This window comes from Pinus tabuliformis, chromosome 7, assembly GCF_031772625.1.
Source record: "Pinus tabuliformis cultivar Carrire ecotype Pingquan chromosome 7, CPIR1, whole genome shotgun sequence".
NCBI lineage: Eukaryota > Viridiplantae > Streptophyta > Pinopsida > Pinales > Pinaceae > Pinus > Pinus tabuliformis.
In genome coordinates, this window is record NC_142293.1 from 640,312,775 (window position 1) to 640,384,863 (window position 72,089).

The window sequence follows — 72,089 nt, forward strand, 5'->3', positions numbered from 1 at the left end:
TAACACAGCGCTTAATTAAAATTCATCTAGTAATTTTTACATTTCTAGGGCTCTGAAACACCAACATAGCTTAGGCTAGGGTCTTGGAGTAGGTGAGTACTTAACTCTCCAAGACTACAAAACCAAACAGATAGTTTATCTTGAGTAGAATAAATCCAATTGTTTCAATTGCACTCTGGGAAAGCTCCTCTTAAAGGAGAAGCACGAGCTCGTGTCCGAACCAGTGAGGGGATCATTCCCCCTCGTTGGGAACGACGCCAGACAGTACGTATTACAAACGGTAAACCTCGGATTAACCATTGTCGAGGAGCCAGGGGTCACTTATCGGTAAACCTTGGATTGTTGTCAAGGAGCCGGTAAGGGGATTGAGCTTGCTACTCTGCCCTTGCGTGCTGTCGGAGTTTAGACTGTTCCCCCAGGTGTATTTGTTACTGTTGGTGACCTTAGTGACCATAATCTTTAGGGTTCTACCGAGGTGACGGTGGAGGGAAGGTCCCACTGTACCTGGAGCAGACGTCGGTTATACTCACTTGGATTTTCCGGGGGGTTCACTTCACTTCGAGACGGTTAAAGTGGAGGAACTTGTGCCGGTCTATTCATTAAGCAGGTTGCCGGGGTAACTGTTCCACCCGCCACTTCTGTACTGAATTCTGCGAGGTTGGGCTTCATCACCAACTAGTGTTTTCGGTCCGGAGAGCTTACTGTTTGTGTGTGGTTTGACTCCTAGATTTGATAGCGCGTGTTAATTTGTTTGTTTTTACTTTTAGAGACCATAGGTGTGAATTGTGAATTTTAGTTGTTAAGTGTGAATTGTGAATTGTTAATTTTAGTTTTAAATTGTTAATAAAATTCACTGAAGTTGAATATAATGGCAAATGTTCCGGAATTTATCAACCTAGGAACCCCTCCTAATGAGAATCCTAGTACTTTTCCTTACTTTGGAAATGTTGGTCCTCCTTATATGGCTACTTTGTCATTACCTGGATTTACAATAGGTTTACCGATATGGTTATTTTCAACTTCGTTGGCCCAAAGTACTCCAATTGTTCCATCTCAACCGGATGCTTCACCTCAACAGAGTTCACCATCTCAACATCACAACCTTCTGTTGACCCTTTACCTTCTTCGCCTAATTTTTCTTCCTCCATTTCTTCCTCTTCGCCTGGTAAAAGCCTTGATGCTAGTAACCAGGAGGCTAAGAAGAAGAAGAAAGGGAAGAAGAAGAAGAAGAAGAAGAAGCAAGATAAGAAAGAAGTCAACCAACCAACCATGGCTGTAAGTGTTAGTTGTGTTGAGGAAAATTCCGACATGCATCGTAAACCCAAATACCCTTGCAGGCTTTGTAAGGGTGACCACTTCCTTGTCAATTGTCCTGGTATTCCAAAGGTCTTGGAAGTATGGTCAGAAAAATCTCATCAACTTTCCGTTGATCCATCAACCAGTGATAGTCAGGTTCCTGGGAAAAAGGGTAAAGTTAGGTTTCCTTGTAAGTTATGCAAAGGGAGTCATCAAACTCACATTTGCCCTCACATGGATGAAGCCTCAACATTGTTGGAAAAACTTACTGTTCCACAGCAAGAATTTCCAACTGGTTACCGTAAACTTTCTCCCAACCTACCGTCAACTGACGGAGTGATTGATCTAAATTCAAGTACAGTCGATCACACTCTTCCATTGGAGAGTGAAACTCATGTCACTCAGGTTGATGATCCATTAGTTGATCAAGTGGTCGATTCAATTTCACATTCGGTCGATCACACTCTCCTTTCGAGAGTAAATTTCATACCGCTGATGTTCTTCTTGTTACATCGGATTCTTCTATGCCGGGGGGCATTTCACCTGTTTCTACAGAACCCCCTCCAAGTACTGAGGTCTTTTCCTTTGATTGGAATAGACTGACAGAACCTCGTCTTCCTTCCTCCATCCCTTTCCAAATCATTGTCAAGGCTGGTGGTAGGGACATACATCGTACTCAGGTAGATGAAGGTGCTTCTGTTAGTATTTTATCCTCAGCTGTTTGGAAAGCTTTGGGTTCCCCTCAGCTTGCGCCTATTACGCAGAATCTGAAAGCTTTTAACAGAACATTAGTGAACCTTTAGGGATCCTTCCTAAGTTTTCTATTACCTTGGAAGGTAAAACTGTCTGTATTGATCTTATGGTAGTTCGAGGTCCCTTGGATTTCAATTTACTCCTTGGGCGAGACTATGTTTATGCAATGAAAGCTGTCGTATCGACACTCTTTCGCGTGATGTCTTTCCCTCACAATGGCAGTATTGTGACTGTAGACCAGCTTTCGTTCCCTAGTCTTGTCTCAACTACCAATAATATGACACCCCTAAATGTTCCTGATTCTAAAGTGGTATCTACCCTGCCACGGGTTAATTATGTGGCAACTGGTCCCATGTTTTCAGTTACCGATGTAAGTGAGCCTCTCACTGTTGATTTAGATCCGGTAATTGACATGGAAAACTCTATGGGATTACTTGAACACGATGTTCTTATCCCTTTTGAGTCCCTTGACATGTGTTCCTTCCAGAGGAGTATTCTTCCTTCTGATGAAGACCTCTTGGAAGCCATGATCAAGGTGTGTCCATTGACATGTCTTTCTTCCAGTTGGAAGCCATGATCAGTGAGTAGCGAGGAAAGTTCCTTTTACTGAGTCAACCTCGTTAAAAAATGAATCAGGAGCGAGGACAGTTCCTTTTCCTGTGCCAACCTCGTTAAAAAATGAAACAGGTGTCCGTGAGGATAGTTTGTTCCCGTCTCAACCTCATTAAAAAATGAAACTGGATGTAGCGAGGATAGTTTTTTCTTGTATCAACCTCGTTAAAAAATGAAACAAGGAGAGTGAGGATAGTTCCTTTTCCTGTGCCAACCTCGTTAAAAAATGAAACAGGTGTCTACGAGGATAGTTTTTTCCTGTATCAACCTCGTTAAAAAATGAAACAGGCTAGTGTGAGGATAGTTTCTTCTAGTCTCAACCTCATTAAAAAATGAAACTGGAAGTCATGAGCATAGTTCCTTATCTTGTGTCAAGCTCGTTTAAATAATGAAATAAGGGTTACGAGGATAGTTTTTTCCTGTATCAACCTCGTTAAAAAATGAAATAGGCTAGCATGAGGACAGTTCTTTTACTGAGTCAACCTCATTAAAAAATGAATCAGCTAGATTTTAGGATATGTAGGTAGACTGTAAAAAGTAGGGTTTTGAGGATAGTTCCTGTTACTGAGTCAACCTCGTTAAAAAATGAATCAGGTATGAGGATAGTTCTTTTCTTGTGTCAACCTCTTAAAAATGAAACAACTCCCTTTTCAAGTTAAATATTGAAAGTAAACCTTCATTCCATCCAGCCGGTTGAATGCAATGAAGCCTGGGGGGCATGTACCTCACTTTGCATCATTATGCTGGGGGCATGCGAACTTTTTGAGCATAGTTCCTTGTCTTGTGTCAAGCTCGTTAAAAAATGAAACAAGGGTAGGTTAAGTAGGCAGATTGTAGAGTAGTTATGAGCATAGTTCCTTGTCTTGTGTCAAGCTCATTAAAAAATGAATCAAGGTTTTTAGAGCATAGTTCCTTGTCTTGTGTCAAGCTCCTTAAAAAAATGAATCAAGGATTTTAGAGCATAGTTCCTTGTCTTGTGTCAAGCTCGTTAAAAAATGAATCAAGGTTATTAGAGCATAGTTCCTTGTCTTGTGTCAAGCTCATTAAAAAATGAATCAAGGTTTCTAGAGTAAAGTTTTTGTTAGGTAGATTGTAGAAAGTAGTTATGAGCATAGTTCCTTGTCTTGTGTCAAGCTCACTAAAAAATGAAACAACTCCCACGAGTCTTTCCAAGATTTTGAAAGTAAAGCTTCATTCCATCCACCTCATTGAATGCAATGAAGCTTGGGGGGCATGTACCTTGATTTGCATCATTATGCCGGGGGCATGTGAACTTGTAACAAGCATAGTTTTTCGTTTCAAGCTTGTGTAAACATGAAACCGAATCCGAGCATAGTTCTTTTCCTGTGTCAAGCTCGTTAAAAAATGAAACAAATCCTCCTCTACTTGAGTCGAGAGATTGACTAGACCTCATAGATGTTAGGTTGTACGTTTAGGTTAGTTATTTCAGTTTTTGCATAATTTTCTTACAGTTTTAGGTCGAGTCTTTCAAATGATCTCGTTCTTGAACCTTCATTTCATCCACCTTAGTTGAATGAAATGAAGCTGGGGGGCATGCGCTCTAACAGTTATGCTTAGGGGGCATCAAGCACAGTTTTATCTCTGTTTCAAGCTTGTGTAAAAATGAAACTAATTTGAAGCATAGTTTTTATCTGTTTCAAGCTTTTGTAAAAATGAAACCTATCTCGAGTCAATTTCAGTTATTTTCAAGACTCGTTAAACTCATGAAAATCCCGAGATTATTTTGCTATTTTTCATTCTCGTAAAACAAATGAAAATGCTGAGTTCTTTCCGTCTTTTCCTGCTCGTAAATTAAATTGAAAGTCGGCCATATGAGTACATTTTTATCCCTTTTTTCGAACTCATTAAAACTTACGAAAAAGTGAAAACCATGAGTACATTTTTATCCCTTTTTCGAACTCGTTAAAACTTACGAAAAAGTGAAACCTCAGAGTCATCTTTTAAGCCCTTTTCTGACTCCTAAAATATGAAAAGATCGCCGAGCATTTCTTTTACACTCGTTAAAACGGAATTAAAAGACGGTCCCCTTATAGCTCTTTTCTGACCGTAAAAAAACAAGAAAAGATTGCCGGGTTTTTGTCGTTTCAAACTCGATATGGAAATAAAACGACGTGTCCTTGATCGCTTTTTACTTTTCAGGTCAATGGCACTAATTATGAAAGTACTCCTTGGTCGCAAGATCAAGCGGTTCCCCCAGGTATTATTTTATACTTTTTCGGGCTTGAGGGACACAAATCTACGAAAAAGTTCAACTTGGAGTCTTCTTAAGTTTTTCAGACTCTCTAAAATTGAAAAACACCGAGTTTCTCCTATACTGGGCTCGTTAAACATTTCACAGTAAAGGACCTGTTCAATTACAAACAGGAACGAACCACTCCTTCCTAGGGTTCGAATCAAAACTAGGTTGGACTCGTCCGAAGGATGAGCTTATAATCAAGCATATGTTATCCTCCTCAAGCTTGTTAAAAATAAAGAGGTACTTGCCAGAAATGGTGGGGGAAAAGAGAGAAGAATGAACCTGTTTGTTACCTTTTGTCTCAAAAGAAACTTTATTACCACTCTTGAACACGACACTTTTTCATTCACCTGGGTTGGGAAATCTTTTACCTCACAGTTGACAAACCACTTTGAAAGTCTTTAACCGGGTTCCGGGGATTAACTTTGAGTTATTCGTCACCAAGCCATCTGTCGTGTCGTTATGTGTTCAAGAGGTCTGCAAGCAAAACTTTCATCTGCAAAATACTTGTCATCCATTTGACCATCCCTGAGTCAGTCCTTACAGCAACATTTCTTCAACTTGAACAATGATTTCGTGTTGCAGGCTTGCCTGCAACGGGTCGCTTTCTATCGACATCGACACATTATCTAGAAAGATGACTTAGGAATCGACAGTACCTTGAAGTCTGCATGCATCAATGGCAGGTTTCTCGCCTTTGACGTCAGTTTACATCATTGACTTTCGATCAAAGGATTCCGTGAAGTGTTCGACATCAAAACATCTATTCACATTTCACGGGTTGTACTTGGTACTTTGAGAACCATTGACATTACTGGTGGTTTCTCTCACGCTTGTTAACAGTTTACATCATCGACTGGTAATCAAGTGGGTTCTAACATGTTCGACATCGAATCATTTAATCACATGGCTAGAATCGTACCAATTCGGGAAGTAGAAGTGAAGACCCTGGATCTAGTTTCTACCATCCAGGCTGCGAGGAATTTTGTATTCATTATCTATGTAGACTAATCATAAACAGATGGCTGCGTCCATACTGTGTCTACAAAAGTCTAAAAAAATGATGTACTGCAAGATCATTCCTGTATCAGAATAGTTAGTCCATTAGTTAAAGTTTTGAATCTGAGTATGGGAATGCCTACCTCAGTGATGATATAATCTTATCCATGTATTTTGTGTTGAAAATTGTAGGTTCCAACCAGGCCTCCACAAGACAATCCTTGAAATGATAAAGCGCTTCACCCTTCCTAGAATTACAAAACCCTAAATCTATTCCAGGCTTCGCACTTTAGGGGGCAATCTGTTACACTAAAAAATGTCACCATGACCACTTACAGTTAGTATGGCTCAAATCAACAGTCATGCTACCCTCTTAGGCAAGTCTTATGCCTCTGTTATCCATCTCAAACTCAAAGAAGAGAGAAAGTCTTGTCAAAAATATGTTTATCTCTGGGGTCGCAGGTTCTCTCTAGCCTTACCTGCGGGGACGCTGACCATGTTCACAAAAGGTGCGTCCTTGGACGCTCTGTATGTTAAGGGACAGGTGCGTCCTTCTGTAAAAGGCAAAATGCGCGAGTTTCATCTTAAAAAAGTTACTTGTGGTTACTTCTAGAACTTTCTAGAGGTCGGTTTGATGATTTGGATGCGCCTCCAGTTGGTTCATGTATCTCTATTAAGGGGGAACTTATCCCATCAATAAGGGAGCTATCCCACCCAAAGAGGGGGATTATCCCATTGATGGTGGACCTGAATAACCTCTTTACAGCACTATAAATAAAGACATTGAGCCAGAGGGAGGAGAGGTTGAAGCTATACATTTTCTTTGGGTAAATGCTGCAGGAATTAGGACTCCCATTTAGAACCTTGTGAGGAGAGATTGTCTTTGCTTGATTCTACTTGGAAGTGGGTGAGCTTTGTCAAAGTAGAGGAAAAACCTTGATGGACCCTGGGAGGAACTTGCACAACACCAAGGCCAGGTTGTAAGAGTTTCTTTGTTTCGTTATTAATACAAACTGGTTCATTTTTCTCAATAGCTTGTGTTAATGAGTTATTTCATGTGTTCCTTGGTCTGCATGTTGAATATATGTTTTATTATATGAGATGCAAGTGCTTGGTAATTGTTTGATTGTTTGTGGTTGCAGGAATTGACTTGAAGGAGGAGCTCATCCGGATTGGCAAGGACGGACTACAACAACCGCGTTTTGGAATAAGGTAAGCCTAAACACTTGTAGTTTCCATGTTTTAAAAGGTGTATTTAGAGAAAGATCACTCCATTTTGTCTTGTTTGTCGCTAGAGAGTTTAGACTCCTAGGGAGGTCAGTTGTGTCCGCACAAACGACTTTTTCCGCCACGACAAGAAGCTAGAAAGGTCAGCTGCAAGGAGAAGAAAGGAACATGCCAAGGAATGCATTTAAGGGACAAGGAAAGTATTAAATGCTATTATAAAATTAGATTGATAGTATAGATGGTTATTATCTTTTTACTCCCAAAGTTTCTTTTGCAAATATTAGTTGCAGATTCCTAATGCAGAGAGGGAGCATAGCCACAGGGGGAGTAATACTCAAGCCAAGATTTGAGTATTAGATTATTCATTGACAATTGGTATCATTTGTTTGCTGCAAATCAAAGGAAAATGGTGTTTGCCTTAAAATGGATTAATGTTGTGATGTTGTTCTATTTGAAATTGGTATCAGGAATCATATATTTGGTGAAAGGAGCATGTTCAGATGTAACACCCTCCTCCCACATCTACCCAAGTAACCAACCAACCGAGGTAAACATATGATGAGATGCCACTATGATGTGATTCAACCTCCTAAGTTATGTTAAGGAAGTGGAATCAATAGAAACACACTATAGAAACTTTCAACATCATTATTAGGACCCTTAGGAACCATCCCAACCTTTCTGCTAATCAGACCCTGGGCCCCACTGATATTTTAGACCACTTGACCCCCGTATTATCCCATGATATGGGCATGAAAAGGTCCATGAGGCTCTGGACGCTCTCATGACAAGGCATATAAGCGTTCAGACACTAAATTTCACAGTGTTGTACCAATGTCCCCGGGATTTGAGCCACTTTTTCAGGCCTAGAGCCCAGGTCACTGCCCAGAATTAAATGAAACTCTCAGAACAACAAGATAACATGGACATGGCAATACAAATGCAATTATTTGAATAAGACCTTGAATGAACCCCTACTAGCCATGACAAGCATTTCGTCAAACATATCACACATATGTAATCTACAGGTGTAACTGACAGATCTAAGAATAGGGGTCTCATACTCATCTAAGAATAACTAAGAAGCATTGATGCCTCAACACATTAGCTTCCATTTCATCCATTAGTTCACAGATGCATTATTCATTCATTTACAAGTAAAAACATGATGAGAGCCATACATAGCTACTGTCATAAAACACACACATAACCAACATAATAGAAACAAAAATACCAAGGAAATCATAGCCATATGATCGACATATAACCAATATAATAATCATAAAATAATGAGGAGAAATAACCATATATTATTGATGCAAACACCAACCAGTTGTTGGACTTCCATGAACCACCCGACCGTTGAATAGGCTGAGCCAAACTCTCTTCATCTAGTAACCCTCGTGTCATATTCCAAGCATGAATGTGGGATCTCATAAAACACATCAATCCAAAACCATCTAGGGCTTCCAAAGGCCAACCACCTCAACCCATCAAATAGTGATTCCACCTCACGGTTTGACATCACCAAACCATCACTAGATTGGTCTCTATCCAAGCCTTCCATGGCTCCAAAGCATTTGTTCCAACCAAGGCTCCAAGACTAGTAACTCAACCCACAGCTGCTACCGGCCTCCAGAGCATTTTCCCAACCAAGGCTCTAGGACTAGCAACTCAAACCACCAAGGGCTCTATATCATTTCCAACCAAGGCTTCAAGACTAATAACTCAACCCAAGCTGTTATAAGGCTCCATAGCGTTTGTCCAACCAAGGCTCCAGGAACTAGTAACTCAACCCAACTAAGGAAACATGAGAACCAACCAGAAAACAAAGCAAATGAACCCACAACACCATGTCTATCCAAGAAATGGCAAGACTAGGAAAATCCACTGTCAATCTAGGCAATCCTCCATGCTAGTGACAGATCATGACCAATAAACCACATGCATATTCCATGCATATCAAAGCTAGTGAGGAAAACATACATGCAACTTGGTACCTGCAAGCAAAACCTGCTATAATTGCTGATCCCAATGTCCTCTTACGCTTTCCTACTTTTCCTTTTCCTTCTTGCTCCAAAAATCCAAGTATGCCACACCCTCCAAGAGTGCTCCAAGAAAACTCTAAGTGTCCAAGAATGAGAGAGAGAGAGAGGAAATGAGGGAGCTCAAAAAATGAACTGACAAAAGGTTACCAATTGATCCTCAGAAGCCTTTTTTTTATCAATGAGGCCTCTATTTTCTTCATTTTCCATTATTTTCCTTCAATTTACTCCTCACATGCAACCTGTGACCTTTCACCTCCCTTTTCTCCTAATTTCCATTATTTTCATAAATAAATATGTAAATATTCCATTTTCCTTTCCAAAGCATTAGACATGCCTTTGCCAATTTCCTTAGCCATTAATAACCAAATCAACACCCACACTAGGATGTCTTTCCCAACATTCAACTTGGAATAAGTGTCCCATCAATTGTGGTTATTATTTTTCCTTTATTAAATTTTATTACATGGAGTTTTCACTAGGGTTGTTACGAAACCCTCCCCCTTGGGGGAACACCATCCTCAATGTTCAACAAAACCTATAACCACAAGTCTGCTGTAAGAAAAACATACTACTGATGGAGCTTTATAACTTAGCTCATTGCAGTATTTACAATGATCAACCTGCTGAGAAGCAAACCAACATGAAAACATAACATAATAATGACATGACACCCATACTGATTATTGGACCTTTATAAATATTGACAAGTTTAATCCTCTTTGCGGACAAAGATGAAACCTCTAGCCCAATGAGTGGGTCTAGCAACTAAAGTGACAATCAACAAGACATCTTCCAAGGTTATAATTGAAAAGAAGAATGAAAGAGATGGCCTACCTCATTCTAATGCTATTTCGATTTCCCTTGTTGAGGATCTTGAACCGCTTGTGTCACACACTTGTTCCTGCTTCTCTCAGTGCTTATGTACCTACAAAAGTGATCAAGAGACAACAAATCATGCCAAAACCAATAGAAAATCCAATAACAACCTACTTAACTGATAAAGGAATGTCAAGCTAAATAATACATGAACATATATATTTTGGGAAGATGAACCAGCAATTTTATATTATTAAGAAATAAAGGGAAGCTTACAACCAAAGCCTTGATGTTGAAATGCTCTCCTTGAGTGGTAATCCAAGTCCAAGCCAAGAACTCTCCAAGCACTCCTTCTCCAAGTCTAATGAATAGCCTCTAGGCACAAGCTTAGCATAAGGGTGCAAATAGACATAGACCAACCTTTTGGGAATGGGAGAGGATGAATGTATAGGCTGGGAAATGGAGTCAAGACTTCTCCAAAGATAGGATTAGGCCCTTGTATCAAGGAGGTAGCTCATAGGGATAAGACAAAGAGGCCAAGATGAGAGTATTCGACCTCATCTATGTGAAACAACCTCCAAATCGCCGCTCTGGAAGCTTCTAGATCACGGAGCTTCTCATCCTCTTTAGGAATATTACCTTTTTGGGATCATCACGGGTATGCAAGGGAACAGAGTGATGCTATTGCTGGTCAAGTAAAGTGCAATAGGTGACCATCGTTGTTTTAAGCCTTATAAGAGTGATGATCCTCATTTTAGGGTTTTAAGAGCTATTTCCTCAGGGAAAGCTCAAGGCATTTTCCAATCAAAGTCTTAGGAGGGATTTGAGCTGTATACATGGATGAGTATACTGTATAATGGTCATGTTTCAGGCACTTCAGGGTATGTCACAGGGAAGTGTAGGATGTGTGACAAAATACTGTGTAACAGATGCCCCCTAAAGCATGAGGGCAGAATGAGGAGTGATGGCTGAGATACTTTATGAGCTTTTGAAAGGACGAGGACACACACTGTCAGGAGACCTACAAATCAAGGATGCATATACATATACATATCTGATGTCAAAACAGAATCCAAGGTATGGACAGAACCATTCGAATAATAAGGACTTATGAAAATATCCATGGCATGGGCGAAACCATCCAATACAGAAGGATCATCTGTAATCTAAGATCCAAGGCATGAATGCAGCCATCCGATATATAAGGATCACCATCATAAATATAAAGTCCCATGATATGGTCACAACCATCCGTATAGCATAAACATGTGTACAATCATGAATAACATATAACTGCATGTAGCTTGAGTCATATCAGACAAGACTCAGGGTCTTGCGCTCCATCCCAACCTGATCAAAGTACGAATTCTAACATGCGAATGAACGTGTCGCAGTCGAACATGCTAGAAAACCACCTGATTACCGACCATTGAGGTGAACCGTTAATAGGCACAAGAGGAACCACCCATAATGATAATGGCTCTGAAGGTACAAAAATACAATCCATGAATGTGATAACGACACTGAAGTCAAACACTCGTGGAATCACCCGATCGAAGGCCAATAGTGAAAACCTATTTTCAGATGCGAAGAACTTGCCATTAAGGCATGCAAGCTCTAAGGTACTGAAAGGGAGTTTCTAAGTCATATTCCTGGATAATGAGTTGAAGTCGACAGGAAGCGACCCCTCGAAGGAGGGTCATAATGATTCCATCATCATCGACATGAAACAAGGAATAAAGTGGAATGAAATGAGTAGGATCCAAGACTGTAGCAAGGAGTAAGACAATGTATATGTAATAGACTGCATATAGGACTTCTCATGAACATATCAGTAACATGACTCTGGAGTGTGGCAACATTTGACTCAACATAAGACCAAGGGTCATAATGATGAAGTGGAATAGTTAGATGAGAGGTAAAATGGATCACCCAAACCTGGAAGGACAAGTGACTAAGTGAGGATATCCCAAACCCGACACGAGAAACATATGAGTGTCATGTTCAAGAGCAACAAGCTACCAATATAAAGGATGTTTCATCTTCACTTTCCCCCACTATTTCTAGTGAGTACCTCTTTATTTTTACACAATCTTGAAGAGGATACCATATGCTTGTTGTATAAATTCATCCTTCAGATGAATTCATCCTAGTAAGTTTTACAAGTCCTAGGAAGGAGAAACTTGGTCTCATCATGGTTATGAGTCTTTCGTCGTAAATTTTTAATGAGTCCAATGTAAGAATAACTTGGTATATTTTTCATATTTATAGAGTTTGAAAAAGAGATGAAAAAGAAAACTTCATCATGTCCCTTTTCGTAATTTGTCTCTCTAATCTGAAAAGGTAGAAAACAATATTCGAGAGAACCTCCTAGCCATGTTCGACTAAGGTGTTCCTTTTTTGTACAATAGTCTATCTCAGTTTGGAAAAAGGTTAAACATATATTGAGTAGACGTCATTTAATTTACTTTTACGAGTTCAAAATGACAAGTACTCAACAATGTTTTCAGTTTTCAAGAGTAAAAAAAGAGTTGAGAGATGAATCTGCCTAGAGGAACGAGCGGTATAAAAGGATAGAAATTGGTTCTGGTAGTGATGGAACTGCTCAAAACATGTAAAGTTCAAGAGGATGGCTAATAAGACCACTCATTGCAGATGTTCCTCAAGCAAGGGTAAAAAAATCAAGTGAAAGCATATGTTCGGCCAAAGAGGTGGTGACGATGTAATGAAAGAACCAAGGTTCATCTGGAAAAAAATCAGCTGATAAAAATGACAATCACAAGATGTAAAGTGGGCATGGTTTCATTTTTACACAAGCTTGAAATGGAAACAAACTATGCTTAGGTTTGGTTTCATTTTTACACAATCTTGAAATGGAAATAAACTATGCTTGGGTTTGGTTTCATTTTTACAGAAGCTTGAAATGGAAATAAACTATTCTTGAGATAAGTTTGCATGCCCCCAACATAATGACTCAATTCGAGGTGCATGCCCCCCCCCAAAGCTTCATTTCATGCACCTAAGTGGATGGAAATAAGGTTCAATTATGAGATCAAGTGAAAGACTCGACTAGGATTTTACGAGATATAATAAAAGACTCGAATTTGAAAGGGGATTTGTTTCATTTTTTAACGAGCTTGACACAGGCAAAGAACCATGCTCATATCCTTTGATTCATTTTTTAAGGAGCTTGACACAAGACAAAGAACTCTTCTCCAATCCCTTGATCACAGATCAAAAGAGGCCATGGCTTCCAATAGGTTCTCATCAGATGGGAGAACAACACTTTGGAAGGGATACATGTCCAGGGATCCAAATGAAAAATTGGGCTCCAATGCCCCCAGTACATGGTGTACTACATCATGATGCAGGAGCATCCAACTCAAAAATTTCATTATATTCTAGTTAACTTAAGGGGTCTTGTGTTTTCAAGGAAGTTGGATTCCTATGTATCAAATTAATGTAATTAATAATGTTTTGAGTGATTTGGAATAGGAATTAATTAAATATTGGGATGATTTTGTAAATGTTCTTGAATGTTGGAGAACATGAGAGAATCAGGACAGTTGAGAGTTCATAGGGATTGATAAAGCTTAGATTAGGAATTAGTTGATGATTTTGTGGATTAGAGAGGATCCTTAGAGATAAAGAAGAGATTTTAGGATTTTGTTGAGAATGTTATCGATCTAAACCAGGAAATGGGTTACAGAACTTTTTGTACAAATGTAAGCCTAAAAGGCATAAAGAGAGTTATTTAGTTAATTATAGATTTGGAGTTTAGAGATTAGATAGGGTTGACTGTAAGCCTACGGGCAGGAAAGGAAAAGGCCACTGATTAGAAAATCAAGCCAGAGAGAGAGAGACTCATTATGTAATTATTTGTTTATATATACACAGAGATTTTAATTCTAAATTGTGCAAGTGTGGATTGAGTAATTGAATTATAAATTGTGTGTGGATTAGAATAAATCTGCGTAACATAGGTTTGTAGGTGTGCAGAACCAGAGACGAAATACAGAGAGGAGTGTTATGGGCTTGCACACAGATAGTATTGGAGAAAACCTTTAATGTTACAACGAAGGTATAACTGCAAGGTTTCCTAAAAACCTAAGGATTTACGAAGGAAGTATAAAGGTGTGAAGGAGTGAAGCAACAGAGCTGAAGATCGAGATCAGAACAATTGAAGACCGTAAGGCAAGAATAAATACACAGAAAGAGAAACGAGAAGACTATTACACGGTGAGATGCAGAATAATTTAGCAGCAAAGCACAGTAGTAGAATCAATCAGATCAATGAACGAGAGTGAGGGGATAGACGACTAGGATTAAGTTGCGCAAAACAAAGTCAAGAGTGAATGGATCAGATTAAGACCACGTGTTAGCAGAAGGATGGAGCGGTCTTCTCAAGGGGTATGCGGTATCTCACACTCCCTAAAAGCTGTGTTTTCACGCGATTAACATAAGAAGACACGTAGCACGAGAAAACCACTTTTCTCGCGCGCTCTCGACCTGATATCGGTTGTGCAAGATTTCACACGAGATTACATGATCACTGTTGGAATGAGGTAGGAGAAATAAACAGTAGAGATCAACCGGGCTAGTTGGTGTGGGTTATTGCGCTATAGTCGTTGGATCGGATGAGATAGATCGATGGTGGAGATTTGGGGCGCACAAAAGTCCAACGTTGAAATAAATACGTCAGCTATGCGACACACAATTTATGGTGATTGGTCAGGTTTGTTGTGAATCAGACGGTAAGAAAAATCCGTGGGTATAATCTGATTAAGATGTGATCTATTAGATTCTGCTTATGTATTTAATTAAAGAGAGTTAAACCTTGGGTTATGGAAGGTTTTACTAACCAGGAATATTAAAATTCATGGGACATGTATATGACATGCATTTTATATGCATACTGTGGGTATGTGTGGCTTAGGCTGCATCATTTGGTATCAGAGCAGAGCGTTCTTTGAAAATTGAGTAACAAACACATAAATTATTTTCCTCATTTAGACAGAGATTGATAGTTCCAACAGTGAATTAAGTGAGTTGCAGAAAGGATGATCATAGTAAAGCATGTTTTATCCAGTAGAAGGAAGAACAAGCATGATGAAGATTGATCACAGGTGGTAGGTTGTGATAACAAAGGAATATTGTTTTCTACTAGGAAGGGAACTTTTGAGGAAGTTTGAAGTGACCTTTATACTGTATTTACGTAGATTGCATGAGGAAGAGATGACTTGTTATGTTTGCAGGGTATTGTATTGTTGAAATTCAAACCATTAACACAGAATTATGAACTGTGTTATGACTGGATATTTCTGGTGAAATAGATGCTTAGAAAGCAAATAAAGTTCTGTGTAAATTCTAATTTTTTGAGGTTTAGATTCAAAGCATTATTCAAAGGCAAGGATGCATTTTGATAATTCTAGGAATGAGATCCAAATTGATGTGAATGGAAGTCTTGTTCAGGATTGATTGTTGTGGTAGCAGCTGTATGTTGAAAGAATGCACAGTGGAAGCATGGAGATCAGAGACAAAACTGCAGAATCAGATTCACAAGAATGGTAAAGACCAACAGATAAGGAGATCCTAAAGACAGGTGATGTTGGGAAGAAGGAATGCATAAGTTTTGATTAATTAATGATATTTTACAGATTGGAACAGATCAAGGGGGTGAAAAAGTTGCATGTTTGCAGGAGACAACTAGCTGAGACATAAATTGATTACAAAGGTATGAAAGTTTGCAGCAGTTGAATGAATGGCAAAGTTTGGCACAAGACTACAATAGTAAAACTGTAGGAATAACTTTTGGAAGTTCTTAGAGATTGTAGCAGAACCTTATTCCAGCTGAGGCTTGGAAGAGATAGGGCCAGAGGAGTCCTTAAGAGAAGTGAGCGTAGCAACCAGAGAGAAATCAAGAGTGATCAGTGCAAGTTCTAAGGAAAAGAGGACTTGGAAAATGGACAGAGGAGAAGCTTGGTGAGAAGATCAACTCAGAAGGAAGTTGATTGGTTGTAGGTGTAGAAGCTCACACAGAAGAGAAGGTGGCTATGGAAAGTCATATGGAAGGTTCAAAAGAAGGCTACAAGATGAAGGAAAAGGGTGGATGAGTCAAGAGGAGCTTGAAAAGGAGATGGTTCCAGAGGTAGAGAACCATAGATTAAGTTTAAGGATAAAAGCTTGATGAAGGGCACGTAAAAAACTTGCTAAAAATGGAAGTTTAGGTGTAGTTCACAAGTGAACAGATAAAGTTCACAGAACAAGAAAGGATGACTACTGAAGTTCATTACAAAAGAGAGAAAGCTGAGATAAATTTCCATCTTGAGTTATTGATGGAGATGTTACAGATGAATAAGGAAGACTAGAGGCATGGATGGATCATGAAAAGGAGAGTCAAATGGTGTAGATTGCAAGTAAAATGGGAGCAAAGAGTGAATGCTCAATAGAAGGAAGAGTTACTCAGATTAAATGAGTATGTATGTGAACCCAAATATGGTCCATTACTTTCTAAAAGTAATGAAGAGACATAGGAGAAATCTACAGAGGAGCTGGATTATATGAAGGATTAAAAACAACAAGGAGATATGATGACTGAAGCATCAAGTGAGACCACAAGGTTTTATGTTTTAAAACTGATAATTTGTGTATGATTGCAGGTATTACAAGATAAAAGCAACCTTTTGAAGATGTTTTCAGGATGGATGAAGATCTTGAAGTAAAATGTGACAAAGAAAATTTCTCAGAAGAGGAAGAATTTGACTAGTTACAATACAAAGAGTTGATGGATGAGTTACTTAATGAGAGAAGACAATCATTTGAAGCTGTCATAGAGATGGAAGATCAGGATCTTATTCTAATGAAGAATGAATGAATATTGTCTCAGAGAGGTAATCTAATGAATTTGATTAACATTATTGATGAAGAACAAATGCAGGAGAATACTAATGCAGATGATGGGGCAAGGATAGCTCTTGAATAAGGTTTACAGAGAGACAACAAGGCAAAGTGTATTGAAGAAGAAGGGGAGGAAGATTTGTCTCAAGATAAAGAAAATACAATCACAGAATTGAAGAAAGAAGAAGCCTATGAAAAAGATTTAGCAAAGGGAGAAGGGACATTTGATGATTGGTCAATAACAAAGGATGGTATGGAAAATTGTGTAAAATTTCCAAATTCTATTCCAATTGAAATTATTGAGTTATGTAGAAAGTTAGACTTTCAAAGAAGAAAGTTGGAAAAGTAGGGGATATATACTCAGGATAAATTGCTGAAAAAGGAAGACAAAGAAATTGTCATGAATGACAATCATAAGGAAAAGAGAATGATAATAAAAGTTCAGCAAATTGACATTACAGAAGGAGGAGTTCGTTATTGTGAACTAGAGCAGAGAGATATCATTGAAACAGATGATATGGAGGAGAGTTTAAATCAACATACTGACGTGTTGACAAAGGAATTGAAGGAAAACTCAGAGCAACATATTGAGATGTTTCCCTTAAAGGAAAAGGTAATGAGGCATTATATTTTTAATTCTGATAATTATTTTATGATTACAGGATTTGATGAAGATGAGACAGACATGTTTAAGAGTCAATTTTAGAACTGAAGAAGACTGGAAGTTGCCAGGACAAACATACTAATGAGGAAGATGAAAATCATGAAAATACTGTGCTTGGAGAAGTTAAATTGACTATAAGAATCAGTCAAGGAAGTGAAGGACAATTACTGAGGGTTGTCAAGGAAGAGAAAGGAAAATATGCTAGAATTGATGAACAACATAGTGATGTATTTGAGAGGAATTAAGTACAAAGGGAATTGGAGGATAATTTATTCCTTGAAAGTAAATATACAGATATTGAACAGAGGTTGTTTGGAAAGCCACAAGAGGGTAAGGATGAAAGGGCGGTAGTAAGAATCCGACAACTTCAAAGAGAAGACAGTAAACAACAGTTGAAGATGAGTGGACAAAGTACAAAAACAAATGGCAAAGTAATTATCAGTGAAAAGATAAATTGTACATAGAGATTGAAAGAATAATAAGATTGATGATGAAGGTGCCTCAGAAGAAAACAACAGTAAGAAGGCAAAGCAACAACTCGAGGAAGACAACAACAGAATGTGAAAGCATAGCTAGTGGGGCAAAGCAACATAAAGTGTGGAGACCTGGAGAACAACAAAAAACAACAACAACAACCAAAGACAAATTAAGAACAAAGTACGGGATCCAAGAGGACAAAGGTTGGGAGCACATGATCTGGAGATCATGATTATTTTAACCTTGAGAGTCTGATGTAGGAGCATCCAGCTCAGCAATTTCATAGTATTCTAGTTAACTTAAGGGGTCTTGTGTTTTCAAGGAAGTTGGATTGCTATGTATCAAATTAATGTAATTATTAATGTCTTGAGTGATTTGGAATAGGAATTAATTAAATATTGGAAGGATTTTGTAAATGTTCTCGAATGTTGGAGAACATGAGAGAATTAGGACAGTTGAGAGTTCATAGGGATTGATAAAGCTTAGATTATGAATTAGTTGATGATCTTGTGGATTAGAGAGGATCCTTAGAGATAAAGAAGATATTTTAGGATTTCGTTGAGAAGGTTATGGATCTAAACTAGGAAATGGGTTACAGAACCTTTTTTATAAATATAAGCCTAAAAGGCATAGAGAGAGTTAGTTAGTTAGTTAGAGATTTAGAGTTCAAAGATTAGATAGGGTTGACTATAAGCCTATGGGCAGGAAAGGAAAAGGCCATTGATTAGAAAATAAAGCCACAGAGAGAAAGAATCATTATGTAATTATTTATTTATATATATACAGAGATTTTAATTCTAAATTGTGCAAGTGTGGATTGAGTAATTGAATTATAAATTGTGTGTGGATTAGAATAAACTTGCGTAATATAGGTTTGCAGGTGTGCAGAACTAGAGACAAAATATAGAGAGGAGTGTTATGGGCTTGCACGTAGACATTATTGGAGAAAACCTTTAATGTTACAACGAAGATATAACAACAAGGTTTCCTAAAAACCTAAGGATTTACGAAGGAAGCGTAAAGGTGCGAAGGAGTGAAGTAACGAAGCTAAAGATTGGGATCAAAACAATTGAAAACTGTAAGGTGAGAATAAATACACAGACAGAGAAGCGAGAAGACTATTACATGGTGAGATGCAGAAGAATGTAGCAGCGAAGCACAGTCGTTGGATCAATCAGATCAACGAATGAGAGTGAGGGAGATAGACGGCTAGGATTAAGTTGCGCAAAATAAAGTCAAGAGTGAATGGATCAGATTAAGACCATGTGTTAGCAGAAGGATGGAGCGGCCCTAAAAGATGTAAATGGTATTCTACGATTTCATGGGATTAACCTGAGGGGTTGACATGTAGCATGGGAAAACCACTTTTTTCGCGCGCTCTCGAGTGCAAGATTTCACGCGAGATTACGTAATCACCGTTGGATTGAGGTAGGAGAAATAAACGGTGGAGAACATCTAGGCTAGTTGGTGCGAGTTATTGCGCTATAGCCATTGGATCGGACGAGACAGATTGAAGGTGGAGATTTGGGGCGCAGAAAAGTCCAACGTTGAAATAAATATGTCAACTATGTGACACCTGGTTGACGATGATTGGTCAGGTTTGTTGTGAATCAAATGGTAAGAAAAATCCGAGGGGTATAATCTGATTAAGATGTGATTTATTAGATTTCGCTTAAGCATTTAATTAAAGAGAGTTAAACCTTGGTTATGGAAGGTTTTACTAAACATGAATATTAAAATTCCTGGGACATGTATATGACATGAATTTTATATGCATATTGTGGGTATGCGCGGCTTAGTTTGCATCACATCACCTACTAGATCATCAGTAGATGTGGGCATCGAATAGGTGGCCACATAATTAAACTATGGCGTGGGTGATACCGCTTGCATATAAAGACCATTTTGGGATGATGGTTGAGTGCGAGCTGATTTAGGACCAATGAATGTAAGCTAATCAATGATCACAATGCTTCCTTCATGCGGGAAACACATCACTCGAAAGAGGGAAGAGATAAGAGCTCCCATGACATAAACATATTCACGGCCAAGGAGTAGATTAAAATATAAAGGGCCTTGGACAACCATCACGTCTATATAGACAATCCTTCATCCCAAAGTAATGGGAAACTTAGGGAGGATCCCTAACGGTTGACTGGTTCCTTTGTTAAAAGCTAATATATTTTGGGTGACAGGGACAAGTCGCGGAGAACCTAGAGCTTGCCAAGCAGTTGAAGATAGAATGCTAACAAATGCGCCCTCGTCTATGAATATGCTAGGTACGACTATATGGTAAGACTGTATTGTAATATGGAAAGGCACATAATACGGAAGATGATATCCTGTCTGTCGACTCCAATCAAAAGAAGCGACTAAACTACTCGGAGGGGGTGTCGTAGCAACATGAGAACTACTCTCTTGCTCTATGGGAACAAGAGAACTACACTCATGCACCTTAGGAACGAGAGGGTTTCCCTCCAGTTCAGTTGAAACTGAAGAAACCAGAAGAACCTAAGCAATATGAGGTTCACTCTCTACCGGAAAGGTACAATTAACTAAAGGTGGAGCTAGGTCTACCGTTTTCTCGACCAATAGTTGGTCGAGAATGGACTCATGAGACTCACTTTCAGAGAGAGTATGGTTGACCAAATATGAGTTTTGATCAATCACTTTATCAACTAGAAAAGGATCAAGGGAAAGCTATCGATACCCAGTCGGAAGACGAGGTTGAGAAACTATAAGGTTTTCCAACTCTTTGGAAGCTTCATCCAAAAGAGGACAAAGGTGAATGGGATGATTACCTTCACACAACTTACAAGGAAATTTAACTATTCCCTTTTTCCCATGAGCTTTACTATTACTAGTTGAGGTTTTGTCACCAGCATGATGACCAGAGACTGATGACAAAGGTTGATGTGAACCTGAAGACCGCACTTTTAAGACCTTGGGAATAACAGGACAATTTTGAAGAAGGTGCTCACTCTTACATAACATGCAAGGGAATTTTACTTTTTGGTGCTCGTTGGAAGATTATTCTTCATTAGCTTCATCGGTAACAATAGTTGTCTGGTTTCCTCCTTGCTTATTTTGCTTCTTCTAATTCGTCCTCTTCTTCTTCTTCTTCGCTTCCTAATTGCTAGAATCCAGACTTTCACTAGCCGAAGAGGAAGAACGGGGTGAAGAAATAGGTGAAGAAAGCAAGGGGTCAACTTTAGGATCAACATGAGGTTGATGTTGTTCAGGTGGAGGACAAATTAGTTTAAAAGCGGTTTGAACACCCGGAACCACCAAGGTCAAAAATAACCAAATTGGCAGACCAATGGTCAATCCAGAAAGGGACAACATCTCCATATAAGGAGCGCCAATATTTCCAAAAGAAGGAAAAGGACTAGGATTCCCATCAGAGGGTTTTCCTTGAATGGTAGACTCAGGAAATGTTTCCATTGGTACCAACCTAAGATCTACTAAGGAGTATTTCCACAGGAAGGATATTATTCCGTGGACAATTAATTTTAGAATTTGAAACAAAAACTTTGCCTTTTCATGTTTTAAGAGTCGAGAAAAGGACAAAAAGGTGACTCTAATTGCTTTTGATGGTTTAGCGAGCTTGAAAGGACAAGTTGCTCGATGATCTTTTCAATTTTAAAGAGTCGGAAAAGATTGAAATGACTACTCAAGTGAATCTAGGTAAAAGGAGTACCAAGTAACCGTGAACTTCAATATACACCTCAACAAATAAATTTACCAAGGGCTTGATGTACGTGCAAATAATCTCCCCAAATGATTTGTTCCGTGTATCAGGTTTATAGGGCGGCGAACTCGGCTTCCTATGGATAAAAGTTTGCAACCTATGGGGGTCTCCCTTTATATACGTGACGGTACGGGGAGCACAAGTCTGTGCTATCACTGTCTAATGCCGAAGCGAATGACAACTGCTAAGTTTTATAGACGCTAAAACACGTCTCTAGCCTAGACCACTAAGTATGAACATTAATTTTTCATAGATTAATTGATAGATTTTAAAGTTGATCTTGGAATTATGTTTCGATTTCAAGGCCTTAACGATGTTACCTATTCCTAAAATGAAACTAGATGATGAAATGAAATCCTTCAATTCGATGAAAGTTATCTATGTAGGGAAGAAGATCACTCAAATCATGCATCAAACCAATTCAAAAGTGCATATATGACAATCTTCAAATGCTAAATTCAAAAACATGAAATCTAATATTTCATATCATAAGAAAATGCAATGCCAAAACAAACCTTAAAGCAAAACTACCTTAATATATAATGATGATTTTTCTCCTTTTCACTTAAATGCAATCAATATAATCTAGTGAAAAAGTAAAAGAGAATGCAAGCAAGCCAACAAACACAAAAATCTCTTTCACATTGATGATTTGAATGCAACAAAAAATGCTTTGAAAACTAAGGAAAGGGAAACACTTTCACTTTCACTTTTCAAAACACAAAACTCAAAACAAACACTTCCTTTCGATTCAAACGAGACAATCAATTTGTAATCTATTGTTTGTCGAATGGAAATCAAGTGACTTTCACAGTATCTACTCAATTTGACACTAATGAAACCAACTTAAGACACAAGAACCAAAAGTGATCTGCAAGGATTCCCATACATACAAAAGACTCTTTAACACAGGTAATCGATCTCTAATGAGAATACCAACGAGTGGATGAAGGTTGACCTAGATGACCTAGAAACCCTAAAAGGCTAATCAAACTTCAAACAAACTTAAACCAAGTTAAAAGGTGATTGCAATCATACAATAAAAGAGTCAACTAAGATCACACTGGTAAATCACTGAGATAAGGAAAAAAGAATTGAAAACAAGAAGACAAACCCTAAATTTCTTTAACTTCTACAATCATCGCACCTGTTAAGAGAAAAGCAACGATTATTGCTACTGTAATCAACAAATCTGAGATATCATCGTGTCTGTTAGAGATAAAAATGTGATGGGCGAGAAAAACAAAGAAAAAACACAAAATCTTCAAGAACAGCTCAAATCAACAACCAAGAATTTACCAGAAAGTAAGACTAACTATAGAGAAGCAATGAAGTCTAAGAATTAATGGTTGATCAAACTCATGAAAAGACAAGGTGAATAAATGGAAGGAAAGGATCATAGGCTCCCCAGTGGAGTCGCCATTTTGTTGAAAAGGTTAATCCTCTCCGCGGATAGAGACAATCCCTCTAGCCCAATGAGTGGGTCTAGCAACTGAAGTGACAATCAACTAGACGTCTTCCTAGGTTATAATTGAAAAGAAGAAAGAAATAGATGGCCTACCTCGTTCTGATGCTATTCCAATTTCCATTGTTGAGGACCTTGAATCGCTTGTGTCACGGACTTGTTCTTGTTTCTCTTAGTGTTTATGTACCTAAACAAGTGATCAAGAGACAAAAAAGCATGCCAAAACCAATAGCAAATCCCATAGCAACCTACTTAATTGATCAAGGAATGTCAAGCTAAATAATACATGAACATATATATTTTGGGAAGATGAACCAGCAGTTGTATATTATTAAGAAATAAAGGGAAGCTTACAACCAAAGCCTTGATGTTGAAAGGATCTCTTTGAGTGGTAATCCAAGTCCAAGCCAAGAACTCTCCAAGCACTCCTTCTCCAAGTCTAATGAATAGCCTCTAGGCACAAGATTAGCATAAGGGTGCAAATAGACATAGACCAACCATTTGGGAATGGAAGAGGATGAATTTATAGGATGGGAAAGGGAGTTATGACTTGTCCAAAGATAGGATTGGGCCCTCATATCAAGGAGGTAGCTCATATGGATAAGACAAAGAGGCCAAGATGAGAGGATTCGACCTCATCTATGTGAAACAACCTCCAGCTTGCCACTCTGGAAGCTTCTAGATCACGAACCTTCTCATCCTATTTGGGAAAATTACCTTTTTAGGATCATCACGGGCATACAAGGGAATAGAGCGATGCCATTTCTAGTCAAGTACAGTGAAACAGGCGACCATCGCTGTTTTAAGCCTTATGAGAGAGATTATCCTCATTTTAGGGTTTTAAGAGCTGTTTCCTCAGGGAAAGCTCAAGGCATTTTCCAATCATAGTCTTAGGAGGGATATAAGCTGTATACATGGATGAGTATACTGTATAATGGTCATGTTTTGGGCACTTCAGGGTATGTCATAGGGAAGTGCAGGAGGTGTGATAAAATATTGTGTAACAATAACATAACTCATGGTGATATTTACATCCATATAAATATGTGCATATACTAAAAAATCATCAAACATGTACCAAAAGCATATACCAAAACACCATACCAAAGCTGCTTTGCCTCAACCGACAAACAAGGAAGGATACATAGCCTGCATCTGATCTACCATCTCCCATGTAGCCTCATCGAGACCAAAGTGCTTCCATTTCACCTTAAACTGCTCGATTTCTTGGTTCTGGAGCATGAGCACCTTTTTCTGCAATATACACTGAGGGTCCAACTATAATTCTCCATCGGGTTCCACCTACAATACAGACTAGTCAATCACATGGCCAAAATTTTTAACATACTTCTAAAGCAATGACGCATGGAAAACATCATGGAATTTTACTCTTGGAGGTAGTGCAAGTCGATAGGCTATTGGCCCAATCCTCTCAATAACGCGGAAGGGTCCAAAAAACCTTGGTGCCAGCTTGGCACGTGATCCAATTTGTAAGGAGATATTCTTTGGTTTGATGCGCAAGTACACCTGTTCCCCAACTTGGAACTCCTTGAATAACCAGTTCTGATCTGCATAACTCTTCTTCCTATCCTGTGCTGGCTTTAGATTCTTCTTTATAACCTGCCCTTCTTGTTCGATGTTCGCCAACATTTCCGTTCCAATCAACACCCTCTTAATTGGATCACCCCAACTGATAGGAGTATTGCAACTTTGCCTACACAATGCTTCAAATGGAATCATCTTCAAATATTCCTGATACCCATTGTTGTAGGCGAACTCTATTATTGGAATATACTCTTCCCACTTTCATTGGTGATGCATCACATACATCCTCAACATGTCCTCCAATATCTTGTTGACCCTCTCTATTTGTCCATCTTTCTGTGGATGATAAACTGTACTGAAGGCCAACTCGTTGCCCAAACCTGCAAACAACTCCTTCCAAAATTTGGAAGTGAACTTCACATCCTAGTTTGAAACAATCTTCTTCAGAACACCATGCAATCCGAGCACATCTCTGATGAATACATGTGCTACATCACTAGCTGAGAATGTATACTTCAATAGAATGAAGTGCACAACCATGGTCAACCTTTCCACAACAACCATGGTGGAATCATGTTGTCTCAATGTCCTCGACAAACCTTTGATAAAGTCCATGGAAATGACCTTGCATTTCCATTCTGGAATCGAATCGGCTGTAGCAGTCCACCTGTATGCTTACAATCTACCTTCACATGCTGACAATTGAAACACCTAGCCACAAACTCCACTACATCCCTCTTCAGGTTCGACCAATCATAAAATCTCTTCACTACGGTCAATGTCTTCTGATAGCCAGGGTGACCTGAATAAGGTTTCGCATGAAACTCCCTCAAGATAACCTTCTTGAGCTCACTACTATGTGGCACATATATCCTATCTATGAATCTAACCAATCCATCTACTGTAAGGCAATAGTCCACATCCAGTACACCTGCACCTGTACTTGTACTTTTTCCACTACTTATGCCTGTACTTGTGCTACTACATGTACCTATTCTATCACCTATACCTATACCTGTACTACCACATGTACATGTTCCAGTACTACCACATGTACCTATACCTGTACCAGTACTTTGCTGCAACCTTTGCATATTCTCCATATGCCGTACATCCTGCTGATGCTTGCGAAATCCTATCCTGTAAGTTTTTCCTATAGGAGCTCATAGTTGTTAAGTGATTTACGTCTACACACCTGCTAAGAGCATATTCCATTGTGTTATGTTTACCTTTGATATATTTGAACTCAAAATCGAACTAATTGATCATGGCCAACCACCGAGCTTTCCTACCATTCAAGTTCGGTTGGTCAAATAGATACTACAAACCACTGTGATCACTCATCAACACAAACCTCTTGCACAGAGGATAATGCCTCCACATCTTCGATGCATGTATGATCGCTGCCAACTAAAGATCATGTGTAGATTATTTATTCTTGTGCTCATTCAACTTTCGTGACTCCTAGCATACCACCTGTCCATCATGCATAAGGACTCAACCAAGTCCTTTCTTGCAAGCATCTGTGCATACCACAACCTCTTTGTTTGGGTCTGCAATATTTAACACTGGTGCATGTGCCAACAACTACTTGAGCTGCTCAAAACTAGCCTCACACTCCTCTGTCCATTCGAACTTCTTACCTTTTCTATGCAATGATGTGATAGGATAAGCAATTTGTGAGAAGTTCCTAATGAACCTCTTGTAATAGCCTGTCGACCCCATGAAAGATATCACCTCATCTATGTTTCTAGGAGTCACCCACTCCATGATAGCTCTTATCTTTTTGGGTCTATTGCAATGCCTCCTTGGAGACAACATTTACCAAGTAATGTACTTCAGTTTGAAAGAAACTACACTTGCTGAGCTTAGCATATAACTAATTCTCTCTCAACAATCTCAACACTTCTGCTAAATGATCGACATGCTCTTCCTCATTTGTAGGATATACCAATATATCATCGATGACCACAATAAAAAACTTATCCAAATACCAATGCAACAAACTATTCATCAAGCACATAAAATTAGATGGAGCATTAGTCAAACCAAATGGAACTACAACAAACTTATAGTCAAACCGAATGGAACTACAACAAACTTATAGTCAAACCGAATGGAACTACAACAAACTTATATTGCCCGTACCTAGTCCGGAAGGCTATCTTGTAAATGTCTTCCTCTTTGATGCGTACCTGGTGATATTCGGATCTCAAATCAATCTCTGAGAACAAGTGATCAAGTCATCAATCATCAACAACGAATACTTGTTCTTGATGGTCACTTTTTTCAACTACTTGTAGTCAATGCATAATATGGGAGTACTTCTTCATAAACAATACTGGTGCACCCCAAGGTGATACGCTTGGCCTAATGTATCCATTTTCCAACATTTCCTTCAACTTCAACTTCAACTCTACCAACTCAGGTGTGCTCATCTTGTAAGGTGCCTTTGATGCCAGAGTTTCCCCTGACAACAACTCAATAGAAAAGTCTACCTCCCTGTGAGGTGGAAACTCTGAAATGTCTTTAGGAAATACATCCTAGAATTGCTGTAGAATTGGGTACCTGCTCAAAACATCTGCATCCTCAACTTCCTTACCTTTGTCACTAGAAATGTGTACTGCAAATAACACACACCCTTTCCTACAACTGCGCTTGGACTGCATAGCTGTTACCATCCTAACTGATGTGGATTTCTTCTTTCCCTGTAAGACTCTTAGTTCCCCATTGTCATCCACACACTCAATGGTTTTGTAATAACAATCCACCTTGGTTCTATGAAGTTACAACCAATACATGCCCAACAAAATACTGTATGATCCCAACGATAATACATTCAAATGTGTTGTGGTATGCATACCATTCAAATCGAATTCACAAGCTCTTACCCAATGGTGAACTTGCTTCTTTGTACTTGTAGCCAACTGCACTAACCAAGATTTTGCATGCAATTCCTTACTCAAACCACACTTATCCACCAAGTCAGGACTAACATAGCTATAAATAGATCTAGGGTAAATCAAAATAGAAATAACTTGATCGCAAATATTACGTCCATCTCAATGATAGATGCCGTATGGTATGCCTGTTTTTTATCCAATGCTACATAAATATGAGGAACACTCTGACCAACATCCCCAAAAATTTGTGCCTCATGTTCACTATATATCTATGGCCTACCACGCCGATACTGTGGAAAATCTCTCTTGCGATGATCTCCTCCACAAGTCCAACATCGCATGGGCTCCTTATTCTGCTCCTTTGTTCAAAGTTCCTGTCCTCTATCAGATGCACTGAACTTCCTAGATGGTGCTACGTTCTCTTTATTGTATGTACCCTGAGGTCTTGCTTGCTTCTTGTCCCATTTCCTTTTGTTCTTTGCATTACCTTTCCAGTTCGACTTAGTCTTATATTTGCTCTCCGATTGTTCATAGGAATGCCTTAGCTTTCAAATGGTCTCCTCCAATTATCGAGGCTCATCAAACTCAATCCTGTCTTTGAATGAAACTAGTAATGAATCTTTGAATCTTGGCCTTCTCCTTCGTGAGGTAAGGCACATACCTCAGTAGCTCAAAGAACTTGCTAGTGTACTCCTCATCTGTCATTGATCCTATATTTAACTCATAGAATTCCTTTGCCTTGTCATCAAAGTATCTCTCTGAAATATACTTCTTCTTGAGTAGCCTCTCAAACTCACTCCAAGTCAAGTCCTCCTCATGAATACATATGAAATTATTCATATCTTCCCACCAAATGTCTGCTTTACCTTTGACACTGAATGTAGCTACTCTGGATTTCATGTTCTCTGAATAATCATGCAACCTGAAGAACTTCCTCATGCCAAGAAACCATGCCTCTACATCCTGCGATTTCTGCACCTCTCCATCAAAAGTAGGTTTATTTTCTTTCTTAAACTCATATGGCAAGTATCCCCTATCAGTCCTCCTGTAAGGATGATAACGATGATGATCATAATGCCTATCTGAAATAGAAGTAGAATAGTACTTGTGTCCATCACCTCTCCTATATGGAGTGTCCAACAATCTTTTATCTCTCACTGTGTTGTCTCTATCTGACCTGTGACTACCACGAGACCTACTACCATATGCCCCATTAGTTCTGTCCTCCTGCTCATGGCTGATCCGACATGGTCCTTGTTGCTGCAAATTTGAAAAACTCTAAAGTATCACTGCATTTACCTTTGCTTGTTTCTCATGTGCCTATCATTATCTGCCATACAAATCCTTATTTATGCCTTTAAGCTTCTCAGTGTGTCTACTAGATTAGAAGAGTGCCCAACACCACATTTCTCATCTTATCCTTAGGGAGAGTCTCGGGAAATGTAGTCTACCATCTTGCTAGTAATCTTTGATATTCTTCCTACAAGGTATATCATGTCATCTAAACCAAATCAAAATAAACCAATGTACCTCAACATAGTTTAGGGATGATATCTCATCTACAAGATCAACAAATCAATGTAATGCATGTATAACACAATCAACCTTATCACCATCATTCTAGTTAGAGTCTAGTCACCGATGCATGACCATGTCAAGCACACATACTATGACATCATGCATGACGACATCAACCATACCAATGTATGTAGACAATGCACAACCATAAATGTAAACAATACACCAACACATATATGGGCAACACACAAGCATAACCATGGACCAAACACATGCATAAACACATATAATCAGGCATAAATGAACAACAATTGTAACAACAGGTAGCAACATGTAACCAAGCATACAAGAATGATACATGTAATCAACATATAACAACATGTAACCAATCATACACATGATGATTCACTCCACAACAACACCATCAACTTCCACATGACGACATCACTAGAACCATGATCAACACCATGCAAATGCAACAAGCACATGGAACACAAGCATAAGGAATACATATGAAACCTATGTGAATGCATGACCGACACACAACCCATCCAGTTCGAGGGGTGAACCATGCTCTGATACCATTTTGTACCACCCTCCTCCCAAATCTACCCAAGTAACTAGCTAACTGGGGTAAATATGCGATGAAAGGCTAGTATGATATGATTCGACCTCCTAAGTCACGTTAAGGAAGTGGAACTAATGAAAACACACCATACAGACCTTCAACATCAACATTAGGACCCTCAAGAACCATCCCAACCTTTCTTTCAATCAACCCCTTGGTCCCACTGGTATTTTAGACCTCTTGACCCCCGGACGCTCCCATGATATGGGCATGACAACTTCCAAGAGGCTCTTGACACCTCATGACAAGGCATGCCAACATCCAGCGACTAAATTTCACAGTGTTGTGCCAATGTCCCTAGGATTTGAGTCACTTTTTCAGGCCCAGAGCCCAGGTCACTAACCAGAATTGAATGAAACTCTCAAAACAACAAGATAACAAGGAAATGGAAATATAGATGCAATTACTTGAATAAGACTTTAACTGGACCCCTAATAGCCATGAATTTTTTTCTTCAAACATATCATGCATATGTAATCTACAGGAGTAACTGATAGATCTAAGCATATGGGTCTCATACTCATTTGAGAATCACTAAGAAGCATTGATTCCTCAACGCATCAGCTGCATTTAATCCATACATAACCAACATAATAGCAACATAAATACGAAGGAAATCACAACCATATGATCCACATATAACCAATATAATACTCATAAAATAACAAGGAGAAATAACCTCATATTATTGATGCAAAGGCCAACTAGTTATGGGAATTCCATGAACCATCTGACCGTAGACATGGCTAAGCCAAAACTCTCACCATGTGCCATAGTCAAAGCATGAATGTGCGATCTTATAAAACACACAAATCCAAAACCATCCAGGGCTTCCATAGGCCAACCACCTCAACCCATCAAAAAGTAATTCCACCTCATGGTTGGACAACACCAAACCATCACTAGATTGGTCTCTATCCAAGCCTTCCAGGGCTCCAGAGCATTTGTTCCAACCAAGTCTCCAGGACTAGTAACTCAACCCACAACTGCTGGTTCCAAGAATAGTAACTCAACCCACCAAGGGCTCCAGAGTGTTTGTTCAACCAAGGCTCCAGGACTAATAACTCAACCCAAGTTGTTACAGGGCTCTAGAGCATTTTTCCAACCAAGGATCCAAGAACTAGTAGCTCAACCCAAGCTAAGGAAACATGAGAACCAACCAAAAAAAAATCAAATGAACCCACAACACCATGGCTATCCAAGAAATGAAAAGGCTAAGAAAATCCATTGTCAATCTAGGAAATCCTCCATGCTAGTGGTAGATCATGACCAATAAACCACATGCATATGCCATGCATGCCAAAAATAGTGATGAAAACATACATGCAACTCGGTACTTGCAAGAAAACCTTGTTGTAGGCACTGATCCCGATGTCCTCTTGCACTTTCCTGCACTTCCTTTGCCTTTTTTCTCCAAAAACCAAAGTATGCCACACCCTCCAAGAGTGATCTAAGAAAACTCTAAGTGTCCAAGAATGAGAGAGAGAGAGAGAGGAAATGAAAGAGCTCCAAAACTGAACTGACAAAAGGTTACCAACTGATCCTCAGAATCCTTTTTATCAATGAGGCCTCTATTTTCTTCATTTTCCATTATTTTCCTTCAATTTCCTCCTCACATGCAACCTGCGACCTTTCATCTCCCTTTTCTCCCAATTTCCATTATTTTCATAAATAAATGTTCAAAAAATTCCATTTGCCTTTCCAAAGCCTTAGCCATGCCTTTGCTAATTTCGTTAGCCATTAATAATCAATTGAACACCCACACTAGGATGTCTTGCCCAACATTCAACTTGGAATAAGTGTCCCATCAACCATGGTTATTATTTTTCCTTTATTAACTTTTATTACATAAATTTTTCACGAGGGTTGTTAGATCAGAGGATGAGAAAACTCAGTTATCAAGTTCTCAACAATTGCTATCAGAGGCATTAATTCAACAATTTGTATCAAAGTTACTATCAATTGGTATTTACAATCATTAGACTCTTTCTCAGAGTATGGTGTTCATGTTGTCTGTAAGTCCAAGTGTTGGTAGGAAAGTACTGATTTACATGATTGCTGTTCATGATGAGTCAAATGTATCATGTTGAGTCTGTTGTCATTAGAATTCTACTAGGTGAAATACAAGTTGAGCTCGCACGCATTGGTGAGAGTCCCTATATGTTTTTAAAAGTAAGCACTTATGAGTGTTGTAACTTATTGTTCATCAGATGAAAAATTAATGGTTTCATGCATAGGAAAGGTTGTTCTTCTTACTTGAGGTCAGGTGTATGTGTCTAGTTAGGCATTGTTATGAATGTAATCTTAGTTGAGACTTAGACTAACAAGAAATATTTTTCTCACGACTTAGTTGCATAAGAAGAGATCACTCTTGACCAATTGAGGTGGAGATTAGGAGTAATTACTCATTTCCTTTCAACTCAATATTCTTCATAGGACAGGGAGGAATCTACTTGGATCATATCATAGGTAACTAGTATTTTTAGCATAAGAATAAGCAATTTACAGGTCCATAGGATCAGAAAGATAGAGGGAGATTGTTGACATGGGGAGCATATTAGTATCTTTGCCATGATGTCAAATAAGGAGAGGTACATGGTGATAAAAAAAATTAAGGAGAGTTACTTGGTGATCTAACAAAAGATGGAAAATAACCTCATACAAAGGGGGAGAAGGACCTCAAGCAAAACACCAAAAGAAGCGTCAAAGAAGAGAATTACACTTGTCATTGCTTGACCATTAGTGATGTTATTTTTTTTGATCATGGTGTTGCCATCAATGCTAAAGGGGGAGATTGTTGGAAATATATTGTCATTGATAGCAAAGGCAAGCCATGGAAATTGTAAATGATATTGCCATTGTTGGAAATTTTAAATAGGTGGAAAAATATGTCAAAGATGGAAAAGGATCAATCACAAGAATATCAACATGGATGAAGAAGATGAAAACAGTTTGGAGCCATTTCTTGTGCAACCGATCATCTCAAACACAAATGAAAACAAGATGGATGGATAGAGCTCTAGAAGAGCTTTCCAATGGTAGAGATAAGTTTGAAAATGGCCACGTGGATTGAAATATAGCGCTAATCAAAGTTAGATAACCCCAAAGTCAAACTATGCAGAGTTAAAATTAGTTGGAGGTGCTTTGGAGCACATGTTTATTTTGGCACACAACCAAACGTAGCAGAGTCCTTCACAATGCCATCAAATAGAGGACCGAGCATACATGGATGGAACAACGAGGCAACAAGAAATATTTCTATTGGTGAATGGTAGATCCCACAACCTATGCTAGCTCAATAGAGGTGACCTGATAGTGTTATCTTGAAGGATATGATTTAGCGCTCAAACAAATCATAGGGGAGGATGACAGTAGGCATATTTGGCACTAGCTGTATCAAGTTACAGAGCACTATGATTGGAAACAAGTGGAACCCCCACTACAACACATCCCAACGAATGTAGCCCGACAGTATCACCCTGGGGAAATATTATGGAATTAAAAAGAGATGTAGTGGGTAGACGTGGTGAACACAGTGACACAATGGATTCTTATTAGTCTAGGCAGAGCACACTTAACAGATCAACCAGTTCCAACAACCCTGATGGGTGTAACCTGAAGGAATTTCAAAGGGAACCTAGGCGTTTAAGTGGGATTACGGTTGACGGACGGATGTGGCCTTGACACAACGCAACAAAATATGGTTATTGGCTCAAAATTAAGCAGAGGCCCTTACATTGATAGAAAATCCTGTTGAAGCTAGCCCATAAAGAATACAATGAAGCATGCAAAGGGAGAGCCAACCTAGAGGAAGTCTGAAAAGAAATGATCCGGGGCCTTATAAAATTTTATAAAGGAAATTTGCGGAAAAACCAGGCATTAGACCTTCTTTCCTCTCAGATGGAAGGATAATTGTCATAAGTTTATTGGATCTCAGTAGATGACAATGGATGATGACATCAATATGACATTGTCCAGTAAGGGGTGAATTAAAGAAAAAGACACTGTGGGTTATAACTTCAACATATCATCACCCACATCACCCCGCAAGACAACAACAAACAAGATGGCAACCAATTAGCCACAAGGACAACAACCCCCACATGACAGATAGAGTGGAGTGAAGATCCACCTACTACACATCGACACAGAAGAGCTGCCACGGTCAACTTCCATCTCAAGCGAGTGAGGCACCAGCGAGATCAAGGGTTCACCTTTCTCTTGGATGGCTAGATGCATGTGCATGGCACCAGTGGACTAATCTTTTGAGTAGATCTTATTGTTTGTGTTCTTCCCATGTTTCGGGGATGAAACATGCTAAGGGGGTGGAATGTTATATACCTAGGGGGGATAATATGGGGTACAAAGGGAGGTACCCAAGGTAATAATGTAATAATGGGATGGGCCATAGTAATAAATAAGGTGGTTAACCCATATCATGTAAGGGACCACAAGTAGTTAGTAATAATGTAATGGGCCCATGGTATTAGTTCGATGGTATGAGGGAACCATGGTAAAGACCCATGGTATTGTATGTATGAGGCCTATATAGAGGCTAGAGACTCCACATGGAGGGATGTCAAGGATTATTGTATGAACATGCATATGGCTTGTGGAGTGTTCTCCTTCCTTAAGGAGTGAATGTATGGTGTTGCCCTACCTTAAGGGTTTGATCAATAAAGAAGCATTTCTATATTCAAATATTGTTATTCTTGGGTTTATTTGCATTGTCTTATATTTTCATATCAGCCTAGGTATATAACATAGTCTCTAGCCTCTATATAGGCCTCATACATACAATACCATGGGTCTTTACCATGGTTCCCTCATACCATCGAACTAATACCATGGGCCCATTACATTATTACTAACTACTTGTAGTGTGGTCCCTTACATGATATGGGTTAACCACCTTATTTATTACTATGGCCCATCCCATTATTACATTATTACCTTGGGTACCTCCTTTTGTACCCTATATTATCCCCCCTAGGTATATAACATTCCACCCCCTTAGCATGTTTCGTCCACGAAACATGGGAATAACACAAATAATAAGATATACTCAAAAGAGTAGTCCACTGGTGCCAAGCATGTGCATCTAGCCATCCAAGAGAAAGGTGAACCCTCGATCTCGCTGGTGCCTCACTCGCTTTAGATGGAAGTTGACCATGGTAGCTCTTCTGTATTGATGCGTAGTACGTGGATCTTTGCTCTGCTCTATCTGTCATGTGGGGGTTTTTGTCCTTGTGGCTAATTGGTTGCCATCTTGTTGGTTGTTGTCTTGCAGGATGATGTGGGTGATGATGTGTTGAAGTTATAACCAACGTTGTTTTTTTTTTTAATTCACCCCTTACTGGAGCCTGACTGTTATCTGGTGCATGTTGTGGTGCTTGCTGTGGTATCTTATCTTCTAATATTACTTCAACCACTGAACCCTCCTCTGATGTATCAGTACCTGTAACCTTTTCTGCGCTACAACTCTCCGGTTGTCACCAAAATTTCTGCAAAAAAGAGCTGATTTTAAATCAGCGATATCTCCCTCATCGGACTCCGATTCGACTGATTTTTTTTTTGAAATTGGGTAATTTTTCTCAAAAAATTCAGATCTGCAATTAGATTTTGTAGATCTTGCACCAAGACGTCCAGATCTGTGCCATAAACTCGCTGCCCCGAAAAATTGCCTGCAACACCACTGATTTTTAGATCAGCGATATCTCCTTCATTCGAACTCCGATTCGACCGATTTTTTTTTGAAATCGGGTATTTTTTCACAAAGAATTCAGATATGCAATTAGATTTTGTAGATCTTGCACTAGGATGTCTAGATTTGTGCCGCAAACTCGTTGCCCTGAAAAATTGTCTACAACCCCACTGATTTTTAAATCAGCGATATCTCCTTCATCCGGAATCCGATTCGACCGATTTTTTTTTTGAAATCAGGTATTTTTTCACATAGAATCCAAATATACAATTAGATTTTGTAGATCTTGCACCAAAACATATATATATATATATATATATATATATATATATATATATATCTGATCTGCAAACTCGCTTCCCTCGAAATCATGCAAAAAAAAAAATTAAAAATTCTCCACTTTTTTTTGCCCAAGAAAGTGCTCTGATACCACTTGATATAGATCTGATATGAAAATACAAGACAATGCAAATAAACCCAAGAATAACAATATTTGAATATAGAAATGCTTCTTTATTGATCAAACCCTTAAGGTAGGGCAACACCATACATTCACTCCTTAAGGAAGGAGAACACTCCACAAGCCATATGCCTGTTCATACAATAATCCTTGACATCCCTCCATGTGGAGTATCTAGCCTCTATATAGGCCTCACACATACAATACCATGGGTCTTTACCATGGTTCCCTCATACCATCGAACTAATACCATGGGCCCATTACATTATTACTAATTACTTGTGGTCCCTTACATGATATGGGTTAACCACCTTATTTATTACTATGGCCCATCCCATTATTACATTATTACCTTGGGTACTTCCCTTTGTACCCCATATTATCCCCCCTCGGTATATAACAGCACCCAGGTGTTTAAGTGGGATTACGGTTGACGAACGGACGTGGCCTTGACACAACGCAACAAAATATGGTTATTGGCTCAAAATTAAGCAGAGGCCCCCACATTGATAGAAAATCCTGTTGAAGCTAGCCCAGAAAGAATACAATGAAGCATGCAAAGGGAGAGCCAACCTAGAGGAAGTCTGAAAAGAAATGATCCAGGGCCTTATAGAATTTTATAAAGGAAATTTGCGGAAAAACCAGGCATTAGACCTTCTTTCCTCTCAGATGGAAGGATAATTGTCATAAGTTTATTGGATCTCAGTGGATGACAATGGATGATGACATCAATATGACATGGTCCAATTAGAGGTGGACACATGGTAAGAAATTTTAGTGTTTTTGGGTACCCGAATGGCCCATTTTTTAGTGACGCGTGGACCAATCAGTGGATGACACGTGGTACAAGTGACGTTAACATGTATTTAACTCGGTGGTCACAACCCAAAAGATTAAAGAGAAACACTTAAATAAAGAGACAAGATTAGTAGGCGCGGGAAGATGTGGCGGTGTCAGAGCTGACTAAGCCCGACTATGATGTGATTGGCTCTTGGTTGTAGCAACAAACCCCAAAGGACAACTCATCCTCCAAGTATGATCCCAAAGGATTTTTTTTTAGGTGCACAAAACGAATGCGTTAGGAAGTAGGAGTAAAAACAAATCAGAATGGACAACATGCAGTCAAAAACTAATGAGAATGAAGCAAGGAAGACCTCACTTACAACTAAGCCCTCCAAAAAGAGCTCAGAAGGTTTATGTGGAGGAATGTTTAAAGTGTCGGGTAATAGGGCTTCAGGCTTAGCGCTAGGAAAAGGTTGTATGCAACAAGTAAAGACTAAGGGCACAGGGCACATAACAAAGAAATTAAGCCCTTGAATGCCTTAAAGCAGCTAAGCGCCTGAAGGCTTAAGTGGAGGTCACAAGACCTGGCCCTATGGTGGAAAAGAAAACATGTGCTAATGCGAAAGGGGCTAAAGGCCAAATTTGGTAGAATTGGAAGCAATTGTAGCTATAATTAAAAAGGGCCACATAGTTATATTTGGCAACGGAAAGCCTTTGGGATTTGGATGAACGAGTCGACAACTTTTGGAGAGTTGGCAGTTAAGCCAAATATAAACAACAAAGCACCAAATTGCTAAAGTAGATCAAAGGGACTTGAGGCAATCTTTAGCGGAATTGACAATTTAGTTGCTAATTTGTTAGTCAAACCATAATCGGAGGGTCACTAAAAATAGAAGGAGCACTACTAAAACTTGTAACAAAGCTAGAATTGCTAAAATTAGCAGTTTAATTTAGAGATTAAGCCCAAAACTGGAGTTCAAATATTGATAAGTTAAGAGCACATACAAAAGGAAGTTCAAAAAATTGAAGATTCATGCAAAGATTTGAGCGCAAGTTAACTAAAAGCTCCAATCTAAAATATTAGTGAAGATATAATTATAAGCAAAATTCGAGCAGATGAATGAGAGGGTTGAGAGGTTGTTGGTGCAACAAGATGCACAGTGATTGTGTGCATCAAGGGTTAATCAGAAATTATATTTCATATCTGATAGGTGAATGATGAATTGATGATTAGTTCTTTGGTGTGTTCAACAAAGGTGATTTTTGGTTTTGATGCACTTAGTTTGGTGATTTGATCAATATTGTTGAAGGTGATTGTAAGGTGGATTTGGTGAGCAGTTGCAGTGGGAAATTTTTTTTTTTTATGAGTAAGAGGTCTATTAGTTCTATTTTAAAAATCAGTGAAAAATGGATCAAGAGAGCTAACATGTGGTGGCTTGTAGATCAAGGGTTGTAGCTCCTTCTAGTGGGTGTTCATAAAAGTTTAGGGGTGATAGTCCCTTTTAGTAGTAGCTGATAAATGGGTAGTGGCAAGAGTTCCTTTCAGTAGGGGCTGATAAACGAGCAGGGGCAACAATCCCTTTCAGCGAATACTGATAAACAAGTAGGGATAAAAGTTCCTTTCAACAACAGCTGATAAACCTACAAGTAGTATCTTGTGGGGCATTGATGTAATCAAGTTGAAGCTTGTAATAAAAGGAAAATTGGCGTCTTGTGTATATCTTGCGCATGTGCTTGATGTTTATATGTTATGTTTTACATGATTAAATTGTGTCACTGATCCATGAAAAATTTCTAAAGAGATTGAAAAGTATAATTTGTGAAGCAGTATAATTTTGCCACACTATTGACTCACCTCCCCTCTTATTAGTGTCCTGGTTTCCATTATTTCTAACAAGACCACCTCCACCCAGATCTGATCTAACAACAATCTAAATAGGAATCCACTACATCATGGCTATCTAGGACATGGTACAGGAAGATGTTGTACACCACTATCAATCCAGGAAAATATCCATGCTAATGACAACAAAATGACCAATAAACCAATGCATGAAACATGCATCCAAATCCCAAAAAGATAATCACACATGCAAACTATTACCAGCAACCATCCTCACGTTGGCTGCTCTTTTCCTTACTTGATTTCTTCCCTTTCTTTCTGCTGATCCAATTACTCTTACACTCCTTAATTTCCTTGCTTATCTCTTGCTTGTGTCTTGCTTATCTCTTCCTGGTGTCCAAATTCTCTCTCACTTTATCTTACCATAGAGTACCTCTTGCTGTCATGTTCCCTTCTCCTTTTCCTCTATTTTTTCCCAAAATAGAATTCTAGAATGACATCTCTCCATTTTCCTTTCTTTTTCTTTTCCTTTTCCTCCATTTTCCCTTGCATGCATATTCTTGTCTCTTCATTTTCCTTTTCTCTTATTTTCCTTTATTTCTTGTATTAAATTTCCATTTAATTCCTTTTGGCTTTTGCCAATGCTAATTTCCATAGCCAATAAATAATTAACCACAAGTGAGCCTTAAATGGAAAATTAACCTGAGGTTGTTACACTTTGTGTTCCTAAAGTTTATCGACTCAAACTAATCAAAGAAGCTCACAACTCCAAATTTGCAGGGCATTTTGGTGTAGGAAGGATAATGGGAAACTTATAAAGGTATGCGTACTATCCTATAATGCAAGAATATGTAGTGAGGTTCATTAGAGGATATATTCTTTATTGTACCAATAAACCTAGTAGCAAGAAACATGGTTTATACCATCCATTATCTGTACTCGCTCATCCTTGGGAAGGAATTTCCATGGACATTGTGGGAGGCTTACCAACAACCAGGAAAGGACACGACTACCTGTTCATGGTAGTTGACAGGTTCAATAAGATGTGAGTTCTCATGCCCTGTAAAAGGACCAACAAAGGGCAAGGAGTAGAAAATTTGTTCTTTGAATAAGTTTGGGTGCACTTTGAGATACCAAGGAGCATTGTTTTAGACAAGGACATTAGAGTTCTTGGTGCATTTTGGAGTACAATGTGGGAGAAGATGGAGCTGAAGTTAAAGAGGTCTACAACATTCCATCCATAGATAGATGGGAAAATAGAGGCAATCAACAGGACTTTGGTGTAGATTTTGAGGGGTTATAATCAGAAGCATTCAAATACCTTGGATGAAAATCTATTTTAAATGTAGCACTCTTATAATAAAGTAGTACACACATCTACTGGTAAGTTCACATTTGAAACTTTTTTTTGGATATTTTCTACCTTCACCTTTAGATGTTGTATATGGGTAGTAAGGAGGAGTGAGGGAGTATATTGCAGTGGATGATTTAAGAGAAGATAAAATTGTTAATAAAATTAGGCAAATCCATTTGCAAGTACAGGAGATGTTGAAGAAGTATTAGGAAAAATACAAGGCCAAACATGATCAATACAAAATAGATGCCATTTAGAGTGGGAAATTGAGTATGTCTATAGTTGAATAAGGAAATATTGTAGGGTCTTGGTAGGAAGATAAAGGTTAAAGATACTAGAAAGGTGGGAGATAATTCCTAAAAAGTTAGTATACGCTCATACAAGCACATTTTCCCAGCAGTGAAAGTGGAAAATCTCAAACTCTATGGGCCTTCCATGTTAGATCAGGAAGAGGAGCAAGTAATAAATTCCATAATCGAATTAGCTCCATATGCCTCAGTAGAGTTAAAATATTATTAAATTTTGTAGAAGAGGCCCAAAGATACATGACATGGGTAGCATGACCTTTCGAAAATTGGGTTGAAGGGACAACTTCCAGGGAAGGCTAAATGGAACTTTAGGGAGAAGGTAGAGGAAAAATTTCCTCACCTGATTCATTAAATGTTTTTGGGACTAAAAGCCTCCCAAAATGGGAAAGCATGATCTAGATTATATCATTATATATTTTTTCATATATCTCATTTCATTTCAAATTGGGAAAATTGGATGAATCAACTGATAGGAGTAGTTTTATTAGTGTGGTCTAATGTGAAGAATTGGGGTCTGAAACCTTCTACGCCCATTTTGAAGCCTGAAATGATGTTCTTTTGGGGGTGAAAATTTATCTCTTAAGTGTGGGGCCCTATAACATTGTTAGAAACTTAGATATATTTGCAATGGTGCAAGAATCATGTCAATAAGACTTCATATGCAAAATTTATGCCTTCTGGGAGTTGATCGACCATTTTTTATCACCATGGCATGAGTGGATTCTATGTCAGCCCCCATTACTCATGGAAAATCTATAACCACTTGTGAACTTTGAAGAATACTATAGAAGGGTCAAAGTTGTAACTCTAGTTCAGAGTTGAAGTAACCAAACCTAACCTCTAGTTGGCTATTAGGCCATGTTATAACCAAGGTGCTACTAGGAAAAAGGGTTCCATTCCATTAGATTGTGTCTTGTTCCATAGTATATAAGAGAAAATTTGGAGTGGGAGTGAGAGAGATTAACATAGGGGGTTTAGTGTTTTGTAGTAGCTTATCAGGCCATAAGTATCAGGTAGCTCCATAGAGAGTGCATTCTCCTTTGTACTTGCATTATTTCCATTCTAGAAAAAGAGAGTAGAGTTACCTCACCTTTTTCTCCCATAAGGGTTTCCTAGAACATATTTTTTTTGTTCATTATGTTTAGTGTGTAATTGCATTTTACTTTCTTTTATTTTCTAGATTTTATCCTTTTTATGCATAAACATAAAATTAATAATTAACAAATTTGGAATGTAAACAAATTTGACATTCGTAGTGTATATTTCAATTATTTTTATCATATCTAATGTGATGAATTATTCAGTGGAATATCTGTGGAAATTTAGAGATCAAAACTCTTGAAGCTACTAAAGGTCATGACCCCCCTTATTAAATCACACCTCTTATGGTAACTAAGCAATGGAGAATACATCATGGAAGGATGACCTATAAAGAATGATGCCACTCTCTTTATCTTAGAGGAATGGATCACATCAAAAGGGTCTTATTTATGCCCTTGTAAATATCTCCACCTTGGATTTGTAAGAAGATAAAAAAAGTGTTGATTGGGTCAACCTACATCCCCCCCGCTAAAATTTATAGAGGAAATCTCCTCTCGTTTGCATATTATAAAAGGCACAACCTCCATTTGATGATATATTAATGATGAAAGAATATAGGGCTCCACAAGCAAGCAAAAAAGTGTTAGTAGGGATATGAACACCTCCTCCTACCAACCTAAAGATCTCTAGGTTGTGTAGTAAGTTATGGAATGGATATTGCCTCCTAGAAGAAAAACTCTTTGATTGGTTAATGGCTTATGGCGAACTCTTAACATGGGAAAGTCTTAGGAAAAAAGTTATTTCAAGCCCATTTTGATGCACCATGTGCAAAAATCAAAGGAAACTATTAGATGCATTATGCTCAAAACTCAAAGGAAACTATTAGATGCACTATGATGAAAACTCGAAGGAAACTATCTTTGAATTATTCATGGAATGTAACACCACAAAAGGGAATAAGTTCTTCATTATTTGTAAGATATCCTACTAACCTCTCTAAAAATCATTCTTAGTAAAGTAATGGAATTTTTTCCCCAATTACCTTGCTTTATAGATATGCATTTATGGAGATGAATGTATCAATTTCAACACTTTGGAATGATTTGAACTTAATCTTGAATATGTTTAAAGGCTTGGCATACATATTTTTATTATGCATTATTTACACCATTAGGTATACATGCCATGGTGATTTTTAATATTTGTAAGCAATGTTATTTTGTAGTTCATAAAAGAAGAAGTAAGAATAATTGAGCATGAACACCTAAAGGGGATATGCTACCATAAGAAGGGAAAATTAAGGGGATATAAGGGAATGTCTATATGCCTATATACTTATGTCTCTTTGCCATTACATTGATCTTCACTCTTTTACAATGTTGATATTGAACCTAACCTATCATTTAACTAGTGAAAAGAGAAGTGGATATTAGATCTAGGCAACCACCTCCTATAAAATTCTTTCCCCATAGTATAATAACATCATGATTGTATGACAATAAAAATGGAAATGGATGACTATGTCTTTCTTTTAAAATATTTAATTATACTGTGTTTCTTTTATATATAATCAAAGTATTGATTACGATGATTTTAATGTCTTGGGTTTTTCTTTTATATATAATTAGAGCATTAATTAAAATGATAGTGATTAGATAATTCAAAATGGATTAGGGATAACAAGATGGATTTAAGACAAAATATAAAAACAAAAAATAACATGATGATTTTAAGGCAAAATAATAAAAAATAGAAATAGATGACTAAGTTTTTCTTTTAAAATATTTTAATTATACTATGTTTCTTTTATATATAATCAAAGCATTAATTAATATGATTTTTATTTTTTTTAGATTTTTCTCTTATTATAATTAGAGCATTAATTACAATGATTACATAAATGGGTTTGGGCTAACCGATATTAGTTTTAAATTGTTTTTAGTTTTTAAGTGTTGGTTTTAGTGATATTTCATAAAGAGTAATGCTTTGCAAAATGGTAAAATTTATTATTAGCAATTTGCAATGTATGTTTACTTGAATGTTATTATTAGTTCCTATCTTGTCAGGGACTATAACATTTGTTTCATGGTCAAATTGCATTAACCTTGCATTATTTTGCTATTTTTTTTCAATTTTAACCAAAGTCTCAGGAATATGTTGAATTTTTCTATTTTGCATGAATTGAAAAATAATTTTCTGGAAATATTATTTCTAATTTCTGATTAGCTTAGCAACTTTCAATGGGACATAATTCCCATGGCGGAGATCTTTTTATTTTTTTGTATTTATTAGTGCCTCATAATTGATTAAAAAAAAAAAAAAAAAAAAAAAAACTAATTTCCTAAGTGGCCATTCCTTCGGTGAGTGCTCTGACATTAATACTAACATTAACATTGTTGTTGTATTTCTCTTCCCCATTATGGGAGAACTGATGCAGTTGTAGATCCTTTGTGTGGGTGGAGGGGGAGGGGGGAGGGTGTGGGGGGGCTACACATCTCATTGTGTAGGGATACTTTTACAAATTTCCAGATCATATATCGTATGAATGTTTATGGAGGATGGGGTATGTGTGGGAGAACGATCAATATTATTATGTTTCATTGTGTGGAGATTTTATTGTGTAGAGTACGAATTATGTGCAGGAGAGAAGTTGCGTAGAGATTTAGATTAATATCGTTAATTTCCATTGTGCGGGGTGTGCATAGGGAATTGTAAAACTATTAATGTTAATATGTGATATTTTTGCGCATAGTGGATTTCTGTGAAATTGTATGTGTGGGAGAATGGGGGGTTTCACGAGTGCTATGAAAATGTGTTACTTCTCTGGGCATTGGAGTTAGAATTGAATATTTGCACAATGCATTGTATGTGTGGGGGATTTCATTGTGCAGATCTTTTATTAGGACAAAGTGTTTTCAGGGGAATGGGTGGTGCAAGTGGAAATTAATGTTAACATGTTATTATTATTATGTTTCATTGTGTAGAGCTTTGACTGTGGAAGATGGGGTATGTTTGTCGCTTTTCCGAACAAATCTAATACTTTTACACATTTCCTGATTGTATATCATATATCGTATGAATGTTTAGGGAAGACGGGGTATGTGCAGGACAGTGGGGAATATTATTATGTTTCATTGTGTGGAGCTACACAACTCATTGTGCAAAGATACTTTTACAAATTCCCAAAATGGAGTATGAAATATGTGCAAGAGAACAGTTGTATAGAGGAGCTATGAATCTTTATGGAATGATTAATATTATTAATTTCCATTGTGTGGGGTGGTGCATAGGGAATTGTAAAACTATTGATGTTAATCTATGAGACTTTTGTGCACAGTGGATTTGTTGTGAAATTGTATGTGCGGGAGAACATGGGGTTTCACGCGTGCTTTAACAGTGTGTTATTTCTATGAGCATTGGTGTTAGAATCGAATCTTTGCGCAACATGAGGTATGTACGGGAGATTTGATTGTGTAGAGATTTTATTAGGACAAGGTGTTTTCAAGAGAATGGGGGTGCATGTGGAAATTGATGTTAAACTATTAATGCTAATATGTTATTATTATTATGTTTCATTGTGAAGAGATTTGATTATGTGGAAGATGGGGTATGTTTTTTGATTTCTCGAATAAATCTAATACTTTTACACATTTCTTGATCATATATTGTATATTGTATGAATGTTTACGAAGGATGAGGTATGTGTAGGAGAGTGGAGAATATTATTATGTTTTATTGTGCAGAGATTTTACTGTGTGGAGTACAAAGTATGTAGAGGGGGAACATAATGATTAAAATTGTTAATTTTCATTGTGCGGGGCTTTTACAGTAGGTTTGTGTAGGAGAATGGGTGGTGCATATGGAAATTATTGTTATACTTTTAATGTTAATATATGCGATTTTTGTGCAGAATGAATTTTTTTATGAAATGCAGAACATATGCATTTATGTTATATTGGAAGCATATGTGTTTTGTATTGGTGATAAAAAACCTGAAAAATGAGTTATGTGTGGGAGAACGAGGGGTTGTGTGATTGCTCTGTCTATGTTATTGCTCTAAACATGGTATGTGCGGGACATTTCATTGTGCATAAATTTTATTGTGCTGAGCATTTATATTGGAAGCTTTATTCAGCAGGAAAGAGAAATTAATGTTAAAATATTAATTTTAAACTGTTATTATTATTATTTTCATTGTGTGGAGCTTTGACTCTGCGGAAGATGGGATATGTGTGTCGATTTATAGCAATATAGATAGATTTCATGCATGGAAATTCAAAGAAGGATTGACATGAAGCTATTCTAAACTTATTTTATTTATCAACCAAAAAATAAACAAACTAACAACTATGTAAATTACTACATATACTTGATATTAGAAGCGACGTTAATTTCATTAATTTTTGGCTCAAGCTAAGAAGGGGGGAAACCTTGGCTAATGGCCATGATATCATCATCTCTTTCATTATTGTCTTCTTCATTGTCCTGGGCCAAATTATCTAGATGAAAACTCAACATTTCATTTTCCAATTACAATTACTCCATCTTCAATTGCAGAATTGCCATTTTGTGATTTAGAAGTCAAAATGGACGTGTTCTTTATATGTAATCATTTCAATATGATTTAAGACCAAATTAATGAGAAATTCCAGAGCACTGGCTATTTTAGCTAAAGAATCAATAAGCTCTTGCTCTACAAGTCTAGAATCATGCTCCATAGACTTTAATTTGTGTTACAGTTGACAATAAACTTGTTGAATTACGGTTCTAATCCCTGACTCTATGTTTGCAGAGTCACTCTAGCAATTTAAATATATCATTGATGTAACTTTCATTGATTTTTAGCCTCTATATTTTTCGTTAATGCCGGCTTTGATTCCACACACTGTAAATATTTATTATTCGAAGGACATATGGAGAATGATGTATGGGCGAGAAAACAGGGTTGTAGAAAAAAAATTATGCAGTTGACACGTAATTAATTTAACTATGAAAAAATTTAGAATTAGTATTATTTTGTTTCCCCTTGTGATTCTTTCCTTGTGAGAATATTTTGCTGTGCGGAGGAAGGGTAATGTACGCAAGAACATGGGCACAGATGACAAATTAATTTTAAACCATTTTTCATTTAAAACTTTTACAGATTTAACTTTGTGGAATCAAGGGTGTACAAAGAATGAGATATGCGCGAGATAATGCAGGTTGGAAGGGAAATTTATAACTTTAATTCATAATGTAATGATATTTCACATATGCTTATTACATATATACACAAATTTTCTTAAGTATGGTTTTTCTAGTTTGTGTTTTTTGCGATAAAAAATTCAGACATATTTCATTTTGCGGAGTTTTTGTGTGCAGTCAGTACAATGTTTAAAAAATTATTTAGAAATATTTGAGATTAAAATATCCCAATAATATATAATAATAATAATAATAATAATAATAATTCCAAAGAACTGTGCAAAAAGAAACACCTTACGGAAGTGGAAAGCTTCTATTATGATAACACAACCTTTAATCAGTTAATTAGCAAAGTATTTAGCATAAAAGAAGTCGATAATGCGTGGGTGTCGACATGAACAAAAACACAAGTATTTATTTATTTATTTTTTTTTAAATTTTGCGAATGAGTGCAAGTGCGCATGAATTATGTAGAAGGTCTTTTGACTTCAGCTACGTCCGTATAACTACTTTTGTAGTTGCAAAAAATGTTCCTGAATAATAATTAAAAAAGACAAAGCCTTCCGCACATCCATTTTACCGCAAAACATTTTTTCTTCACACAAATTGGAAAAACAATTTATTTAGCATCCCCATCTATGTAAAAGACATATGTTCTCCCGCACATACTTTGTCCTCTGCATAGTAAACGTTTCGCACAACGAAGCCGTACCAATCTGCACATAGTGAAAGCTTTGTTTATGGTATCTTTGTGTAAATAGACATAACTGCGGAATTGCAGAGGAATTCCATTCATAATCACAAACCTTCTGCATAATTCATGCACACTTGTGCTCATAAACAAGTTTGTTAATCACATAATTTACAAAAAATAATTTTGTTTTTATTCATGCCCACACCTATAAACAATATCTTTGTGTAAATAGGAATTTCTGCAGAACTGCAGAGGAAATCCATTGTATGGAGGAAACCTTCAATCTTTCACTTCGCACAATCATAGACCTTCCGCATAATAAGGTTCAATTGAGGATACAAAAAGTCTAATAAACATTAAATAAGAAACATTAATTTTTTATTTTAAATAAGAAACTTTGGCTTATTGCAATAAGGACTTTAATAATAAACATTACTATCTCATTCTAAATAACATAGAAACTATTCATCATTAATAACACTTGATTTCGTAAATCTTACTTGCATTCAGTCAATGTGATGGATCATTAGCCAATTTTTTTGATTTTGCTGGTGGATTATTGACCAAATTGTTCATTTTGTTGATTATAATGTTATGTGCTGAGGATATGGGCATGTGATATCACCATTAATAACAACTTTATCAAAGTGTTTTTCCCCCCCAGGGAAAAATCGTAATTTTCTACTATATATGGAAAATTACATGCTGTAGATGCCTGTGGCATATGCTATACGTGTGACCATAGTAATAAAAATAGTATAAGTCTGTACATATTACCCAAGGACCTTTAGTTATCAGTACGTGTTTACAAATAATATTACAGAATTTCAAAAATTATTCTATTCTGTGAATTTTCTGTTTGCAAGTGCCTAAAAGAAACTATGATAAATTAGGGCCTATCGACCCTTTGCTGCATCCATTCTATATAAGGCCTGTGGTAGTACTGGTAGGCCTATACCTGTCTTTGTTCATGTATCAACCATTCACCCCTGGGTTGGTGCGCTGCCTCTTTTGAAAGCTGATCCGCAGATTTTTTGCGCTCCTTGTAAATATGAGTACATGAAATCTGATCAAATTGTGATTTTAAAAACAATGCATCATCCAAAATGTTCCCGAGTGAATGAAAATCACATGCAGTTGTGAAATTAAACCAATTTATGACAATCTTGGAGTCCCCAAAGACCTGTAAATGTTTACAGTTTTGGTTTAGAGCATAATATAAAAGATGGCGAAGCGAGATGAGCTCAGCATAATTGTTTGTGCCTGCACCCAGGCCCATATGAATGTGGAAGAAATGTGAATCAGATAGGTGGAGTAGGAGTCCCCCCCCCCCCCCCCACACCCCTGTTCTTGTGTTGAACCATCAAAGTAGACCCAGGGATGAGCATGATCTATTACTTCAGGGGTGATAGTTCGAGTCGAGGTGGGAAGGTCCTCGTCTGGGATTTCATTATAATAGTTGCAAATTTTTGAGGTAATTAGAGGCCACCTGATTTGCATGCTTTTGAAAATGATATTATTTCTACATAACCGGATATTCCAACATAGGATCAAAGGTAGGTTTCAAATTTTCATAGTGGGTGCTGCAGTCCACCAACTGTTCCACGCTTCCTTAATGCAGTTCCCTTCCCATCTCTGGTCGATGTTTAGCATGGACAACACCTGTTCCCAAATCTTCTGTGTGATAGTGTAGGTCAGAAATAAGTGCTCATTTGATTCCTCCTCCCGGCGACATAAAAAACACCAAGATGGACCCTGAAAAGATCTTTTCATGAGATTAGTGCCTGTGGGAACCTTGTCCATGATCATATTCCACATGAAGGGGCACGTGCGTGGCGGTGCCTTAATTTTCCAGAACATTCGCCACCAACTTTCCTGTATATTAGGCTTATGAGTAGAGTGGATGATGGGGTAGCCATCTTTAGGTGTGTATGCCCCATGCATTGCCGGAGCCCAAATCAATGTAGGTTTTAACCCCGTACACAGATTACCTGCATATGAATCCTAAAACATAGAAAATAAACAATGCGAGAGCATAACACATAAAACACATATGCACAAATATTTTCCCCTAGATCCCAAAACCGGGACTACCAGATTGATTTTTTCATTATGTTCCTTTGAATGTTACAATACATATTTATACATGCTGAAGCATCCAATACCATGGACCGAAAACCATCGCATCCAAAACCATGTGTGAAAACCATGCACAAAACCATAGGTAGGTCTGCCCAACCTAATATAGGGTCCAAAAAAAATTTCCCTAGGGCATTGCCTTGGACCCCGTAGAGGGGGGCTACCTGCCCCCCTCAAACCCCCTGGATAGGGGGGGCTGCCGCCCCCCTGTGACCCCTCATCTGCGCGATTGGCGCAACAAAGTGGGGGCTCCACCCCCCCTCTAACCCCCCAGTTTACTAGGGGAGCTAGTCATGGAAATAATATAACACAACCCAACATGAAGAGGCGTGTGCATGGTAGTGCCTTAAGTTTCCAGATCATTCACCACCAACTTTCCAGTATATTGGGCTTATGAGTAACATGGATGATGGGGTAGCCATCTTTAGGTGTGTATGCCCCATGCACTATCGGAGCCCAAATCAATTCATCCTTGTCGTCCCTTATTCACACATGTGATTCTATTAATGCATTCATGTACTGTCTCCACTCCCAACTCCATAGATCGGGTATACCGAGATCAGCTGTAGACATCCAAGCTTGTTGAAAAATATAGTATTCCCTTGGTCCACTATATGAGCTATGGTGACAATGCCTCTAAAATTGATCAAAGTGTTCATTTTGTCGTCCAACAAGATTTCTGATGCGTTGGCAGTGCATCATTTTCCCATATTTCCAGCACATAACATTATGATCGAGTAGGGTGTTCTGGTAATCATAATTCTTTTCTTCTGAACGTGTTGGTGTGATGGGACTAAGTTATTCTTCATTCTAATCATTCCTTTAACTTTTCTGTGAATTAATAGCATGGATTTATCTATTCCTTATGTGAATGTTGTGATACTTTCCTTGTTGCAATTATAGACTATTCTATTCTGTTGATTTATCAATTCTTTTGCAGAGTCATAGGATTTTCCATTTTTCGATAGAAGACTATTATATTGGATTTATCATTAGTATTTACAAATGCATATCGATACACTTATGTGTGGAAAGCGCATTAAATCTTTTTTAATTCAGCTAAAAAAAGGATAACATACATGTGGCAATTTATACCAATATCTGCTAGTAGAAGGTTTTTCGACTATATCATTTAAACACAAAAGTAGCCACAATGGCCATTCAAGTGTTTTTTTTATTAGTTGTGATTATTATGAAACTATGGTTATTCTTTAGTAATCTAATATGGGTTGCATTATATTGCTTAATGTCACTTCCGCTGGATGTACATTGTCAATATTTCATTGAAGGCGTTGAGAAAATTAAAAATATATACTAATAGCTCATCTATATAACAATGATGACAATTAAATAATTATTTGGGGATAACATTGGTTGTATTTTTATTTTTTAAATTGTGGTTCACGGTCACTGAGTGGTCACTACATCCACGGGGAATAATCTAGGTAGATCAACCTGAAGGGATCTACCCACTGGCTTATCTGGTCAGGCCTAACCCCAAGGGTCTCGAGGAGATTTGACCCCGTGACCTCCCAATTGGCATGGTACTTAGAAAAGAGAAATCGACCAACTGAGCTATCCTTTGGGGCATTGGCTATATTTTTATTATTATAGAAATTATGGAAATATCTTTGTATCTAGATATAGATCGCGTAAAAATTTCTTTTTTTCACTTACCTTGGTTGTACGCCATCAATAATGCATCAAAGACATTGAGACAATTAAGAATCTAGATAACAGGCTATATAAATAACGATTAGGCTGATTAAAAATGTAGTCGTAAATCTGTCATTCCGTTGCTTTGCCTACTAATGTATCAGTTTGTTGTTTTTCATTTTGGACACTCCGATTATCATTTTGTTTTTTGTTATGCTAGAATGAAAATGAAAAATGTGCACTTCTATGTTTTCTGGACATACTCTATGTTTGGCACATTCTTCATTGAGGATAGTAAAAAAAAATTGCCGCCAACTTTGGAAATTGTTCTTGTATAGAGCTATATCTGCAAAAGTTCTAAATGAGTAAGAGTTTAAAAATTATCCAAAGAAATGACTTTTCCTAGTGCGTAAAGGAGTTACATTTCCATACAACTATTGGCAAATGCTTGTGCAGACAAGTTTCTCTTTTCGAGGAGCAAAAATCATGGTCGATCGTACATTGGTTGTTTTCCAGATTTATGATATATTGCAAAATACATTTTCCATTTTCAATTGAGGCTTAATGACATCTTCAATCTATGTTTGTGTGTGGGAGAAATGTATGGGGGGAAGTGAATGTAGAAGTACAAAAATTTTCCATAGAAAAATTGTATTTGTTATCTGTATACTCGTTCTTTGGCGTAAATCATAAATCATAGATCATAGGGTCTAAGTTTTATAAGGATTTTGTGAGATATTGTTAATAATAATAATAATAATAACAAGAAGTAATGTGTCACTAAGTTTTTCTCAGTAGCATAAGAATCATAAGTCAAATGTTCTAATTTTTATAAAGCTCTTGTGGTGTATATTTAACACATAACGTGTCAATAGTTTCATTGGCCATGTGTTGATCATGCATTCTTTTTTTTTGGGATGCATGTTGCCAATGCAGATTGATATATTTCATAGTTCTAGGAGAGGGGAAGCTCATTATGAACTATTTTACTCTAGTTATCAGAATCGATACTCTGTTCTGAGGACTATGTGTTTTTGTTGTTAGCGTAAGAATTGTAGACAATATTTGTTTTTGAGATCAGATACAGATTTTATGTTATCCGTATTAGGTAAGTTGTAGTCCATTTTTTGTGACTCTATATCTCGTTCATAGACAAGAGTTTTACGCAAATTAGTTGTATCTATATCATTTCACTTGTTTTCCTGTATATTGATTATGTTGTGCTTGTTGTTGAACTATAGTTAATGGCGAAATTGAAATACTTTTTTTTCTTCTTGAAATGTAATTGCTAAAGCATCAATGAACAAGCATGTTTGAAGTGTTCTTTCTAAAGCATTAATGGAGAAGCATTTTCTTGCTATACAGTGAAATGGTACAAATGGAATACTAAGGCATCACAATCTATTTCGTTTGAACAATTTTGCATATAATGTGGGAGATTTCCTATTCGATAGAAAGCCCTGGATGTCTACTTTCCAACCCAAGTGGAATTTTCCAATTTGGTGTCCATTTGGCCCTCCAAAATTGCATTCTCCCGGAAGTACTTCCTGCTGGTGCAAAAGGTGGCAGAAAGGTGATTTTCATGGTGTTTTTGAGCCTTTTGGTCACCCAGAACTTGATGAAATGCTTTGGCCATAGCTTAGCATGTATATTTCATCATGACAAATCCAACACTACAAGCCATTTGTGATTTGGACCTCCCAATATTATGGGTCGCGTGTGGCGCGCTACGCGTTGAGCCAAAAAACCTGTTTTTAGGACAAAATTTTCAAAATTTGCTCAAATTCGGAGTAAAGACCCTCTATCATGTATTGTGCCCCGCCAATGAAGCCTCGGCCAAAATTTGGAGTGGATCGGGCTTTTTCCGCCGTTTTAGTGCCTTGCTCAATCGCCTCTTAAGGATCTTCATTTTTGCTTTGCAAACATCCATGCGAGCCCAATAGTGAGTTTTCATATGACGAAGCATGTCCTTGTCTCTATTTGCCTTCGCCAACAATTTCTCCAAAAGAGTGTTCACCCGAATGAGCATAGACTCTCGATCAATCGGTGTCAAATCACCAGGTCTCTTTCGGGTCAATTCTCGGTCTTCCTGGATTTGCCGTAGCTCATAAAGTGTATGTTCATCTTCCAGCTGTTTGTTGCGCTACTCCAAGTAGTTGATCGTCCACTTAGCCATCTGCAATTTCTTTTGCAGCGAGTCATTTTTAGCGCTTTGCTGTCGGATGATCTTTTTTAGCTCCGAGCTAGGAGAGCTCGCATCAAGATCAATGATATCCATGTCCTAACCTCCTGAAGGACCCTCATCAAACATGGGCCTCTTGCCCCTATCCTGGATCTGTACCTGTGCTGAAGAAGAAGGCGAGACCCTTTCCACATGATGTGGAGATAATACTCACTGTGCTGATGAAGTCAACAAGACCCCTTCCACCCTGGGTGGAGATAGTACTCGTCGTGTAGATGCAGATAAGGCCCTGTGGCCTCGCTGGTATGTCACATATGGAGGAGCACTTATATGCTCAGTCTCGGGAATGCCTGGCTGGTGTGAAGGCACTCCTTCATCATGAACTATCTCGGGAGGTGACTGTAGCGCTGCGAAGTAATCACGGGAGATGAAATCCTCCCAAGTAATGCCCTGCTGTGCCAACTAATGCATCACTATGATTTTTGATCAATGCATAATGATATATGCTCTTATGCTGATGTGCTGGGCTCTTCCTTTGTACTAAAGGCACCATCCTCTCTATGTTGCGACACATGAAAAACTGAATGTTCATCATACGTACCCTCGTGAAATGCATCAACAAACGGACATGGTACGCATAGAGATGCGAGAATCTGCCCTCGCAACTGAAATATCGAATGATGAGTTTCATCAATGGTGCATACTCATCCCTCAGGAATTTGAGAGGAAAAACTGCGCTCAAGTGTCTCATATACCTGGGTTTGATATATGGCTCATAGTAGAATCTGTCTAACAGAGGGCGTTTACTCCATTCCTCCCCTACATTTGGTATCCTGGTGGCCTGAGCAATAGTCTCGGGTGACAAGGTGAAATTCACTCCGACAAGGTTTACATGACCATCCTGTAAATGTAGAACAAATAAACGGACTAGTTCCCGATGATGCTGGATTTGTGACATCATCTCACAGTATTGGAAACATGATTGATGCCGAAAACAATCCATTGCAAGTGGGCAAGCTTGCAATTGGGCCAAAGAAGTAGGCTCCTCCCTGACATGCTGACCACTTTTGCCACCTTTGTGATACCTCCGTGGCACATTTGGCACATTTACCTTCGGTGTAGAATCACTATCACACTCCTGCTCATAGACTGACTCGGTCTCTGACATGTCTTTGAAAACAAGATAGCTGGAATATATATGCTGATGTATAAACTGCGTGCACAATTGCCTGTAAACTGTTCTTTTGCTCTAAAAATGTTGTGACCAAGGGGACACAAATGCACAAGGGAATATTAGGAAAGGGGAAACATTAGGGAATTAGGGAATTTGGAAATAAAAACAAGGGACTTAGAAAAGGGAAGGGAAATGATAAGGATAATGTGTTTTGTAATAGAGGTGAGGGACTAGGATTTCAGGGATTATAGTGTAGGATGAAGGAGGGAATTAATGGGGAAAAATAAGGGTGAATTTGGGAATGGGAAACAAAGGGAAATGGAGAAATAATGACAACCTTGGTTACACTCTGTTTTTGAAACCCTTACAGCAATTTTTTGCATTCAAACCCTACAGCAATTTCATTGACAAGGAGGGCTTTCCACTTGGATTTCTAAGGCAAACATATCATGAACCCATTACATTTATCTTTCAAAAACCAAGCACAAGTGGTGGATGTGAGCCTACCTGCAATTTTGTGAGGAGAGGAGGCAAGTTCATGCGTTTCCAAGCAAATTTTGGGCTTAAACCCCAGTGTGCCGCGCGCCTCACCCAACGCGCCGCGTGCCTCTGATGCGTCACGCGCGTGTATTTTTACACTGCGATTTTTTGCCTGATGCGCCGCGCGCCCCTGATGCGCCGCGTGCCTAGTCTAATGCATCGCGCACCCCTGAAACTGCTCCAACTTCCTCACAAACTCACAATTTCGCTTTGGAATGACGTTCTTCACTCTTGGCATGCAAAATGAGTTGAAAATGTCATGAAATATCTTTATAAAGACTCCCTTTTGATTTTTGCTTGGTCCATGACCCATTTTGTAATGTTTTGTTGTTGACACTTTTTAAGGATTAATAGACTTCTGACCTTTTTGGTTTCCTCCTTAAATTTGGTTGAAATAATGATTTTCTTTGCAATTCTTTGCAGGGATAGCTGTGATATGATCTGGCAAAGGAGACCAAGGCTGCGCTTGGACAATTCAAGAACTGAAATTTTTGAAGATTTTTACAAAAATGAGATGACGACTTATCTTCAAAACAGAGTTTTGAAGAGAAGTCCTAATTTGTCTGTATAATGATGAAAATTATTGAAGTAAACACCTATCGAGGACATCCCTCTGGCCTGCTGGTCTTCTTAGACTTTGCAAAACAAGACTGACTCAACCCAAGACCTAATGACCAAGAACCATTGTTATGACCCAGAAATTTGAAACAGGACTGTACATGACCTTTGAAGACTTGTTTTTATGAATAGACCTGAACCAGCAGTGCCAAGCACGAGGGGAATGAGTAACACAAACCATTCCATCAGAGTTATGGCATGCCTAACGAAATGCAACTAATCGAAACTGATGGGACATCTAAACATGAAATGCAAAAAGGAGCTTTGATCTCTGATGGAGGGATAACTAGACCGACTCTAACAAACTCTACCCATCTCTGCATCCGTGGATCTCTAGGACCATCTAAACTCAATGTCACATGCTGAGGTTGCATCAATGGAATTCTATCCAAATTAAAAGCAATCAAGATTGATCCATAGCTGAAATTTTTCGTGTTACCACTTTTTACCTTAGTCAGCTACTCTTTTATCAAAGAGAGTACTGCCTCACACTAGTTGAGCATAGTTGGCTCGAGACACTTGAGCACATACTGCATGTATGATCTATTCGCGACATGAAGTGTCACGATACTTGCCAACTTTGTGATAGTAAAGAGGATTATTCGCAAGGGTAAATCACGAACATCCCTGGTGTTTATATTTCCATCTTTTCTAGGCTGTGTACCTGGCCGACAGAATTGTCGAATGTATTCCCTCACTAATTCACCCCCACGGGTATCATAAACTGATGAAGTGTGGTGCACCATATGTGCTTAGTTAACCCTTTTTCTTACTTCCTTGTTTTAAAGTTTTTTGTTGTTTTTGGAGGTTTTGTTTCTTATGCTTAATCTAAGAATGAAAAGCTATGCTTCTAGGTGAATCTCTAAATGTTAATGGACAATTAAATCTAATGACTATTAATGTTAGAATCTAATTTATAAAGAAAGGATAAAATAAAACAAATCAAAAATTTAATCTAAGTCGGCAAAATGTCTATGAATTGAAAGCAAAAATGATAACAGCTAAATGAAATCCAAGAAAGCAAAAATAAAACTACTGCAATTAAAAAGTAAAAACTTGAAACTGCTTTTAATGGTTAACCAATAATCTCATCCATAATCACAACATTTCGCCAATTAACTTCTAAATCGGTGTTGAGCTAAAGGCTCTGGAAATATCATCGTATGGCATGAAAGAAATAACATCTAAATTATCTAATTTCACACTAATGAAAAGCAAAGCCAATTATCTCACCTATAATCACAATATTTCGCCAATTAACTTCTAAAACAGTGTTAAGCTAAAGGCTCCAGAAATATCATCATATAGCATGAAAGAAATGCCATCTAAACTATCTAACTGCACACTAATGAAAAACAAAGCCAATCATCTCACCTATAATCACAATATTTCGCCAATTAACTTCTAAAACGGTGTTAAGCTAAAGGCTCTGGAAATATCATCATATAGCATGAAAGAAATGACATCTAAACTATCTAATTGCACACTAATGAAAAGAAAAGCCAATCATCTCACCTATAATCACAATATTTCACCAATTAACTTCTAAAATGGTGTTAAGCTAAAGGCTCCGAAAATATCATCATATAGCATGAAAGAAATGACATCTAAACTATCTAATTGAACACTAATGAAAAGCAAAGCCAATCATCTCACCTATAATCACAATATTTCGCCAATTAACTTCTAAAACGGTGTTAAGCTAAAGGCTCAAGAAATATCATCATATAGCATGAGAGACTAATCTAATAAGCAAATATAAGAAACATGTAAAGAAAACTAATCTACAATCAACTGGTTAAACATACTTGCATGAATTAAAATTGCATGAATGGAAAATCTAAACTATCAAACTTGAAAGCAATAAAATGACATACTTGAAATGAAATCAAAGAAAAACTACAAAATAAAATCTACTCTACCTTACATTCTAATATGCTTCATGACATCTACTTCACATCTCCTTCCATGTTCAGAACATCAAAGCTCTATTCAAATTCTTCAAAATTACAAAGTACAACAAAGTTCTCCAAAGCTTTCCAAACCCATCAAGGAAGAACTACAAACTCCAAGCTAAATAGCTACCAAAAAGCTACATGCTTAAGAACTAAAAAGCTAACAAATTAAGGAGAGAGATCTCCTATTTATACAAAACGATGAGAAGTCATCTCATTAATGAGAGTCCATTAATCTCTCCCTCTACCTCTAGAGTCCTAATCAAATAGGAACTGATAAGACACATGTCTTCTTAGAGTTTCAATACAATTAGGATATGTGACACATATCCTCATGATCCCATGGTTCTCTCCACTCAAATTCGAATTTGGCCTTAGGGTGCCACATAAAGGTCTTCTAGAAGCCTCCTTTTAACCTACACATGTCAACAATCTCAACTCACTTGTTAGGTATAAGCATATGCACATTATTTTCTAATTTTTAACCACAAATTCACTTAAAAAGGCTAAAAATTAATAAAGTTTGGAAAAACATAAATGTGGCCCAATGATAATGAAAGTGAGATGAATGTAGTGACATGGTAGTGAAACGGAGGTGATATAATGGACATAACGGTGAAAGTGTAATGGAAATGAATGACAATTTCAAGACCCAACATACCCTCCAACCGAAGCTATTGCATGTTCTCAAGCAATATATATTACATTAATTCTTTTGATCCTTGAGCTTTGGCTTAACTTTGCATGATATCATTTGATAAATTCATACTTCTGCAAAGTGTTTTACTTGAATTGCAACATGGTTAGTTCTTGTGTTACAACCATATTTTGTTGTTGCATTATTTTTTTTTAATCTTTGAACTTTACAGAATGATAATTTTTTTTTTGTTTGCAAAGTATATCTTTATTGGATTGCATGATGGTTGGTTCTTGTGTGACAACCATGATTGTGTTTGTATCCAATTTATCCTTTAAGCACTTTTTGAAATGCCATTGTATGCTCATAATAACAATGTAATAGTTAATAGATTTTGGAAGCATGTGGGCTCCTGAATATGATATGGACATGGAAAGATTTGAATATGAATGTATTCCCCCCACAACTGATGGTATTGGAAATTTTATGAAATGAGGAAGAGAAATGATTTTCCAACAATTATCATTCTAGATTTTTATGGAATTCTATGGTCAAAAGTTAGAAAATGACATACCTTAACTTACCCTTTGAAATGGATGAGTTGTATGTGTGGTGGCTCAAAAATTCTGATCATAATCTTCTCCAAGTGGCTGAACAAGAAGAGTCAAGATGAATTTTTATTGCTTGCTTCTACTAAAACTTGTTGAATCTGCTCCAAAATGCTGAAAATAATAGTCTTCATGTCTTCAAAATTCGTTGACACAATTCCTACTATGTGAAAATATGTTTTGATGTTGAACATAGCAAGAAATTGTTGACTTAGTGGCCATTAATGGATGCCACTAGTCAACACGAGAACTCTCACCATTGATGAAAATGAGAGTCGAGATTCCCAAACACATCTTGCTAGGTACAAATAATTTTTCCGATGTCAAGTCACCTAGAAGATCTGATGAACAAGGGACATTAATGTATTCCCATTGTTTGTCAGCATGAGGACTTGCCATTAAGGCATGCAAGCCTCAAGGTGTTTTTACAAGGAACTTAGACTCAAAAGACTATGGACTCAATAATTTGCATTGAAGCAGGGCTTATTTGCGAAATGAAAATGACAGGAAAGGAAAGATGGCAATGGAGAGTAAATGGCAATGGGCAATAAGCATGTGAATGAGCCTCTTGCTTTTATTTGTGGGTTATGAATGGACAAAAAGAAATGGAAAGTGTATGTGAATGTAAATGAAAAATATGAAGGGAAATGAGGTGAATGGTTTATTATGAAGTATGGATGTGATGGAGATAATAGTATCTGAAAGTTTTCAAGTACTTGGATCTGATTTTGCATTAGCATATTTCCTCTTTGTTGTTGATCATCCTCGTATGAAACAAATTGGTCTCTTAGAGAGACACCATTCACTTGTAGTCATTTGTCTTTCCTCCTGAACCTGCAAAAAAACTAATACTTCTTCTGCAATGGAATGTAAGATTATCAAAGGAGAGAGATGGCCAATCTTTCTAGTTATGATATTTATACACAAAACAAAGAATTTGTATTAATGAAACAAGTTCTCAAAAGAAAATCAAAATAATTTATACCTGCTTTGGAATTAGTGCCTCAAGTTGAATGTTGCTTCTTTTCAGAAATTTATTTCATTATTTACTGTTTCAAACTCTGATGATGGATTTCTCATTGTGTAGATCTTGTCGATATCTTTCCAATGATACTTGAATCATCAAAATTTGATTTCGTATGAGAAAGTTAGGCTGATTTGAACAATGAAGTTTTTCAGCTGCAAATTGATGTTTCGCCGCGGAATTAGATCAGCTGCGGAATTGGACTTTAGCTATGGAATGTGCACAATTTCTGTAGCTAAAAATCTTGAATAAAAAGTTAGCCATTCATCTTTCATCATTAGTCCAAAATTAATCAATACCTTCAGAAAAGTGAGCAAATAACTTATACATTTCATTGATTCAAATTTGTTTTTTTTTTTTTGACATGCAGTCACTTAGTGATAAAACACACCTTGACTTCCCTTTGACATGGGTCTTTTCATCGACTTGGATCAAATGGATAGGACACCATCCATGTACTGACATTTTTCCAGCTACCCATGTGGCTCATTTCGTCTTTCGACACTTGTAACATACAAAAGTATGGAAATGGCTGCGGAATTACCGGTTAGCCGCGGAATAGAGTTGCATTCCGCAGCTAAAAGACAACCAACCATCAATTTTGAATTTTTTTTGTATGTACAGAGGATTATTCTACAGATGAACTGCTGCAACACTCGAACTTGTTTTGGATTTGACAATTCTCAAGAAACCATTTCCCAAAATTTCATAGTTGCTAAATGAGATAGCCATGGTATTCTACATTTCCTTTAATAAAGTTTAGCTATTTTTGGTTCAGGCATGCATATACTGAGCCATAGCTCATGTTTAAGACAACTCCCAAGAATATTAAGGTGATGATTCTGAAAACTAATAACACCAACTACCTACATGGGATTCATTCCACTCCGTGGCATACGTAAAGTAGCCAACTCTCATAAGATTGCACCAAATCTAAAACTCTGCAACATGGAAATAAAGAGAAGAGTCGTGTGATTTTTGGATACATATAATCAGCTGTAACTGAAGTACGAATCAGGAGAGAGACCGTTAGTAATTAAATTCAAGATTGAATGCCAAGAAGCTCCATGCCACGTCTATCAATTGGCTATGAAGAGCCGTATCTAACCGGTTCACGTAATGGAGTTAATCACTAAACAGAACCGTATTTAATTGGGATTGCTGTTAACACGTGTTAATGAGTTACAAACGGGTGGCATTAAAAGGCGGGAGACATGGTGGAGTAAATGCCAACACATAATCAAATTAGAATTCCCCTTTCCAAGCAGCCGAATTAAATCAATTAGCTTGTTCATGTTTCAATTTATGTTTTTCTCTCTCGCGGCATGGAAAAATGGGCTTCAAAGAACTGCAAAATTCTCCCAAACCGCTTCAAATTTGTTAAAACGATTTCTGGGTTATCTAATTTACCCTATTTCCAAAACAACCCATGTTTTATTTTTCCCTAATTTGTCTTTTTTTTGGCTGGATCATGCAGTTGAATTTTGACGTTTTTCTCTATTTTGCGTTTTCCTGAATTGCTGCATTCGGCTATGAAATTTCGAATTAGAGGTAAGACAATACGTCTTTGTTTGATAGTGGTAGTGTGCAAACTATTGATCCTTATTGGAAATCTATGTGGGAGACAAGAAATTTCCAATCCAACCACAAGAAAAGCACACTAATGAAGAACGCACTATTTGAAGAGTCACAAAGCCATTTCATAAAGAAGAGTGGGGAGTCGCTGAACAAAACCATGACCGAGAGACTACACATGGGGTTTGTAATGTTGAATTGAATTCGTTGGATTGGGAACAACTGACATGTTGAAGCCATGGAAATCATATTTCAAGGTCAGCGATGCATTGGTTTGACTTATTGGTAGCATGAGGGATCCATACAAAGTGGACGTGAAACTGTTGTGGAGTGTATTACAGGGCGAAGATATCATCAATAAAGACCACAAGAGTTGTGCCATTGAGTTGCTTTTTCTTTTTTTTCTATGAAATTATAAAATTTATAAAAATGATTAATGGTTTTCAATTTCAGGCAGCGAAGACTTCAAGGTAAATATGCTAAAAACAGGACTTTGACTGAGGTCTTAGGCTAGTTTTTTATCGATCTGAGCTGGGTGATTAAGATAGGATTCATGTCAGGACAATTCCGGAGATGCCCATGTGGTCAGTTTCTTCATTGGATGCCTGTAACCTGCCAAACCTTGGAATTAGCTGTGGAATTCACAGTTAGCTATGGAATGGGGCTGCATTCCGCAACTAATTTGCAGAATCTTATTAAAACGGGACACAATGTTTTGAGGACCATTACAAACCATAACCAGTCAATCTTGGACAGCTGAACCTATCAGAGTAGTTGGATTTTTTTTTTTTTTTTTTGAATCAAATGAAATGATGAAGTTTATTTTGTACCCCTTTTTTTAAACATAACAATTCTTTTTATGATCCTCTAGATCACACAAAGTGCAGGAGGAGAGCATACTTAAGAATTATTAATTTTTTTTTTAGACATAAGAAATAAGGTCTCCTAATTACACTTCCCCGACAACGACGCCAAAATGTCTGGTCAAATTAGTGTCCTAAATTGCTCTACATAAATTATCAATCCGGGTATCATAAACTGATGAAGTGTGGTGCACCATATGTGCTTAGTTAACCCTTTTTCTTACTTCGTTGTTTTATAGTTTTTTGTTGTTTTTGGGGGTTTTGTTTCTTATGCTTAATCTAAGAAAGAAAAGCTATGCTTCTAGGTGAAATCTCTAAATGTTAATGGACAATTAAATCTAATGACTTCTAATGTTAGAACCTAATTTCTAAAGAAAGGATAAAATGAAACAAATCAAAACTTTAATCTAAGCTGGAAAAATGTCTATGAAATGAAAGCAAAAATGATAACAACTAAATGAAATCCAAGAAAGCAAAAATAAAACTACTGCAATTAAAAAGTAAAAACTTGAAACTGCTTTTAATGGTTAGCCAATGATCTCATCCATAATCACAACATTTTTCCAATTAACTTCTAAATTGGTGTTAAGCTAAAGGCTCCAGAAATATCATCATATGGCATGAAAGAAATGACATCTAAAAGATCTAATTTCACACCAATAAAAAGCAAAGCCAATTATCTCACCTATAATCACAATATTTCACCAATTAACTTCTAAAACGGTGTTAAGCTAAAGGCTCCAGAAATATCATCATATAATATGAAAGAAATGACATCTAAACTATCTAACTGCACACTAATGAAAAGCAAAGCCAATCATCTCACTTATAATCACAATATTTCGCTAATTAACTTCTAAAACGGTATTAAGCTAAAGGCTCTGGAAATATCATCATATAGCATGAAGGAAATGACATCTAAACTATCTAATTGCACACTAATGAAAAGCAAAGCCAATCATCTTATCTATAATCACAATATTTCGCCAATTAACTTCTAAAACGGTGTTAAGCTAAAGGCTCCGGAAATATCATCATATAGCATGAAAGAAATGACATCTAAACTATCTAATTGCACACTAATGAAAAGCAAAGCCAATCATCTTATCTATAATCACAATATTTCGCCAATTAACTTCTAAAACGGTGTTAAGCTAAAGGCTCCAGAAATATCATCATATAGCATGAAAGAAATGACATCTAAACTATCTAATTGCACACTAATGAAAAGCAAAGCCAATCATCTCACCTATAATCACAATATTTCGCCAATTAATTTCTAAAATGGTGTTAAGCTAAAGGCTCCGGAAATATCATCATATATCATGAGAGACTAATATAATAAGCAAATACAAGAAACATGTAAAGAAAACTAATATACAATCAACCGGTTGAACACACTTGTATGAATGGAAAATCAAACTATCAGACTTGAAAGGAATAAAATGACATACTTGAAATGAAATCAAAGAAAAACTACAAAATAAAATCTACTCTACCTTACATTCTAATATGCTCCATGACATCTACTTCACATCTCCTTACATGTTGAGAACATCAAAGCTTTATTCAAATTCTTCAAAATTACAAAGTAAAACAAAGCTCTCCAAAGCTTTCCAAAGCCATCAAGGAAGAACTACAAACTCCAAGCTAAAGAGCTACCAAAAAGCTACAAGCTTAAGAACTAAAAATCTAACAAATGAAGGAGAGGGATCTCCTATTTATACAAAAAGATGAGAAGTTATCTCATTAATGAGAGCCCATGAATCTCTCCCTCTACCTCTAGAGTCCTAATAAAAATAAGAACTGGTAAGACACATGTCTTCTTAGAGTTCCAATACAATTAGGAGATGTGACACATATCCTCATGATCCCATGATTCTCTCCATTCAAATTCGAATTTGGCCTTATGGTGCCACATAAAGGTCTTCTAGAAGCCTATTTTTAACCTACACAAGTCAACAATCTCAACCCACTTGTTAGGTATAAGCATATGCACATTATTTTCTAATTTTTAACCACAAATTCACTTAAAAAGACTAAGAATTAATAAAGTTTGGAAAAACATAAATGTGGCCCAATGATAATGAAAGTGAGATGAATGTAGTGACATGGTAGTGAAATGGAGGTGACATAATGACATAATAGTGAAAGTGTAATGGAAATGAATGACAATTTCAAGACCCAACAGTCTCGACAATCCTGTGAGAAAGTAAATATCATCGATCAATATAGGGGGCACTTTATCCCCTATGTGAAAAACCTATTCCGCTGGAACCCATGAATGAACCAAGAACTGCAACAGTTCTAACTGTTGCCTCATCTCGGATAACCTAAAACATTTGAGTAACCCACAATCTCTGAGGGCCTCAACAGTACCAAGATCATTTAGAGCAACCATTTCCTGTTCTTCATGTTCTCTTTCACGCCATGTGATAGCCATTCCGATCCGATCAAATTCTGAAATCACACCATAGGCTTAGTTAGGATCCATTTCATGCAAAAAAAATTGAAGATATTTTGGGTAGAAATGATAAATCAAATTTCTAAATTGTGCCCAATGCACCCTTGATCTTTAGACAGTGTGATGCAAAGTAGTTTCCCTTCTCTTTGACTTCTCTGCAGCGTAGTTTTCGATGTGTAAGGGTGCGTTGATCCTAAGGCATGATATATTTACCTTAGGGACCCCAAACCACTAATTTTTTTTCCTGAAATTGGAAAATAATGACCTTAAATGAAAGAGAAGAGGTAGATCTCCTACGTGGTCCTGACGACACGAAGAATGATCCATAGAATCTCCTATCGGTGTGATGAGGGATTGGACTAAGCTGGATGAGTGATACGAGATTCAACCACATTGGGTGTAACCTCTCCTTCTATTAATCAATAAAGTTGTTTGTTCTTTTTCCATTACTTTTGTCTATATCGATGATGAACGTATGTTCAAATGTTGTCGATTCCATTTGTTTACAATAAATAGATCATATTATTTGATTGTTGTCGTCTTCTGTTTATGTTGGCATGTACCAATTGAGCGAATTCAATTTGAGCGGGAGCGATGGGAGAAACTCAAAGGAGATCAAAGGAAGTGAAGGATCACAAGTAGGTTCTTTTATCTTATATGTTTATTGTAGGAAAAGGTTGAACATCTTTACTTCAGTTGTTCTAGTGTAACTACCCACTTGGGGAAGATATACTTATCTGTAGGTATAAATTCTGTATAACAGCTTGGTCAGATGTACCCTTTTTGTTGTAGCTCCTGGACCTGCCACTTGATTTCTCATTTTCTAAAATAGAGCGATTGTATATTGGACCATTAGGTAGAGGAGCTCCAAGAGTCAAATCAATCGAGTGCTTCACCTGATAGTGCAAGGGTACTCGTGTGGGTGAGGAAAAGATGTCCCTATATTCTTCCATGACCTTCTCAACTTGCTTCTGTTGTGCGGGGGGGGTTGTTTTCCAGGGGCCGTGGATGTGGCCACAATCTTACCTTTACTTTGAGAATGAATCAGATAGAAAACAAATTTCCCAGTCTGGGAGATGATATTACTGCATTTCTTAGCATATATAAAAGAGATGGCGATAGGCAGGGTTACCTCCAATATCCTGTATAGTTTCCTTCCTAAAGTAATAATAATAGTGCAAGGCCTCGACTCAGACATAACATGACACCTTCATAAATATTGGGTACTTAATAAAACATCACAAACTTCAAGACTAGAAACATCACATAATACCTCGTCCGTGAAGGTCTTGATGTTATATGGAAGGTGACACTATTGGCTGACACAAAGATATTGTCCTTGGTGGAACCACCCGATAGTATATGGTTGTGGGTGTGGTGTGGTCGACGGGCCCAATCGCTTAACGACCTCTGCTAAGATGAGGTTCTTTTGGCTCCCACTATCAACAATCAATTGTAGCGGATAACCCTTCACCGACATTTGTGAGTGGAAGAGACGTTTCTCCTCCTCTGGATCTCCGAGCTCAACCTTTTTGATCTTGGTGGTGGCAACAGTGGCACTAGTTTTTGCGTTAATAATCTGATTCCCCTTGTTGGGTTCTGGCTTAGAACCAAAACATGAATCAGACTCTGAATCTTTTAGCTGAGCCACTAATGACTTCTTGACACGACACTCATTTGTGTTGTGGGTGGGGATCTTATGGAACTCACATCACTTTCCTGTGTCCTTCTTTGTGTTCGTGGTGCCATTATTTGCTTGTGGCTTTGATGGGTTGTCCAGGGTCATTCCACCTTGGATCTGTCCTTTATTCTACAGTTTGGGGGTGCTCTTTCCCTACTTCAGATTCAAAGATCCAAAGTCTCGCTTCTTTTGTTTAAACTTTTGCTCAATCTTGGAAGAATATTGGTATGTTTCACCAAGTGAGGAGATGTCTAGGATCTCCATTTTTTACTGAATGTTTTTGTGCAGAAAACTGCAGTACCTGAGCACCAAATGTCGCTTAGAGTCTTTGATACCCAACTTTGTGCGTAGAGTATGAAAAATATTTGTAATACCATGCACCTCTTGGTCCCTTTGTTTTCGTAGTGTGGTCCATTGTATGTTCGTGTCTTCAGAGCTCCCAATAGGGTAATAATCTTCCTTAACAACATCTCAAAAAGAGTTCCAAGAGGATGCGACTATAAACATAGAGGGTTCCTCGACCCTTTTCTCATAATAAGTTTCCCACCAGTCCTTGACATGGGGGTGGCCTTAAGGAGTGCAAAAGTAATATTTTCCTTATCACATAAACTATGGACCAAAAAATAACCTTCCAACAGACTTAACCATTTATCTACAACATCTACATCTATCTAACCTTCGAATATAGGGATATTGAAGTTAACTTGTACCTTAAGGGGGTGGTGCGTTCGAAATGAATTTTGGATGAAGATATGTCGCATGTTGTCATTCGCCGAAGGATCTAGGAAAAAATGTCCATCATCTCGTTCCTCTAACGCTCGATGGCTTCTTTGAGAAAAAAATTGGTAGGATATCTTGCTCCCTTGTCTTTCTTTTATTCCTCCATGGGAGGCCATCGGTGTCAGTGGGGGTGATCTTGCAAGGGCTCAACCAGTTTATGTCCCAAATCCTTATACCCTGACCTAGTTGGGGACATGCATAGAAAAATAGAGAAAGAGAATATCACTCTAATACAACTGATCCAGATTATGAAAGAACCAAATGAAATACATATTTAAATAAAACAACAAGATATAACGAAAGAACATAACTTCAATTAATTAAATAAAAGTATTGAAACTTGTTTACCCAATGGTGAACTTGCTTCTTTGTACTTGTAGCCAACTGCACTAACCAAGATTTTGCATGCAATTCCTTACTCAAACCACACTTATCCACCAAGTTAGGACTAACATAGCTATAAATAGATCTAGGGTAAATCAAAATAGAAATAACTTGATCACAAATATTATGTCCATCTCAATGATAGATGCCTGATGGTATGCCTGTTTGTTATCCAATGCTGCATAAATATGAGGAACACTCTGACCAACATCCCCAAAAATTTGTGCCTCATGTTCACTATATATCATGGCCTACCACACCGATATTGTGGAAAATCTCTCTTGCGATGATCTCCTCCACAAGTCCAACATTGCACGGGCTCCTTATTCTGCTCCTTTGTTCAAAGTTCCTGTCCTCTATCAGATGCACTGAACTTCCTAGATGGTGCTACGTTCTCTTTATTGCATGTACCCTGAGGTCTTGTTCGCTTCTTGTCCCATTTCCCTTTGTTCTTTGCATTACCTTTCCAGTTCGACTTAGTCTTATATTTGCACTCCGATTGTTCATAGGAATGCCTTAGCTTTCAAATGGTCTCCTCCAATTATCGAGGCTCATCAAACTCAATCCTGTCTTTGAATGCAACTAGTAATGAACCTTTGAATCTTGGCCTTCTCCTTCGTGAGGTAAGGCACATACCTCAGTAGCTCAAAGAACTTGCTAGTGTACTCCTCATCTGTCATTGATCCCATATTTAACTCATAGAATTCCTTTTCCTTGTCATCAAAGTATCTCTCTGAAATATACTTCTTCTTGAGTAGCCTCTCAAACTCACTCCAAGTCAAGTCCTCCTCATGAATACATATGACATTATTCATATCTTCCCACCAAATGTTTGCTTTACCTTTGACACTGAATGTAGCTACTCTGGATTTCATGTTCTCTGAATAATCATGCAACCTGAAGAACTTCCTCATGCCAAGAAACCATGCCTCTACATCCTGCGATTTCTGCACCTCTCCATCAAAAGTAGGTTTATTTTCTTTCTTAAACTCATATGGCAAGTATCCCCTACCAGTCCTCCTGTAAGGATGATAACGATGATGATCATAATGCCTATCTGAACTAGAAGTAGAATAGTACTTGTGTCCATCACCTCTCCTATATGGAGTGTCCAACAATCTTTTATCTCTCACTATGTTGTCTCTATCTAACCTGTGACTACCACGAGACCTACTACCATATGCCCCATTAGTTCTGTTTTCCTGCTCATGGCTGATCCGACATGGTCCTTGTTGCTGCAAATTTGACAAACTCTGAAGTATCACTGCATTTACCTTTGCTTGTTTCTCATGTGTCTGTCATTATCTGCCGTACAAATCCTTATTTATGCCTTTAAGCTTCTTAGTGTGTCTGCTAGATTAGAAGAGTGCCCAACACCACATTTCTCATCTTATCCTTAGGGAGAGTCTCGGGAAATGTAGTCTACCATCTTGCTAGTCATCTTTGATATTCTTTCTACAAGGTATATCATGTCATCTAAACCAAATCACAATAAACCAATGTACCTCAACATAGTTTAGGGATGATATCTCATCTACGAGATCAACAAATCAATGTATAACACAATCAACCTTATCACCATCATTCTAGTTAGAGTCTAGTCACTGATGCATGACCATGTCAAGCACACATACCATGACCTCATGCATGACGACATCAACCATACCAATGTATGTAGACAATGCACAACCATAAATGTAAACAATACACCAACACATATATGGGAAACACACAAGCATAACCATGGACCAAACACATGCATAAACACATATAATCAGGCATAAATGAACAACAATTGTAACAACAGGTAGCAACATGTAACCAAGCATACAAGAATGATACATGTAATCAACATATAACAACATGTAACCTATCATACACATGATGATTCACTCCACAACAACACCATCATTTTCCACATGGCGACATCACTAGAACCATGATCAACACCATGCAAATGCAACAAGCACATGGAACACAAGCATAAGGAATACATATGAAACCTATGTGAATGCATGACCGACACATACCCATCCAGTTCGAGGGGTGAACCATGCTCTCATACCATTTTGTACCACCCTCCTCCCACATCTACCCAAGTAACTGGCTAACTGGGGTAAATATGCGATGAAAGGCTAGTATGATATGATTCGACCTCCTAAGTCACGTTAAGGAAGTGGAACCGACGAAAACACAACATACAGACCTTCAACATCAATGTTAGGACCCTCAAGAACCATCCCAACCTTTCTTCCAATCAACCCCTTGGTCCCACTGGTATTTTAGACCTCTTGACCCCCGGACGCTCCCATGATATGGGCATGACAACTTCCAAGAGGCTCTTGACGCCTCATGACAAGGCATGCCAAAATCCAGCGACTAAATTTCACAGTGTTGTGCCAATGTCCCTGGGATTTGAGTCACTTTTTCAGGCCCAGAGCCCAGGTCACTAACCAGAATTGAATGAAACTCTCAAAACAACAAGATAACAAGGAAATGGAAATACAGATGCAATTACTTGAATAATACCTTGACTGGACCCCTACTAGCCATGAATTTTTTTTGTCAAACATATCATGCATATGTAATCTACAGGAGTAACTGATAGATCTAAGCATATGGGTCTCATACTCATCTGAGAATCGCTAAGAAGCATTGATTCCTCAACACATTAGCTGCCATTTAATCCATACATAACCAACATAATAGCAACATAAATACGAAGGAAATCACAGCCATATGATCCACATATAACCAATATAATACTCATAAAATAACAAGGAGAATAACCTCATATTATTGATGCAAAGGCCAACTAGTTATGGGAATTCCATGAACCATCTGACCGTAGACATGGCTAAGCCAAAACTCTCACCATGTGCCATAGTCAAAGCATGAATGTGCGATCTTATAAAACACAAATCCAAAACCATCCAGGGATTCCATAGGCCAACCACCTCAACCCATCAAACAGTAATTCCACCTCATGGTTGGACAACACCAAACCATCACCAGATTGGTCTCTATCCAAGCCTTCCAGGGCTCCAGAGCATTTGTTCCAACCAAGTCTCTAGGACTAGTAACTCAACCCACAACTGCTGGCTCCAGGAATAGTAACTCAACCCACCAAGGGCTCCAGAGTGTTTGTTCAATCAAGGCTCCAGGACTAATAACTCAACCCAAGTTGTTACAGGGCTCTAGAGCGTTTGTCCAACCAAGGATCCAAGAACTAGTAGCTCAACCCAAGCTAAGGAAACATGAGAACCAACCAAAAAAAAATCAAATGAACCCACAACACCATGGCTATCCAAGAAATGAAAAGGCTAAGAAAATCCATTGTCAATCCAGGAAATCCTCCATGCTAGTGGTAGATCATGACCAATAAACCACATGCATACGCCATGCATGCCAAAAATAGTGATGAAAACATACATGCAACTTGGTACTTGCAAGAAAACCTTGTTGTAGGCGCTGATCCCGATGTCCTCTTGCACTTTCCTGCACTTCCTTTGCCTTTTTTCTCCAAAAATCAAAGTATTCCACACCCTCCAAGAGTGATCTAAGAAAACTCTAAGTGTCCAAGAATGAGAGAGAGAGAGAGAGGAAATGAAAGAGCTCCAAAACTGAACTGACAAAAGGTTACCAACTGATCCTCAGAAGCCTTTTTATCAATGAGGCCTCTATTTTCTTCATTTTCCATTATTTTCCTTCAATTTCCTCCTCACATGCAACCTGTGACCTTTCATCTCCCTTTTCTCCCAATTTCCATTATTTTCATAAATAAATGTTCGAAAAATTCCATTTGCCTTTCCAAAGCCTTAGCCATGCCTTTGCTAATTTCGTTAGCCATTAATAATCAATTGAACACCCACACTAGGATGTCTTGCCCAACATTCAACCTGGAATAAGTGTCCCATCAACCGTGGTTATTATTTTTCCTTTATTAACTTTTATTACATAATTTTTTCATGAGGGTTGTTAGATCAGAGGATGAGAAAACTCAGTTATCAAGTTCTCAACAATTGCTATCAGAGGCATTAATTCAACAATTTGTATCAAAGGTACTATCAATTGGTATTTACAATCATTAGACTCTTTGTTAGAGTATGGTGTTTATGTTGTCTGTAAGTCCAAGTGTTGGTAGGAAAGTAGTGATTTACATGACTGTTGTTCATGATGAGTCAAATGTATCATGTTGAGTCTGTTGTCATTAGAATTCTACTAGGTGAAATACAAGTTGAGCTCGCACGCATTGGTGAGAGTCCCTCTATGTTTTTCAAAGTAAGCACTTATGAGTGTTGTAACTTATTGTTCATCAGATGAAAAATTAATGGTGTCATGCATAGGAAAGGTTGTTATTCTTACTTGAGGTCAGGTTTATGTGTCTAGTTAGGCATTGTTATGAATGTAATCTTAGTTGAGACTTAGACCAACAAGAAATATTTTTCTCACGGCTTAGTTGCATAAGAAGAGATCACTCTTGACCAATTGAGGTGGAGATTAGGAGTAATTACTCATTTCCTTTCAACTCAATATTCTTCATAGGACAGGGAGGAATCTACTTGGATCATATCATAGGTAA